Source organism: Mesoplodon mirus (assembly GCF_964341445.2).
Source record: "Mesoplodon mirus genome assembly, chromosome: 3".
Taxonomy (NCBI): domain Eukaryota; kingdom Metazoa; phylum Chordata; class Mammalia; order Artiodactyla; family Ziphiidae; genus Mesoplodon; species Mesoplodon mirus.
Window position 1 is genome coordinate 42920209 of NC_138978.1, and position 71832 is coordinate 42992040.

General features: G+C 47.0%; 1 long non-coding RNA gene across 1 annotated transcript; it reads right to left on the reverse strand.

The window, feature by feature from the left end:
* Positions 1 to 2318: 2318 nt before the first annotated feature.
* LOC309800653 lies at positions 2319 to 38619 on the reverse strand. The gene is made up of 3 exons (XR_014293491.1): positions 37917 to 38619; positions 14706 to 14783; positions 2319 to 3018 (listed from the first exon to the last, which is right to left on the reverse strand). It is a non-coding gene; the product is annotated as an uncharacterized lncRNA (long non-coding RNA).
* Positions 38620 to 71832: the final 33213 nt, after the last annotated feature.

Below are 71832 nucleotides of genomic sequence, written 5' to 3' on the forward strand. Positions count from 1 at the left end.
CCCAGTGAGGGCGCTTATCCTGCCTGGCCACGGAGGGGGTGAGCTGAACATTCCAATCAGCCAAGTGGCCTCAGGGGAGCATTAGAGAAAAGGACAGTGGGAAGCTGGTGTTGGAGATCTCTTAATCCTGGGGAATTTAGAGTCACCACAAAGTGGGCTCCTAAATGAGTAGGGATTTGCTTCTTCTTCCAGCCTCAACAGACTGCTTCTGCACAGGGAGAGGTTTTAAATAGCAAAGGTGACTCGGCTTGATTTGGCCAAACTCACAGTTGGACACATTCCTCCTTTGGTTCTCAGGGCTCAGAAATAGTCTGGTGGGGGCACGGAAGTGCCCTGGGAGAAAGGAGATGCGGTCTTCTCAGGTGTCCCTGAGAGAGGACATAGGCTGCGTCAAATAAATGTGGAGGGGGCGTCCTGAACTACCACGGGGCATTTTAGGCTTACTGGGCCGCGGAGTTGTCTTATGTGGTCCTGCTAGATGGAGACACTGAAAGAAAAAAGATCTGCTCAAGGTTCCCCTTGAGCAAAAGAGCGCATGACAGAGCCAAGGGTAAGACCTGGGTCTCCGGACCCTAAAGTTGGCTGACTCCTGCTCCTTAGATATACAGCTTCTGCACCAGCTACAACCAGCATAAATCAGTGCAATGTTTTGTTCAGTGCATGTTTACCAAGAGTTTGCCACATGCAGGTCCTGGGCAAGGCACAGGGATGGGTGGGGCTGGGGTGGGACAGAGATGAACCAGGTTCCACCCTTGTCCTCCAGCTGCTAAAGCAGGGACTTTAGCAGCCTGAGAATAGTTGCTTTAGGAGGGAGGAGCTGAGCAAGGGCAGCACATCTGGCTGGAAGGAGGAAGGAGCTGGGAGCTGGAAAGCTGCTCCTTTTCACTGGTCTTCTCTCCCCTGTTAGTCCGAGGGAGGGATGAAGGCTCCCTCATTAGCTAGGGCGTTCCCTCTGGTCAGTCCGCTAAGGCAGCCTCTCCTCTCCCAAAGCCCAGCATGACTCCCCTGGAGTCTCCCTTCCAGTGGCCCTCTGGTTTGTCCCAGCCTGGCTCTAACCTGGCTGAGGTGAATCTTCTCTCACCTGGCGTGTTCCTGGGCTCCTGGGCTCCAGCCCACAGTTGTCACATGCCTTCTGCTCTTTGCTGCTCCAGTGGCCTTCCTACAGCAAAACAATCTTTAGGAACAGAGCTTTGTGGGAACCTAATGCTGTCTCCAATTCTCTCCAGGGCTGTCCTGGGACAAGTGCAGCCAGACAGGTTCTGGCAGCCCCAGAGGTCAGAGTCAGGACCAGTGGGAGAAGCACAGGGGCAGGATTCAGCTCCGAGGGAGGCAGCACGGTCTGTTAGCCAGAGGCTCTGGTGTTCTAAGGGAGGGCTCTGGCGGCAGGGAGGGGAAGAGGCAAGAGAGGGAAATGGTTTCCGCCACCTTGGGAGATATATGAGCAAGGGCTTGAGACCTTGTCACTTGCTCCGATGTTGTAGAGCGTGTTTAAGCATCAGATCTAGGCACCACATTCCAGACCAGGACCTAGGATTGTAAGCAGTCTGGCGCACTGGAGTTCCATGTCTGCATCCCTTCTTGGGCAGGGCACAATTTGAGAGCATTTGTGGTTGCAGATAAGCATGAGGGTCAGATTCATCTCAGCCTCCTTAGCCTTCAGCATGGAGCCTGGCACTTGCTAGGATCAGACGTGCTTGCTGAGTGAACGAATGATTTGTGAGTGCTGAGATCCCAGAATTACACCCGGACTGGGCCCAGTCTCTCCAGCTGAGGGATGGTTGGGGACTTAGGTGTGGAGCAAAGGCTCCCCTCTGGCTGCCAGTGTCTGAGAGCTCCCCCACTTCAAAGGACTTGTAGATAAGGAGGGCTTTCTGGGCTAAGTGAGATCCGGCCCTCCCCTAGCCTCCCCTCCCCACTACCCCACACCAAATGTGCACATGAAAATCTAGCTTTCTTATCTGCCTAGGCTCAGATTTGGCACCCTGGGGCTTGAAAGGCTGACAGAGCAACTGATGGTACATCCAGATGTCCTTAAAGACCTCCAGCTGTGGACCATGGGACATTGTTCCTTCTGAGGTGCCAGCCCCAACTTCCACCTGCATGAAGGTGTGAGGACCTGCTTAGCTAGGAATGGTAGAGGCTACACTAGGAAGGCAGAGGATCCCAGTGAGAGTGACGGACCTGGCTGGAAGGATCCCAGGAGAGGAAAGAAGGCTAGAGGACAAAGAAATCGGAGGATGAAAGCCTCCAATTTGAAGGTAGAATTCCCTGCATTAGACAGAGTCCTTAACCTCACATTTGAAGAGTGGATGATTGGATGGCTGGAGGATGGCTGGCTGAAATGGATGGTGGTCCATTCAAAGGTTTATTGAATGCTTCCTTAGACTCCATGTGATGAATCAGACCCAGCCTCTGTCCCCAAGGAGCTCACAATACACAGACGACGACACCACAGTTGTAATTCAACTTGGAGACGGGCCTTGAAAAATGGAGGGGGTTGTGGTTACATGCTGAAGACAAGACTGAGCAGAATTCTCAATGAAGTTCAGGGGTCACTCCCCTCGGATCTGAGATGTCCTGAACCACTTTGAGATGAAATTCAAAATGAGCAAATATCTTGGTTGAAGTTTATGCCTTCTTAAAGTGGATTTCAGTGTGGTTAAGATATAGTGGCCATAAAAGTTCATGAAAAGCTTATGGAAAAAAATTAAAGATTGAGAAAGCTGTATCTCTTCATGCAGTTTGTGTGTGAATGGACAGCTTGATGGGAGGACCACTCTCTCTACAGTCTTGTATTTAATACAATCCAGAAGATGATTACACACACACTTTTCAGATAAGAACACTTGGGTTCAGGGAGGTGAAGTAACTCATTCAAGGCCTCACAACCAAAGTGGCAAAGCTGGGATGTGGTGCCATAGCTCTGACTTGAATGCAGGCTGATCTTTCGTCTGTCACTGGATCTTCAGCTTTCCCTCAGCAGAAGGACCCATGGTACAACTACTGCAAATCCAGAGCCTACAGAAACAAGATCGAAAGTCTTAGTTCTGCACAAAGTCCTGGAAGCAGGAGAACAGGGTCAGCTTGATGGAGAACTGGTTATTGTTCAGTGTGACTGGGGAGCCTTTGCTCAAGGCAGAAGAGGGAGGTGGGTGAGGGAGGGAGAGCAGGCCCCTTTCCAGGTGGCTTTGAACCCCAGACCTGGAGCTGCCCCTGTGTAGAGTTGATGCCCAGTAGCTGTTGGTTGGAGATTTTTACAAACCAACACAATGCAAAAGAAGCTTGGTGTGGTAGGGGGAAAAGAAGGTTTGAGTTACTTGAATTCAGTTTCTGCTGCTCCTCTGAACAGAATTTATGGCAAGGACTTCAGCTATTAGTAACATGTATTAGCTACTTACTTTGTGCCAGGAACAGTTCTAAGAAAATTACATGTATTAACTTCTGACTTTGTGCCAGGAACAGTTCTAAGAAAATTACATAAATTAACTCATTTATCCTCACAATGCTCCTGTGAGGTGGATACAGCTATGAACCCATTTTACATATGAGCAAGTAGAGGCAGTGGTTGTGCACCTTGAGCAAATGACCCATTCTCTAGGTCCCAGATTTTACACTTATAGCATAGAGAATTGAGCTAAATGAGATAACTCATGTGAACATGGCCCCCACACACAATTGGTATGCAAGAAACATTTGTGGAATTGTAGTCTGACGTTAGTAATGAAATGACAAGGCCAGTGTTTTCTGACTCCAAACTCTTTGGTTCCTTTGCCACTCCATCCTCCATCCCAAGGGTCCAGCACGTAGTAGGTGAGCATTCAATGTCTCAGAAGTGGTTGATGAAATTTTTGTGAATTCCAGGGCCTGTCTTGGACCAGCTGCTTCCTTGTACTCCACTCATAGAAGGGATGGAGTGTGTCTTCTTAAGGTGGGAAGTCCCACCCACAGACACTGTTTCCCTGACTCACGGGCCTGGTCTCAAAGGGGAGCATGTGTGGGCAGCCTCAGGGGAGAGGTGGCGGGGATCCCCTGGCGAGATTATGTTTCCCTTTCTGCTGTGTCAGCCCTTGGGCAGGGTGGATCCCCACTCTCTGGGTGGTATGTGCAAGACTGCATAGGCTTGTCTGAGAGCCAAGGGTGGATGGGGAGCACGTGTGCCTCCCACTGCTGGTGTATGTGTTTGTCTTAGTGTGAAACAATCCATCTTCGTGCCCGTTGCCTTCAAGAAGTGGATTATCTGGTCCTTCGGAAAAAAAATCACTCAATTAAGGAAATGAGAGCTCAGCAATGTCAGGCTGGAAGTTTTGACTATGGGTGTCAGACGGTGGGTGTCCTGCCTGTGCTCTTTGCAGGGAGACCTCACTGCCTGCCTAGGATTGCTGCGGAACTGGTGACAGGGCCCTGAGGACGACAGCATCTGCTCTTGCACGGGCCCTGGAGGGAGGAAAGTGGGAGATGAAGCTAAGGCGAAAGGTAAGACTGTAGGACAGAGAGAGGCTAGAGAGAAAGGTGCAGTGGGCCGGGGAGCAAGCCCCCAGGGTTCCCAGCTTCTGTCTGTCTCGTGGCTCCGGCGCAGTGGGAGGTGTGTGACCTCTGATGTCACGTACACCTGGAGCTTGTTGCAAGACCTGGGAATTTGCCCAGAGTCCAGTCTGTGCAGAGCTGACCAGGGAGGGTCCTCATTGCACTTGGAGCAGGGAGGTGGGTAGAGTTATTTTTTGAGTCTGCCTGCAGGCTGAGATCACAGGACCTGGAGTCAGCCCTCCCCCGAGCCTGCAGAAGGATGCATTCTAGGCCACCTTGGCTTTCTCAGGAAAGCCCAGCTCACAATGACCTGTCAGACCTGCCAGACCCTCTCCCCAGCCTTCCTTGGAACCTTCCAGCTGGAGCCTGTTTGCACAGCTGGGATGGGGTTAAACAGCTGCCCTCTGGGTCCTGAGGCCCTGGCCAAATATCCTCAGGCCACTGGGAAGTAGCCCAGAAGGATGAAAAGGGGCCTGCAGACCCGTGAATGGGACTCGGAGTCCTGGGCTGCTCAATTCCACCTGCGTGATCTCTGTCGGGTCCCGGGGCCTCTATGAGACTTCATTTCCTTATCTGTAAAACGGAGAGAATAAAACACACAGCAGTCTTTTGGGAGAACTAAGCCTGATCATACACATGAGTAACCAGCCTCATGTCTGACACATAGTGGGGGGCTAAAAATGTTAGTTCCCTTCCATTTCTTCTCTATCCCTTTTCTCCTGTTTTCTCCCTCTGCAGAGTCATTCATTATTATTCTGATATGCATTCACTGAATACCATTGGCAGCAGGCACTGTAGATGCCATGGTGAGGGAGGCAGGCCTTAGCTCTTGAACGACTTACAGCCTTGAGGCAGAGACAGACAAGGGCAATGCCACACCGCAAGTAGGAACAGACCGCCTTCTCAGAAGAGGTGCTGCTGGGCTGATCCTAAAGTCTCCTCAGACTTTGCTGCGTGGTCAGATGCCTTCCTGCGGCCCTTCATCCTTTAAGCACTGCCTCCTCCATGAAGCCATCCAGGCTTTCACCTGGCCTCCCACAAGGTGTTGTACTAAATACTTTACCATCCAATGCTTGGAACAATGCCGTGAAATGGGTAATATTATTGCCTCCGTTTACAGATAAATCGCTGGGACTTAGAGAAGTCAGGTACAATGGCAAGATGTCATCTGAATTCAGCCCTGAGTCCAGGGTCCAAGCTCTTTCCACAAAGCTAACTTGCCTCTTCCTCAGGCCTTCCTTCTACCCTGGGCTCCGTCAGGGCCTCTCAGAGGACTTATCACTCGCTTTTAATGATTTGTTGACTGAGCTGTTGTCCCCACAGTCTAGAAACCCTTCAGGAGCTGGACCATATCTGATCCCGTCTGTGACGAGGGGCCCAGCGTCCAGCTGGCACAGAGCAGGCATCAGTGCACATTGGTTGAGATGGAACCAGGTCAGAAGCACATCACGACCATCTCCCCACTTCCATCGGACAGAGTCCGTGATTGGAACAGTCACTCTCCTCTCTGGATTCCACCCTGGCAGCATGACGTCACACCGTTGGCCCGGGTCCATTTCCCCCTCCCTTCTTCCTGGTCCCAGGTTCTCTGGGGCTGGCAGGATGGAACAGGATAGGATATGTGGTGGCCATACATGTCCAGCCAAGCAGGCCGACCCAGGAGGCAAGGACAAGAGTTCCTGACTCACACTAAGTTGAGGGTGAAGGCCAGGGGTGGAGACATGCCTGATAAGAAGTCACACCTCATCAAGCCAGTAAACCTCATCAAGGCCTTGCTAAGGAGCTTAAGGAATTGAGGGTAGGACAAAGGGCTGCGAGAATCAGCCCCCAAAGCAGGAAGGAGATCTGGCCAACTCCTCAGACGTGGGTCCCTCTGTTGTTGGCGTCCGAGTGGCTGCTTCTCTTCCCCATCAGAGCCCAGCTATGCTCAGCCCATTTGCTTGGGTCCCAGCAGGCCCCGAGGCCACGGGAGCCTGGGAAGGAGCTCAGCCGGGGGAGTGACTGACAGGGTGTCAGGCGCCCCGACTTTTGGATGGGAACTCAGGCAGATCAGACAGCAGCTGAGATCCCAGGGGGAACCGGCCCTGGTGATGGATGCTCTGAGTCTCTCCCGTCTGCTTCTGCTCTGTCTCCCTTGCCCACCCCCCAACTCCCATCCCGCCTTCTTGTGCTCTCCTTGGTCACTGGCCAGTGGTGCTGGGGGTGGCAGAGCCAGCAGATCCATCAAGCAGGGGATGCAGGGAGGCTGGAGCCATCAGTTCATGAATCAGCTCAGCTCTGGTGCGCCTGTCAGTGGGAGACAAATCAGTGGCATCTGGAGTATGTGCCCCAGGGGCCCAGTATACGCAGGGGAGAAGGAGGCCTCTGGGACCAGACGGACCTGGCCTCAAACCCTGATGCCACCACTCACCAGCTCTGTGACCTCGGGAAGCCACTTGACTTCTCCAAGCCTCAGGGTCCTCCTCCGTAAAATAGGGATAGTAGAACCTGCCTTGCCTAACTCACAGGTTGTTGAGAGGATCAAATGAGAGAGAGGGTTTCCAAATTGCTACGGACATTCCCATTATTGCTAAGCACACTGTGGGCTAGTGGCCGAATCCAGCTCGCACCCACTTCTCCGCCTCCCTGACTTTTTTTCTTACTCTGTACTAGCATCGGTTTCAGCTTGGTTTGGAGGCAGAAGAATAGACTTGATGGCCTCGAGAGTTGAGCCCCTCTGGGTCTGCCTGATTCAGTTCCAGGGGTTGAGCGCACATGAGAATTGGGCCATTGTTGTGTTTGTTTAACTGATTAAATGACGGATCAGGGAACGTGGCTCATGAAATTGTACCTTCCAGTGAATTCCTAAGCTGATGGCTAGAGACTCGCGAAGGCTGTGTGATGGGGAGGAGGCCTGTAGGAGCTCCAGCCCCTGAGAGACTTGCAAACTCTTTGGGGAGGTGGGACACCCACGTAAGAGCTATTAGCTAAAAATACTGGGCAGAGCATCCAAGATACCACGTCTGGTCTGTTAATAGTAGCATCCCCAGTGCCTAACGTACATAATCAGCATTCAGTAAATCCCTGTCAAATGAAGGAATAAAGAAAGACCGGCACAATCTTTGTATGTTACCCAAAGCCACGTGGCACTTCCATGCTCCTGGGAGATCTGGTGAAAACTTGCTCTGAACCTCAGACTGCTCAGCTGTTCCACAGTTGTTTGTTGCGCTTTTCTGTCCCTGCTCATGAGAGGGCAACCTCTTCTGTGTCATGTCAAACCACTAGACTCACATGCTGTTTTGCACTTCCCCTTTTTCTACAAAAATGTAGTCGCCCTGGGAATTGTGCCATCACTTTACTGAAGATTTGAGGGTGTCACAGAGGAGGGACCACTGGTTTTGCCAACTTTTACAAGTTGCCCCATTGAACTCCCTGACCTTGGCCCCCTCCCCAGCCTTCAGAGAAATGTAGTTCAGGGGGTATCTCCATCCCCTTCCTCCCCCAACCCACAGCTTTTCCTGCAGGTAGGAGGGCTGCCAGTCTGCTTTCCCCAGTGCCAGAAATTCCAAAGAATACAATATTCTCTTTTTTTTCCCTTCCACATGAATCTCCCAGGCCCTGTGAGTCCCCAGAGGACCATGAGGCAGGTTTGGACTCAGGGCAGAGAAGCCCTTTCTAAAGCTGAGAGCTATCTAGACTGCCGAGCTCCCTGCCATGGGAGGTGAACCAGCACAGTGAAGCTGCAGAAGCTCCTCTGGGGTGCAGATGTAAATCCTCAGGTACTTATTCAACTTGGGGGTTGGATACTACAGCAGGACACTTGTTGATTCATCTAATCGGAGGGGCAACTCTAGCACTAAGAAGCATCAGCACTGCTCCAGCTTTTATTACATTCATCACATGTAAGGATATGAAGCTGGGAAGCAGGCGACCCAGGTTTATGGCCCCAGCTCTTTTTTTTTTTTTTTTTTTTTTTTTTTTTTTTTTTTTTGCGGTACGCGGGCCTCTCACTGTCGTGGCCTCTCCCGTTGCGGAGCACAGGCTCCAGACGTGCAGGCTCAGCGGCCATGGCTCACGGGCCCAGCTGCTCCGCGGCATGTGGGATCTTCCCGGACCGGGGCACGAACCTGTGTCCCCTGCGTCGGCAGGCGGACGCCCAGCCACTGCGCCACCAGGGAAGCCCCACTCCTAGCAGTTCTGTTTCTGGGACTGGACCGTGCTGTGACCAATGCCCTGCCTCTCCAGGATCATCCTGGGCAACGCCTCCTCATGCTCACTGCGGCCAGCCTGCCTGGCCTTCAGTTTGTTTTTTGTTTTCCTGAACATGTGATGCGCCTCCCACTTCTGAGCCTTTATGTGTGCTCTCTTCTCCCTTTGTGTGTATGGCTCTGCTTCACACTCTCTGCCTGGACAACTCCTGTGCTTCCTGCAGATCTCAGGCCTGTTATGTTTTCTCATGGCACTAAGTACTTCTTTGTTTAATAGCCCTTAATGGTTTGTGGGTTTTTTTGTGTGTGCATGTATACATGGTGTGACCATTTCTATTATGTCTGTCTCCCCAGCAGACCATGACCTTCATGTAGGCAGGGCCATATCTGATAGCTTCACCTCCTGTAGCCCGGCCTAGCCCTAGTGGAGTGGGCGCTCCATAGTAGTTCTTTCGTGATGATTTATCTAACAATTGGATGAAACAAAGAATGAGCAGACAAAGGGAAAAAAGAAAGAAAGGGAGAAGGAAAAAAAAGGATGAAAGAGAGAGAGAGGGAGGAAAGAAGGAAGGGAGAGAGAGAGAGAAAGAGGAAGGAAGGGAGGGAGGGAGGGAGGGAAAGAGAAGGGAATAAAAAGAGGTCTTATTTGTTGTGCAATTTTCAGCTAAGTTACCACTTCCCCAGGAGATTGGGTTAGAGGCCCCTCTGGGTTCCCTGCTATCACATCCCTTCCCACACTGGATCCTGAGTATCTCCTGCTTTCTCCTCTCCCCCACCAGACTGTAAGGTCTCTGAGGTGGGGGCTGGGTGGGAGGAGCACAGTGAACCTGTGACAAAGGTGTTGGATTCACGGGAAGCCCGAGGTTCTCAGCCTGGCGTTCTTTCCAGGTCTTTTACCATAAACTCCCTGCTCACCCCCAGGCTCAGCTTTTCCTCTCCCCAGAGTCTTCACTGTTACCTGAACAGTCATGCTCCCCTGGCCTCCAAGCCTTTGCATACGCAGTTCCTTGCTTGGGCTGGCCTCCCCTTCTCTATCCGACAACATCCAGATGCTCTTCCCGCCAGCCTTCCAGAGCAGGCTCCACCCGGCCAGCCAGAGGACAGGCTGCCAGGGGCAGTGAAGGCTCACGCAGGCTGCGGGGCTGACTGATTTTTTCCAAGGGTTTTCTTCCTCCCAGATGCTTCCCCAGTGATTGAAAATTTTGCTTAAATAACGAAGGTCACTGAACCAAAAAACCCACCAAAACTGAAGGGAGGGCTCAAGTCAATCCTGGATATTGTTTCCTGGGTTCTGGGGACCATAACTCCCTTCACTGCCAACAGTCTCAGCTCTGCCCTTGCTGGGGGGTCCTACAACACACCCTGCCCTCCACCTCCTCCCAACTCAGTGCCTTTCCCCCTGCACAGGCTCTGGAGTTAACTTGGGATCAGTAGTATGGCTGCCTGTGGTCCAGAGTTCCAGTCCTTATGCTTCATTCATTCATTCATTTATTCACTCACAAGTATTCCTTTTGGGCTGGGCACTAGGGGTACAAGGTTAAGAGTCTCTGACTAGGTGAGAGGCATGTAAACAGTCACAGCCTCGTATGACAGATGGGATCACAGGGGGCCAAAGAAGAGAGGACATGGGGGACGCGGGAGGCTTTTCCGAGGAAGTGACATCTAAGTGGATACCTGAAGGATTATAGGATTTGGCTAGGCAGAGGGGCAGGTGTTCCAGGCAGAGAGAACAGCAAGTCAGGCCCTCAAGCAGAAGTGAGGACTGAGAGGCTGACTGGGACCACATCACAGAGGGACTTAGAGGGTCACAGTGACAAACTTGAACTTTTCCCAGGGGGCAATGGAGAGCCACTTATAGGTCTTTGTCTATCCAACTGTGAAATGGAACTAACCACCTTGCATGTGATTCTGCTGAGGAGGGAGGCCTTCTAGTGCCTCCTCTGCTCTTATCTACCTCACTGTGGGGCCTGGGCCTGTCCTTCCCTCCCCGTACCCCAACCTGCTCCACGCCCAGGCCTCTTCAACTAGAAAATGAGGCACTGGGACTAAAAGCTCTGCCAGCTCTGAGATGCTCCTATTCTAGGATAATCTCTTTAATTAGTTAACTAATCAATTAAATAAGATTTTTCTGAGCACAAATTTGATGCAGGCATTTTAGAAGAAGATGGGGATCCCCAGCGCTCTCCTGCAGGAGCTCACGGTGTGCTGGGGAGGAAGATACCCGGAGCTGTACCCATAGCACGAAGCAGAATAAGTTCAGAGCTGTGGCAGCCAAGTGGAGTGAGCAATTCATTCTCCCTCGGGGATCTGGGGGCAGCTTCAGAGAGGAGGTGGCAGATGATCTGGGCCTTGAAGGCTGCACTGGGGTGTGAAGATAGGGCCTGCTTTGTTCTGGGAGAATGAGTCACCTGGGGGGCTGAAAGCAGGAAATGAGGCCTGCAGACAGGTAGCCACCAGGCCCTTGGAGGCCCTGAATGCTGGGCTCAGCGTGTGCTCCACCTTCTGCAGGGCGAGGGGAGCCCAGAGGAGCGGGGTGAGCTCATCCGCTCTGTCTAGAGCTGACTTTGCTTCAGTGACTGGAGTCAAGATCATGTTGTGCAAACGGGAAAGGAAGGGTCATTTTAGAGCCCCAGCTATTGGCCAGGCTGTGAGCCCGGTGCCCGAAATACGGGATCTTCCCTGCTTTAACCCTGATGAGAACTCTCTAAGACAGAAATGCTAATTTAGCTTTCACGGGAGGAAACTGAGGCTCAGAGCAGAAGCACTCTGTGTGAGGTCACACAGTGAGAAGGTGGGGGAGCCAATGTCCCTGAGCGCCTGACCCCAGAGCTCTGCCCTACCCCCCGCCAGCCACCCCTGACTGCTCGGTACCAGCCCTGGGATCCGACTGTGACTTCTACCAGTGCCAGTGCCTGTGTCCAAGGCTCTGTCCGAGATGTTTCCGGCTGACCTCTGGGGATGGTGGGGTGTGGAAGGGAGTGAGTGTTGGAGGGCATGGGGAGGAAGTGCCCCGCATCTGTCCTGTCACTGCACACCCTCCAAGAATGGGCACCAGGCTCCCCACTGCCCTGGGTGGGAATAAACTCTTGAACTCTCCACAGAGATAACAAGTGCTATCTCCTCCCGGGCCTGAGTGTCGGCAGATGGGGCCTCTCGGGCCAACCTCCGGCTGCTTCCACCCGCAGCTGTGAGGAAAAGCTGTCTGAAGATGGTGGGGGGCCCTTCAGGTTCTGCTCTCCCCTGGAGATGCTCCATTGCTTGCTTTCTTAGGGTCCATTCAGCACAGCCCCTGTCCCGGACAGCCTAGAGTGAGTGTGCAAGACTCAAGGGAGCTGTGGGGTCACATCCCAGCTCGGCCACTTCCCTGAAATGGGGTTGTGAGCAGACTGCTTCTTTGTGCCACAGCTTCTTCATCTGTAAAATGGGGATAACCCCTCCCAGGGGCCAAGTGAAACTGTTGCCTGAACACAGTGCGCTCTTTGCAAACAGAGGATCACTACAAAGCAGAGACAAAAAGTGAGCCGCACAGCTTGGGTCCAAATGCCCAGCTCCACCCTCTCCAGCTGTGTGAAATTTGGGAACTCTGGGAAAGTTTTCTTCAACTCAGTGCCTTGGTTTCCTCTTCCAGAAAATGAGGGTTGTGAGTATGACGCTGGTTAACGCAGACGAAGCACCCAGGACCATGCCTGGCACAGTGGCAGGTGATATGTAAGTATCATTTATTTTTGGCGTTTCTCTCTGCTTCACCCTCTGATCACTGGTCCTCCTGGGCCCTCCCTGCTCTGGAAAGCGCCAGTGTCTCTCACTCTCCTTTTCTCCCCCTGGGCAAACCTCTCTCACACCCACACTCTCTCTCCCATTTCAGGGGGAGGGAGGCTCGGCAATCCCTTTCCAGCACGTTGTGGAAGGACTGAGGCTGATGGGGACACAGGCTTTGTGGCCCAGCTTGGAGTGAGTAGCCTACATCACTCCGTCTCCTACAGTGCCTGCCTAGTGCTGGAGAGCAGACCATCCTTCTGATCCTACAGACAAAATGCCACTGTAGTGATTCATGGACTCAGGATCCCAGAAAGCCAGGACTGAAAGGGGCCCCAAGGGGTAGCCCACCTGTTCCACATCCCTGCCCCTTGCCCCCGATCTCCTAATAGAAGGCACCAGACCTCCAATATAATCTCAGGGTAGCAAGCCTGATCCAGTGTCCCCTGCTGCTGGGACTAATGCCCAAGGAACGCTAGGTCTGGGTCTCTCAGGCCTGGGGGTGAGCCTGTGTCCCTTCGCAGTCACAGCTGGGCAGACCGGCTCTGAGCCTTTGCTATTTGAGGGCTGTTTTGATAACCTCTTACCATTCCTCCCCTCTTGCAAAGCCCCACCTGATCACCCCACACCCTGGGCCTCCTCTTATCTCCTCACTCTAAGCTCCCCATCCATTACTGTGCACGAGTTTTATCTGAGTCTCCATGGAATGAGATTGATTTCTATGAATAATTGGAATAGCTGGCTGGTGACCCAGCGTTGCTGCCACCAGGGTGATTGGGGCTTCAAAGCTCACATCCAGCTCTTCCCCTCTCTCCATTCCCATGGCTGTTATCTGGTCCAGGCCACCCTGACCTTTGGCTTGGATCACAGTTACAGCTTTCTGACTACTCTCCCTGCCTGGTTTACTGCTCCTTCCCTCCCACCCCCTTCTTCCACTCCCACCCATCTCCTCTAGAGCAGCCAGATCCATCTGGTAAAGCTCAAACCCTTCCCTAGGCTTGCCAATTAGGGCCTTTCTGATCCAATCCCAATTTAACTTTTTGGCCTTATGGTAAAGATTCACCCTCGTGTTCCCTAGGCGTAATCAAAGAAGGTCTTCTCCCGAGTTGCTCCCTCTGGGGGTGTTCATTCATTCATTCATCAATCACTGTTGGACACCTACCTTATCCAGGACTTCATGGGCACTAAGAATGCAGATAGGAATAAGGCATAGACCTGTCCTTAGGGAGCATGTGGGCTAGTGGGAGAGGCAGATGTATAAACAGGCGATCTGTAATGGAGTGAAATAGGTGAGGTGTCTAGGGAAGCACAGGGTTGGAAGGGGTGGAGGAGTGGAACTGCGAGAACCTAGAGAGTCCTAACCCAGCCTGGAGTTAGTAGGGAAGGCTTCCTGGAGGAGGGGGCATCGACTGCGGTCTTGGAGGACGAGAAAACTGACCAGATGGACAAAGGACATTTTCTTGTTAAACAAAGCTTACTTCTTGATCCAGACCAATTCAAATACTGCACCCTCTAAGAATTCTTCTTTAATTGGCAACACCCACACTGCCCTCCACCCAGGGCTGGCCTCATGAGTGTGCAGCTCGTGGAGTCCCTTAGAAGAGCCCACACTTAGAAGAGCCGCATGCTTGGTTTAATCTTCTGCTGTTGCTGTCTGAAATTACTCAGAATGTCAACAATCCGCATTTTCACTAGGCCCCTCCGACTTAAAGAGCTGGTTCTGCCTCCCTCAGCTCTTGTCACTTTCAACCTTGTATTATACTTGTACCCTCCTCCCCAACGAGATGCCTTATCTTTTCCCTGAAGAGCATCTACAGTTCCGGGCGGGCCTGACTCATCCCTGTCCTCAGGGTCCAGCACAGAGGTGGGCACCAAAGAGCCTCTGTGAAGATTTTGGTGAATGCAATAAGACCCCACTGGAACCCAGCCATTTCATCAGAGCCAGGACAGCAACCCACGGGAGGGGTCAGGGTCCAGCTTGCACATGCTCCAGGAATTCAGAGACCGGAGAGATGGCTGTGGCTGGGACCCACCACTGCTCTCCTGTCAAATGTCCCTTCTCAGCTCTCCCCGAGGTCTAGTCTCAATTCTCACCGCACTGATCCCCTCCCCCTTCTGGGCCTCTCCCTGGGCCTCTGGGCAATAGCAGAGAGAAACTGGGAGGTAGGATGACAGCATCTTAATTTCCCTGCTAATTACAAGTGCTGGGAAGAGAGGTGCTAAATGCCACATAATTACCCAGGAGGAGACACGTGCCAGACTCCTGGCTGCTCTCAGCCCCAGGAACTTCACTTTAATGGTTTTCTTTTCTTCTTTCTTAAAAAAAAAAAAAAAGATTAAAAGAGTTAAGGCCTGGCTTTCTTTCTCCTTGGGCTTAGGAGTTAAAGAAAGCAGTCCCTTTCTTAAAGCCCTGTTTTTATCAGGGACCTAGATCCAGACCCTCCGCATTGGGTCTGGGGAGAAGGTCTGAGGATCCAACTATGTTTGTACTTGAGTTAGCCTGTGGGTGTGGGAGGTGGTGGGTGGAAGGAGGAGCCCCAGCCTCCTGGAGACACACACATACACACACACACACACACACACATACACACACACCGCCGCCATAGCCACCATGGCTCCACCTTTCATTCACTTAAATATTTATTTTTTTGTTTTACATCTTTATTGGAGTATAATTGCTTTACAGTGGTGTGTTAGTTTCTGCTTTATAACAAAGTGAATCAGTTATACATATACATATGTTCCCATATCTCTTCCCTCTTGCGTCTCCCTCCACCTTTGAGAACGGGAAACTCGAGATGCAGTCTTGTTCAGGGTTGCAGGCATGAGGAAACAGGGAGGGGTCCCCTGTGGGCCCCCCTGCATGGGCTCCGCCACTCATCCCGAGGGCAGGGGTGGGTGCAGTGTCACCCAGTTGCTTGGCCTCACTCCTGTGCCCTGATGCCTGCCAGCTTCAGGCATAGCTTGAAAGCCTCCCAACAGGAAGCTATTAAGTTGATGAGCATTCTTGTGGTCCTGGATTGATACAGCGACGCTCTGTTTCGTAAAGCTGTTGTAATTTCCATAATAACATTTTCCTCTTCTTAAGTAAACTTGGACCCCAGCCCGAAGAATGCGGCTGGCTTTGCCTGGGGAATTCAGGACCTGAGATCGTGGAGGGAGCACTCCCTGGAAAGGTGGGAAGGGGAAGGGAAAGCCACAGCTCCCTGAGCCCAAGGACTGGGACTCATAGGAGCCAGTGGAGTCTGGCTGAGCAGGAATCTCTGGAGGACTCATAACTCAGCCCTGGGCTGGGCCATGGCCCCTCCATCCTCCTGGGTGTATCCCTTTTATAACACAGGGAGGCAGCCTAGAGCAGTGGTCAGGAATATGGACTCTAGGTTTCGATTATAGAAACACTATATACTACTTGTGTGGTCCTGGGTAAGGCACTTAACCTCTCTGTACCTCAGTTTCCTCATCTGAAAAATAGGAATCATAAATGTACATAACTTAAAGGTACATTGTGAGGATTAAATAAGATAATATATGTAAAGTGCCCAAAAGAGTACCTAGTGCAAAGCATGTGCTCCACACATTTTTCAAAGAAGTCCACACAAATCACTGTGTCTCATAGGTAGTTTTATAATTCTAAGTTTCTCAGATTCTGGAGTTAGGGAATAATAAAATCTTGACATTTTTGAGCCAATGAGTTAAAAAACTCCTAAGATCATGTAGTAATGGAATCAAATAATAGTTAACAATGTGGAATCTTAGATTTAAAGAATCCTGGACTATGAAACAAAATGCTATTCACATCCTAAGGTCTTCAAGATAAGCCCGACACTTAACGATTCAGTGTCTGCTCCCACATCCCCATGACCATGAGTTTACTACCTTCAAAATTTGCCTCCCGGGAAGTTAGTACTGAATACAGATCTCTCTCCTTTGGCAGCCCCACTTGGTCCTAGTTCTCTCTGAGCCACCACAGTGCATCTGCTTCCTCCTCCCAGGAGAGCCCTGAGAGACTGGGAGAGATGGAGACATCAGGTTTACCCAATGCCTGCTCTTCTCCTAGCTGCCTTCTCTTAGAACAAGGCTCTCCATTGTGTCACTGATAGGCTGCCTTGGTCTGACCAAGCCCTGCCACCTAAGGTTCCACAGTGAATAATACCATGTGAACTTGACCATGGTAGGGCTCAGAGGGACATCTGTCACCCTCCATTATCTTTTTCTGTATATATTTTTTCTTCCAGTTTTATTGAGATATAATTTTTCCAGGTTTTAAATATTTAATATTATTTTCAGGTAATGTATTCATATATTTCCCCTGACATTAAGAAAAATTTCAAGCTTAAAAATCAAAAGAATTATACAGTGAACGCTCTTACATCACCGACTAGATGCACAAAAGTTAATATTTTGCTAGATTTGCTCTATCGGGCATCTGTCCATCCATCCCTCCCCCTCTATCCATCCATTAAGACAACTTATTATTGTGTGTGTGTCTAAAGTTTATTAATGGTACACATTCTTCCAAGCTATTTTAAAAATCTACTAACATCATTCTATTTTTTTATGTCCCTTTTAAGAAAATGGAAGTATAGTTGATTTACAACATCATATTAGTTTCAGGTGTACAACAGAGTGATTCAATATTTTTATAGATTGTACTCCATGAGGTATAATTGACATACGGCACTGTATAAGCTGCAGGTGTACAACATAATGATTTGACTTACATACATCATGAAATGATTATCACAGTACATTTACTGAACATCCATCATCTCGTATAGACACAACACTAAAGAAATAGATAAAAAACGTTTTTCCCTTGTGATGAGAACTCTTAGATTTACTCTCTTAACTTTCATGTATAACCTATAGCCATGTTCATTATCTTTATCATGTTGTACATCACATCCCTAGCACTTATTTATCTTATAACTGGAAGTTTGTACCTTTTGACTATCTTCAACTAATTCCCCCTCCCCCCAACCCCTATTTCTGGTAGCCACAAATCTGATCTCTTTTTCTATGAGTCTGTTTGTTTTCGAGGTATAATCCACCTACAACACTATGTTAGTTTCTGGTACAAAACATAGTGATTCGATATTTCTATACATTTTTTTTTTAATTTATTTTATTTTATTTTTTTGCTTTATAACAAATTTAATCAGTTATACATATACATATGTTTCCATATCCCCTCCCTTTTGCGTCTCCCTCCCACCCTCCCTATCCCACCCCTCCAGGCGGTCACAAAGTACCGAGCTGATCTCCCTGTGCTATGCGGCTGCTTCCCACTAGCTATCTACCTCACGTTTGGTAGTGTATATATGTCCATGCCGCTCTTTCACTTTGTCACAGCTTACCCTTCCCCCTCCCCATATCCTCAAGTCCATTCTCTAGTAGGTCTGTGTCTTTATTCCTGTCTTACCCCTATGTTCTTCATGACATTTTTTTTTCTTAAATTCCATATATATGTGTTAGCATACAGTATTTGTCTTTCTCTTTCTGACTTACTTCACTCTGTATGACAGACTCTAGGTCTATCCACCTCATTACAAATAGCTCAATTTCATTTCTTTTTATGGCTGAGTAATATTCCATTGTATATATGTGCCACATCTTCTTTATCCATTCATCCGATGATGGACACTTAGGTTGTTTCCATCTCCGGGCTATTGTAAATAGGGCTGCTATGAACATTTTGGTACATGTCTCTTTTTGAATTATGGTTTTCTCAGGGTATATGCCCAGTAGTGGGATTGCTGGGTCATATGGTAGTTCTATTTGTAGTTTTTTAAGGAACCTCCATACCGTTCTCCATAGCGGCTGTACCAATTCACATTCCCACCAGCAGTGCAAGAGTGTTCCCTTTTTTCCACACCCTCTCCAGCATTTATTGTTTCTAGAGTTTTTGATGATGGCCATTCTGACTGGTGTGAGATGATATCTCATTGTAGTTTTGATTTGCATTTCTCTAATGAGTAAAGATGTTGAGCATCCTTTCATGTGTTTGTTGGCAGTCTGTATATCTTCTGTGGAGAAATGTCTATTTAGGTCTTCTGCCCATTTTTGGATTGGGTTCTTTGTTTTTTTGTTATTGAGCTGCATGAGCTGCTTATAAATTTTGGAGATTAATCCTTTGTCAGTTGCTTCATTTGCAAATATTTTCTCCCATTCTGAGGGTTGTCTTTTGGTCTTGTTTATGGTTTCCTTCGCTGTGCAAAAGCTTTTAAGTTTCATTAGGTCCCATGTGTTTATTTTTGTCTTTATTTCCATTTCTCTAGGAGGTGGGTCCAAAAGGATCTTGCTGTGATTTATGTCATAGAGTGTTCTGCCTATGTGTTCCTCTAAGAGTTTGAGAGTGTCTGGCCTTACATTTAGGTCTTTAATCCATTTTGAGCTTATTTTTGTGTATGGTGTTAGGGAGTGATCTAATCTCATACTTTTACATGTCCCTATCCAGTTTTCCCAGCACCACTTATTGAAGAGACTGTCCTTTCTCCACTGTACATTCCTGCCTCCTTTATCAAAGATAAGGTGACCATATGTCCGTGGGTTTAACTCTGGGCTTTCTATCCTGTTCCATTGATCTATCTTTCTGTTTTTGTGCCAGTACCATACTGTCTTGATTACTGTAGCTTTGTAGTATAGTCTGAAGTCAGGGAGCCTGATTCCTCCAGCTCCATTTTTCGTTCTCAAGATTGCTTTGGCTATTCGGGGTCTTTTGTGTTTCCATACAAATTGTGAAATTTTTTGTTCTAGTTCTGTGAAAAATGCCAGTGGTAGTTTGATAGGGATTGCATTGAACCTGTAGATTGCTTTGGGTAGTAGAGTCATTTTCACAATGTTGATTCTTCCAATCCAAGAACATGGTACGTCTCTCCATCTATTTGTATCATCTTTAATTTCTTTCATCAGTGTCTTATAATTTTCTGCATACAGGTCTTTTGTCTCCTTAGGTAGGTTTATTCCTAGATATTTTATTCTTTTTGTTGCAATGGTAAATGGGAGTGTTTCCTTGATTTCACTTTCAGATTTTTCATCATCAGTATATAGGAATGCCAGAGATTTCTGTGCATTAATTTTGTATCCTGCAACTTTACCAAATTCATTGATTAACTCTAGTAGTTTTCTGGTAGCATCTTTAGGATTCTCTATGTATAGTATCATGTCATCTGCAAACAGTGACAGCTTTACTTCTTCTTTTCCAATTTGGATTCCTTTTATTTCCTTTTCTTCTCTGATTGCTGTGGCTAAAACTTCCAAAACTAGGTTGAATAAGAGTGGTGAAAGAGGGCAACCTTGTCTAGTTCCTGATCTTAGTGGAAATGGTTTCAGTTTTTCACCATTGAGGACGATGCTGGCTGTGGGTTTGTCATATATGGCCTTTATTATGTTGAGGAAAGTTCCCTCTATGCCTACTTTCTGCAGGGTTTTTATCATAAATGGGTGTTGAATTTTGTCGAAAGCTTTCTCTGCATCTATTGAGATGATCATATGGTTTTTCTCCTTCAATTTGTTAATATGGTGTATCACGTTGATTGATTTGCGTATATTGAAGAATCCTTGCATTCCTGGAATAAACCCCACTTGATCATGGTGTATGATCCTTTTAATGTGCTGTTGGATTCTGTTTGCTAGTATTTTGTTGAGGATTTTTGCATCTATGTTCATCAGTGATATTGGCCTGTAGTTTTCTTTCTTTGTGACATCCTTGCCTGGTTTTGGTATCAAGGTGATGGTGGCCTCGTAGAATGAGTTTGGGAGTGTTCCTCCCTCTGCTATATTTTGGAAGAGTTTCAGAAGGATAGGTGTTAGCTCTTCTCTAAATGCTTGATAGAATTCGCCTGTGAAGCCATCTGGTCCTGGGCTTTTGTTTGTTGGAAGACTTTTTATCACAGTTTCAATTTCAGTGCTTGTGATTGGTCTGTTCATATTTTCTATTTCTTCCTGATTCAGTCTTGGCAGGTTGTGCATTTCTAAGAATTTGTCCATTTCTTCCAGGTTGTCCATTTTATTGGCATAGAGTTGCTTATAGTAATCTCTCATGATCTTTTGTATTTCTGTAGTGTCAGTTGTTACTTCTCCTTTTTCATTTCTAATTCTATTGATTTGAGTCTTCTCCCTTTTTTTCTTGATGAGTCTGGCTAATGGTTTATCAATTTTGTTTATCTTCTCAAAGAACCAGCTTTTAGTTTTATTGATCTTTGCTATCGTTTCCTTCATTTCTTTTTCATTTATTTCTGATCTGATTTTTATGATTTCTTTCCTTCTGCTAACTTTGGGATGTTTTTGTTCTTCTTTCTCTAATTGCTTTAGGTGCAAGGTTAGGTTGTTTATTCGAGATGTTTCCTGTTTCTTAAGGTGGGATTGTATTGCTATAAACTTCCCTCTTAGAACTGCTTTTGCTGCATCCCATAGGTTTTGGGTCGTCGTGTCTCCATTGTCATTTGTTTCTAGGTATTTTTTAATTTCCTCTTTGATTTCTTCAGTGATCACTTTGTTATTAAGTAGTGTATTGTTTAGCCTCCATGTGTTTGTATTTTTTACAGCTCTTTTCCTGTAATTGATATCTAGTCTCATAGCATTGTGGTCGGAAAAGATACTTGATACAATTTCAATTTTCTTAAATTTACCAAGGCTTGATTTGTGACCCAAGATATGATCTATCCTGGAGAATGTTCCATGAGCACTTGAGAAAAATGTGTATTCTGTTGTTTTTGGATGGAATGTCCTATAAATATCAATTAAGTCCATCTTGTTTAATGTATCATTTAAAGCTTGTGTTTCCTTATTTATTTTCATTTTGGATGATCTGTCCATTGGTGAAAGTGGGGTGTTAAAGTCCCCTACTATGAGTGTGTTACTGTCGATTTCTCCTTTTATGGCTGTTAGTATTTGCCTTATGTATTGAGGTGCTCCTATGTTTGGTGCATAAATATTTACAATTGTTATATCTTCTTCTTGGATCGATCCCTTGATCATTATGTAGTGTCCTTCTTTGTCTCTTCTAGTAGTCCTTATTTTAAAGTCTATTTTGTCTGATATGAGAATTGCTACTCCAGCTTTCTTTTGGTTTCCATTTGCATGGAATATCTTTTTCCATCCCCTTACTTTCAGTCTGTATGTGTCTCTAGGTCTGAAGTGGGTCTCTTGTAGACAGCATATAGATGGGTCTTGTTTTTGTATCCATTCAGCCACTCTGTGTCTTTTGGTGGGAGCATTTAGTCCATTTACATTTAAGGTAATTATCGATATGTATGTTCCTATTCCCATTTTCTTAATTGTTTTGGGTTCATTATTGTAGGTCTTTTACTTCTGTTGTGTTTCTTGCCTAGAGAAGTTCCTTTAGCATTTGTTGTAAAGCTGGTTTGGTGGTGCTGAACTCTCTCAGCTTTTGCTTGTCTGTAAACGTTTTAATTTCTCCATCAAATCTGAATGAGATCCTTGCTGGGTAGAGTAATCTTGGTTGCAGGTTTTTCTCCTTCATCACTTTAAGTATGTCCTGCCACTCCCTTCTGGCTTGTAGAGTTTCTGCTGAGAGATCAGCTGTTATCCTGATGGGGATTCCCTTGTGTGTTATTTGTTGTTTTTGCCTTGCTGCTTTTAATATGATTTCTTTGTGTTTAATTTTTGACAGTTTGATTAATATGTGTCTTGGCGTATTTCTCCTTGGATTTATTCTGTATGGGACTCTCTGTGCCTCCTGGACTTGATTAACTATTTCCTTTCCCATATTAGGGAAGTTTTCAACTATAATCTCTTCAAATATTTTCTCAGTCCCTTTCTTTTTCTCTTCTTCTTCTGGAACCCCTATAATTCGAATGTTGGTGCGTTTAATGTTGTCCCAGAGGTCTCTGAGACTGTCCTCTGTTCTTTTCATTCTTTTTTCTTTATTTTGCTCTGCAGCAGTTATTTCCACTATTTTATCTTCCACCTCACTTATCCGTTCTTCTGCCTCAGTTATTCTGCTATTGATCCCATCTAGAGTATTTTTTATTTCATGTATTGTGTTTTTAATCGATGCTTGATTCATCTTTAGTTCTTCTAGGTCCTTGTTAACTGTTTCTTGCATTTTGTCTATTCTATTTCCAAGATTTTGGATCTGGGAAATAGAATCTTGGATCATCTTTACCATCATTATTCTGAATTCTTTTTCAGGTAGAGTGCCTATTACCTCTTCATTTGTTAGGTCTGGTGGGTTTTTATCTTGCTCCTTCTCCTGCTGTGTGTTTTTCTGTCTTCTCATTTTGCTTATGTTACTGTGTTTGGGGTCTCCTTTTTGCAGGCTGCAGGTTCGTAGTTCCTGTTGTTTTTGGTGTCTGTCCCCAGTGGCTAAGGTTGGTTTAGTGGGTTGTGTAGGCTTCCTGGTGGAGGGGACTAGTGCCTGTGTTCTGGTGGATGAGGCTGGATCTTGTCTTTCTGGTGGGCAGGTCCACGTCTGGTGGTGTGTTTTGGGGTGTCTGTGGACTTTTTATGATTTTAGGCCACCTCTCTGCTAATGGGTGGCGTTGTGTTCCTGTCTTGCTAGTTGTTTGGCTCAGGGTGTCCAGCACTGTAGCCTGCTGGTCGTTGAGTGAAGCTGGGTGCTGGTGTTGAGATGGAGATCTCTGGAAGATTTTCGCCGTTTGATATTATGTGGAGCTGGGAGGTCTCTTGTGGACCAGTGTCCTGAAGTTGGCTCTCCCACCTCAGAGGCACAGCACTGACTCCGGGCTCCTCAATTTGGGATGATGTGTTGTCTATTCATGTATTCCGCAGATGCAGGGTACATCAAGTTGATTGTGGAGCTTTAATCCGCTGCTTCTGAGGCTGCTGGGAGAGGTTTCCCTTTCTCTTCTTTGTTCTCACAGCTCCTGGGTCTCAGCTTTGGATTTGGCCCCGCCTCTGCGTGTAGGTCGCCGGAGGGCGTCTGTTCTTCGCTCAGATAGGACAGGGTTAAAGGAGCAGCCTCTTCGGGGACTCTGGCTCACTCAGGCCGGGAGGGAGGGAGGGGCGCGGAGTGCGGGGCAAGCCTGCAGCGGCAGAGGTCGGCGTGACGTTGCACCAGCCCGAGGCGCGCCGTGCGTTCTCCCAGGGAAGCCGCCCCTGGATCCCGGGACCCCGGCAGTGGCGGGCTGCACAGGCTCCCGGAAGGGCGGTGTGGGCAGTGACCTGCGCTCGCACACAGGCTTCTTGGCGGCGGCAGCAGCAGCCCCAGCGTCCCACGCCTGTCACTGGGCTCCGCGCTTTCAATCGCGACTCGCGCCCGTCTGTGGAGCCCCTTTAAGCAGCGCTCTTAATCCCCTCTCCTAGCGCACCAGGAAACCAAGAGGGAAGAAAAAGTCTCTTGCCTCTTCGGCAGCTCCAGAGTTTTCCCGGACTCCCTCCCGGCTAGCTGTGGCACATTAGCCCCCTTCAGGCTGAGTTCTCGCCGCCAGCCCCAGTCCTCTCCCTGCGCTCTGACCGAAGCCCGAGCCTCAGCTTCCAGCGCTGCGTGCCCCGGCGGGCGAGCAGACAAGCCTTTCGGGCTGGTGAGTGCCGCTCGGCACCGATCCTCTGTGTGCGGATCTCTCCGTTTTGCCCTACCCAGGTATGTGGGGAGTTTCTTGCCTTTTGGGAGGTCTGGGGTCTTCTGCCAGCGTTCAGTAGGTGTTCTGTAGGAGTTGTTCCACGTGTAGCTGTATTTCTGGTGTATCCGTGGGGAGTTTCTATACATTTTTAAATGACCCTCTATCATCTTTTGACTTGGTCCAGAATCATGTTCTTTCTGGCAAGTGAGCTTCTCTGGAGCTCAACTCTTAGGGCCCATTCCAGTGAACAATTTCAGGAGTGAGCATGTGTGTATGTGGGCATGTGCATGTGCGTGCCTTTGTGGGTGCAAATGTATAGAAGTTGGGCAGGGAGCCTTGTGGCTGGATCTCAAGACGCTGAGAACACAAAGACTAAAGAGGGAAAAGAAAGCAAGTGAGATGATTGAAAGTCCTTCCTTGGGGACACTGGCCCAACCCTCACCAGGAGCAACACCCACTCAAGTTGTGGCACGTGCTGCAGGATGGACAAGCCCCTGTCTTACACATCTTCCAACTGCTGTGCAGAATATGCACAATTCCCATGATTATTTCATAACTTCTCCATACCCATTTCCTTTTAGAAGAAGCAGTCTGCCAGTGGAAGGCCTATTAGCCCCTGATGTTAGTGTGACCTCGAGTTGAGGGTATTTCCCCAAATATAACTGGCAGGGTATCTTGATAGGGGTTGGGAATGATACATATGACTGTCTGGTGTGTCCTGCACCAAGACGTCTGAACAAGGGGCAGTTGGGGCCTAGATCCAGTCTGCTCACAAGATACACACCTTGGCAAGGGGCTGCATCCAACCGGAGGAAGGGGCATCTTTTTCTAACACACACACAGGTGTCCTAAGGTCTAGCAGCAAGCAAAAGGGCGGTGGAGAGGGTGATGAAATAATGAAAAATATAGGCCCAGGGATAAAGGAACTGTGAAAGGTAACAAATTTGTTTTGCCGTGAGAGGCACAGGGCTGATTCAAACTCAACTCCTTTCCTTGTTGAGCTTCAGTCTAATCAGGAAACACCAAAACAGACCATGATGAGAGGCCATGAGAGTCTGGAGGAGGGTGGGGATGAGTCTGGAGGAGGACCCTGCTCTGAGTCCTGGAGGTTAAACAGGGGTACACAGGTAGGAGAGGCTGGGAGGGGAAGCCTAGGCAGCATGGAGATGTTGGAGAATGGGGAACATGATATTGTGATTTATAAGAAATAGATATTTGGTCATTCAGATGACCAAAGCATATTTCTTGTATAATTTTGGTCGTCATCCACTGTTGTGTTGTTTTGTTTTTTTTTTTCTTTTTTGCCGTACGTGGGCCTCTCACTGTTGTGGCCTCTCCCGTTGCGGAGCACAGGCTCCGGACGTGCAGGCTCAGCGGCCATGGCTCACGGGCCCAGCCGCTCCGTGGCACGTGGGATCCTCCTGGACCGGGGCACGAACCTGTGTCCCCTGCATCGGCAGGCAGACTCTCAACCACTGCGCCACCAGGGAAGCCCCATCCACTGTTCTTGGCTCATAGCTCCGAAAGCCCTTGGGATTTCCTGGAGGATAAGAGCCACGGGAATATCTTTTGTCATAATATGTGGTTTCTTGTCCTCAGTTCCAAATGTTTCAGAGCCATCGAGGCGAAATGGGTGTCTTGTTATTCAAGATGCCTTGTTTCACGATAACTGGGTTTATGTTAAAAGGTGGCTGTTGGAAAGCACCTCAGGGTGGGGGCTGATTGCCAAGGGAACCAACTGTGTGATTACAGGGTTGGAACTTTCAGTCCCACCCCGATTCCTGGGGAGGGAAGGGGGCTGGAGTTTGAATCTATCTCCAGTGGCCAATGATTTAATCAATCCTGCCTAATGAAGCTTCCACAAATGCCCAAAAAGACTGGGTTCTTAGAGCTCCCATGCTGGTGAACCGGAGCACTTCCCTGTGTCACTGTGTCTGGTGTCAAACTCCACGGAGGCAGAGAAGCTCCTTTGTTCCAGACCTTGCCTTACATATCTCTTCATCTGGCTGTTGATTCATATCCTTTAATATCCTTCGTCATAAACTGGTAATCTAGTGAGTAAACAGGTTTCCTGAGTTCTGTGAGCTGTTCTAGTAAATTAATTGAACTTGAGGAAGGAAGTGTGGGAGCCTCTGGTTTATAGCCGGGTGGTTGGAAGCGCAGGTGACAACCTGGGCTTGCGATTAGCCTCTGAAGTGGAGGGCAGTCTTGTGGGACTGAGCCCTTACCCTATGGAATCTGCCACTACCTCCAGGCAGGTATTGGCAGAGCTGAGTTTGATTGTAGAGCAGCCAGCTGGTGTTGGAGAATTGCTTGGTGCTCTGGGAAGCCCCCTGCCACCCCCCACCATGTTGGAAATGGGTGTTAGAATCATTTTAGGAGTGACTCTTAGCACCCAGCGTAGGGCTTAGCATGAAGAAGTCCTTCAGTACATATTGGATGAATGAATAAGTGATTAAATGAAGGTGTATGGGTGACAGTGGGGAGACTGGATAAAGCTGGGGAGACGGGCAGAGCCTGAATCTGGAGGGCCCCCTCAGCTATGTGTGAAGATGCTCCAATGTTTCTCTTGTCAATGATGGGGAGCGATTGGGTGATTCGATTTGTTAGAACGATCCTTCTGGCAAAGGTGTGGAGGTGGCCCAGAGGGGTGAGATTGGAGCAGGGTCACCGTCAGCCACGTGTTGTCACCGCTCTGTCTTTGAGCTGGAAGCCGGGTGAGTGGGGCTGGGCAGACCTGGCGCAGGCGCTTACTTCTGAGGGTTAAGGAAGGTAGAGCTAGGCGCACGGCTGAGCTGCCTATGCAGCTGGAGGCGGGGCAGCAGGCGGAGGCACTTCTGGGCGCTCCTCAAGACTGGCCCTCGTGGGGGTGGGGCTCATTCTTCACCTGCAGGAGCATTGCCTGCCCAACCTGAGCCTGCAGGTCAGAAGCAGCATCTGGGGTCTCTCCCAGGATAGACATGAGACAACCTCCCTCCCAGTTCCAGAGCTTGGAATCCAGTGACTGCCTAAGTTGACAAGCCAACATCTCTGGACCCTCAGGAACTTCCTCTGGGAAAGCAGTGTCCTGGTACTGGGTTCCGTGGACAAGGAGCTGGAGATGATGGGAGCACCTAGAACGGGCTCAGAAGCCTGACAGTGCTGGCAAGCAGGGATGGGCAACTGGGGTCTGAGAAACAAGCAAAGCCCGAGAGAAGAGGATGCCGTTTGAGCCCCAGCTGTGCGAAGTGACCTTAGCCAGGACACCACCCCTCCCCGCCCAAATCTGGAGAACTCATATAGCATGGGTCTCAGGTAGGGGCCGGGAGCCCTGCAGCCTTTCACTCCTCTGATGGGGACTTGAGGCCCAGGGCTTTCTAGCTGTGTTTGGAAAAGGAGAGAAGCTGAAGCTCGCTGAGGGCTGTGGGGTGCCTGTGTCCCAAGAATGAGGAGCAGGCACTGAGCATGTGAAGGAGGCAGGGCGGAGGCTACCCAGCTGCTCTTTCTTCCTTATTTCCTGCAGCCCCGCGTTGCAGAACTCCTTGATCAGCCCTCACTCGTGTGTGTGGCCACATCTCTAACTCACACTCCAGCTCCCTGCCCTTCTCACCTCCCTCCTTCCCTGCCTGCGCCTGGTTGCTCGCCCCTGTTCCCTCCTGAGCAACTTTCCCGTCTGCCTTCGGAATGCCCACTGGCCCTCAGCTCGAGTGCTTCCCCTGCCCAGCAGCCCTTTCCCTTTGCTGCCCTCCCTTCCTGCTTCACCTTCAAGCCCAGAGCCATGTCTCTCCCTTCTTCTCTCAGGAAACATTCTGTTTTACCTTGAATCTTTTTTGTGCCCGGGAGATTGGAGCCAGAGGGCCCGGTTTGAACCCCTGCTCTGAAGAGGGATGTGAATGTGGGCATAGGCCTTATCCTCCCAATGCCTCCATTTCCTAGTTTCTAAAATAAGGGTATATTGGGAGTTCCCTGGTGGCCTAGTGGTTAGGATTCCGGGCTTTCAGTACCGTGGCCTGGGTTAAGTCCCTGCTTGGGAAACTGAGATCCCGCAAGCTGTGCGGCACGGCCAAAATAAATTAAAAAAAAAAAAAAAAGGATCTATGCCTTTAAGACAGGGCATCCATCTGTCCTGACATGCTTGGGATGGCCCCGGTTTATGCCTGTTGTCCTGTGTAATTATTAATAGAGCCCCCTCACTCCCAGAAGTGTCTCTTTGTATGATAAATTATACGTTCGTCCTACTCCTGAAGCTCTTATGAAGATCAAATTAGATAATCCCCTGAGATAATCTATGTACAGTTTCTGAGCAGAGTGCCTGGCATAGAGTAAGTACTCATTAAATTCACTTTTCTTATTTTGTTCCCCACAGACTGAGCTCTTTGAGGGAGAGACTCTGTCTGATTCAGTTACAATTACCAAATGAGAATGGCCAATTATCTGAGAATTTAGAGCATAGTCAAGTCCAATAAACGCCAAACTGACGCTGAGGGTGACCTTGTCTCTCTCTCACAACTCAAAAGCCCGTCAGCAACGTTATCACAAGCTCCTTTGGGCACCATGCTGTGGCCTGAGAGCAGGGGAGAGCCACACTTCCTGTGCACCTACCCTGCGTGCTCTTTCTTTGGGGTGTCGACGCATCCTCACGTTCATTGGAAAGGTGCGTCTGATGCTCCAGGACTGTGGCCATAAGAGTATTTCTGTTTTAGGATGATAAGAAACAGGGCCGGGAGTGGGGAGAGCTGAAACCGAGGAGTTAGCAGAGAAGAGAGGGCTCAGGGTTTATGAGCCCCAGCGAAGGAGTCTGTGTGGTGTTAATCTGGCTAGAGACGTGGGCACAGTCAAACCGGTATTTTGGCAAGATCACTGGCCCTTTTGTGGGGGATGAACTGGAGGGGTGCGAGACCACATGGGAGATGATGAGGGCAGGGCCAGCGAACTGGAGAAATGTCTAAGGATGTCTAGGGTAGTGTTCAACACGATGCCTGACACACACTTGTTGGTACTATTGATTAGTAATAGTACCATTCATTATCACCATAATCATAGGAAGAATAATAATAACACCTATTTATTGAACATTATGATGCATGATGTAAAGGGATTTACCCACATCGTTTCCTTTAATCCTCATGGCTATCCCATCAGGTCGGTGCTATGACTAACCCCATTTTACAAATGAGGAAATTGAGGCCCAGAGAATTTTGATATCTGGCCCAAGGTCACACACAACTGAAAAGAAACAAATTCAGGATTTCAAGGCACAACTGTTCAACTCCAGAGCTTATGCTTCCTTCAGCCTCCACACCAACTGCCTTGGAGGAATTTCTCAATTGTCCTGAGCACCGAGGAGAGAGACCCAGCAGAAGCCCGTGTCAGCTGGCCCTGGAGGAGAGAGGGAGGGTGGTTTATCGTGTAACAGGGTCGCTGAGTGAGACGAGCTCTGAGGGAAGTATCCTGGCAGCCTCTGTCCCCGAAGTCACCTTCCACCGATACAAGCCAAGGCTGACCCAGAAAGGCAGGGAGATGAAGGGATCCCCCTGCCCCAGGCTTTGGTTCCTTGAATGCCTCCAGGATTACCTGTCTTCCAGTCCCAGCTACAAGTGATGGAGCCATCCAGCTTCCTCCAGAGACCACCATCTCTCTTCTAATTGGTGGAAAATTGGTTGCTGTCAGGAAATCACCGATTTTCCACCCATTACTGGGGGACCAGGGCTGTGTAGCTGTGGGGGACTCTGGGTGGGGAGCAGATGCTGATTAGGCCCTGCAGTTAACAATTAGGTTCGTGGACCTCCTCAGGCAGTCCTCCCAGACTGCTTATTAACTCCCTGCGAAGACCCATTGGGTAGGAGATATTGGTTAAATGGAACGCAGGGCCACAAAAGAGTTACTATTCATTAGGCCTTGGTTGTGGGAAGGGAGGAGAAAGGGAAAAAACTGTGGCCTCAGTCCAGGAATGTTAAACAGCCCCATAAGTTGGCAGAGAACTTTATAATTGCTGCTATTAAAATATATGTATTTATATAGGTGATTTGTTGGAGGAAAGAATCTCGGCATTCAGAGGAGATCCCTGCTAAGATGTCACCCAGAATTAAGTTGTTAGCGACTAGGTATTAATTAAGGCTGAGGGCTCCGATCCCTTCCTCATCAGCTCACAGAATATAATTTGCCTACAAATGCTACCGTTACAATCAACTTGAATTTGTCTGGAGCTTTCCTCCAGCTGGATTGGGTGAGTTCTACCCCATCGTTTGAGCAGAGGGCAGTGGAGGAGCAGGAGGTCTGGCTTCCACTCCCACCCCTGTCCCTGACTTGTGAGGAAGGGGCTTCTTGCTCCAGTTTCCTCACCTGCAATAAAGGGGTAGAAAGGGAAAGGGGTAGCTCAGGGATACGTCTGAGAAGCTCTTCTCACCAGAGATGTTCTGAGACCCACAGTGTCGGTAAAGAGGCAATACTGGCCTGAGGTTGAGAGTACATTGATGCCAAGCTTCTGCAGTCTCCACCACCCAAGAAATACAAAGGCCTTGCCTAAGGGAAGTCAGGGAGTACTCTTATGGGGCCAGAACTTCAACTGCCGATAGGGCTCTGTTCTGAAGGTTGGGAGAGGAGGGCACTTGTCAGTCTCGGTGACAGGCAGCACTGTACAGCCAGCCCTCTCACCCAGGTGGGCCTCTCTGTCCTCTGACTGTCCATCTCTGTTCCTTGAACACTGTGTTCATGCTTTCCCTGCTCCAGACATTCTTCCCTTCTGCTCACCACCTTCTCTACCTGGCAAACACCCGTTCATTCTTTAGCACCAAATTCGTGTCGCTTTTTAGTAAACCTTTCCTGATTGTCCCAGGCAGACCTAGGTAGGCCCTCCCCTAAACTGCTTTTCTTGAATCCTCTAGTCAAATCTTCAGTTAACCTTGCCTTGCAAGAGGTCATTGTCTGCACCTTGGTCTCACCTATCAGGCTGTGAACTTCTTGAGGCTAAGCCACACCATGTCTGATTTGCTTGAAATCTGTGTAACTCATCCCAGAGTAGGTATCAAAGTTGGCTGAGCTTGATTCATGTTTCTGGCTTCTGCAGTGTCTTTGAGAAAGGCTTCCCAATACTTTGCCTCTGGTTTCGAAGAGGAAAATGGGCTTTGAGATCGGGTGGGGCCCTGGTCCTTGGATGGTCTCTGGGGCTGTGGGGTCTGGACTTTGTTCTCAGCTCAAATACAGGCACTTGAGAGGGGGTCCCATGTTCCTACCCTACCGGGGACTTCTGGACATACAGGGTATGATTTGAGGAGGCAGGGCTATATCTTCGTCTCTTTCTTCCTGAGATCCCTGACACAGATCTGGGCGTACTAACGGGATCTGGGGGGAGGAAGTGAGGCTCTATTGCACTGAATTCAGTTGGTGATGATGGAACTCACCAAAGAGACTTCAAACCCCGGCCCCTATGCAGAGGACTTTGTCTGTGGCTCCCTCGGTTGGGGGCTGAAGATCAAAAGCAACAGAGGTGCTGCTGACTAGAAATATAAACAGGTTCAAGAAGGGCTTAAAGAAATTCCTGGATGACAGATCCCTAGCAGGTAACAGGTCATTAATAACCGAGAAAGATGATGATAGTAATAATAATAATTAATAATAATACCTCCAGGAGAGCTTTTATACTTTTAAAAGCTTTTTTTCTTGCCACTATCTCATTAGATACTCACCACCTGCTTGGGGGAGGTTGTGGATGCTCAGAAAGGTGAAGGGACCTGCCTGAGGCCACACAGATCATTCGGGGCAGAGCTGGCACTGGATCTGAGGGGCATTCCTACCTGCCACCCCAGGACGTTCTTAGCGGAGGGGACACTCTTCAGAGGAGGTGTGGGATGTGTCCTGAGCCCAGAGCCCCATTTCTGTCCTTCTCCCCCGATTTCAATGGCTCTGGTCCTGTATCGTCATGCTGCTTTGGTAAGTTCTTCACTCCAGGCTGTACACAGGGTCCTGTCCAGCTCCATCGGTGACCTACCACATGACATTGAACAGGAGTCTTCCACTCACTAGGTTTCCCCATTGGTGCAAGTGATGGTTAACCTCTTGGATCCACTGTTTCCTCTTTGTAAAGTGGGTGGCAGGAGTGCCCGTCGTGAGGGGGAGATGGCTCAGTACATATAACATGCCCAGCAACCTGCCAGGCACATAGAGGGCACTCAGCAAATGGGAGTTTGGGGCAATGCCTGAGGAAAGCGGCCCCTGGGGTAGGACACTCCAGGCTGACTCAGAACAGACTGAGGGGCAATTTGCCGTCTGTCCGCCGTTCTCCCGCTCAAAGGTGTTCCACCTGGGTTCTGTGGATCTGGATGCACTTCTGGGGAATTCCCTTGAGTTTCATGGACCCTTTGCAGTGGTTCTTTAGAAAGTTATTGGTGACCTGTGGTATCTTGCTAGAATCCTGAAGGGGCTATTTTATAAGTGGAGTGTGGCTTTGGGAGTTTTGTGACTCTGCCAGATGTGCTCACATCTAAACGGGTGAGGATATTTGTTCTGAAGCTAGTTCCTCTTATTTTATGCTTGCTCTACCCTGTTCTTTGGAGCACTTGTTCTCAAGTGAAAATCCTGGTCCCCCTTGGGGAGTGAAGGGGACCCGTGCTGCCATCTACAGACAGAAAAGTGACTAGATGCACTTCATGAAGAGCCTGGTTAAGAGCAACAGAAAAAGAGGAAAGAATCAGTCACCAATCGCAACTGCCTCTCTCATTTTACTACCTTAATGTTTTAAAATCTGTCATTGTTCACCACTATTGTCTTCAGCTGTCTCACCTTAATGGAAATTTCTGGTTGCAAACCAAGATACATATGGTGCCACTTCCATTTGGGACCACCACTGGAGCCCTGGCACCATCACAGTGCCTTGTATAGCGTACAAAGAGTTTAGGTATCTGATCATCGATTGGTCATTATATTCTGTGTCACTGCTTTGGTATTGGATCAAAATTTGTGAAGATCCCGTGCAAAGCTTTGGTTTAGCAGATCCCATTGGGATGGGATGATCCAAAAAGAAGCACCAGGAATTGGCCAGATGGGAAATTTTTGTTCTTGTGGGATCAGCGGGGCCAGAAGAACTCCCTCCAGATACAACTTGGGCCAGTGCCTGGAGAGCAAAGAGAGCATGTTCTGGGGTCAGAGATCCATCTGGCTGACGTGGGGAGCAAGGAGGAGATATGTGAGTCCCTGCACCCCAGGTCTCATGGTGGAGTTGTGATCTACTGCCAACTTTCCACGGCCACAGAGATAGTGAACAGTAAGTGAACTTGCACTGGGCACCCTGGGGGTACAGAGCTATTCTACAGAGAAGAGCAAACACGTATAGACTAATCTTAGAGCAACAGATGCTAACATGTCACAAGGAACCCAGTGGAATTTTCTCCATGTGTCAGAGGAGGACTTGGGAGCTCAGAATGGAGAAGTGTCCTGCCCAAGGTCCCCCAGCAGGTGGAGAGCAGAGCCAGGGCTCGAACCCAGGCTCCCTGCTGCTCACCACAGGCTCTCCAGGAAGACTTTCACAGGAGACCTCCGGAAACAGGACCTTGCTCTCCACCCAGAGCTCCCTTTCCCTGAGGGCTACGGAGAAGAAGCTTAATCTTTAATGAACTGGCTTTCAGTTTAACTTCCCCCTTGGCAATGATTAATACCCAGTGACCTAGTCTGGCATCTGGTGATCCTGACCAAGACTGACCCAAGAGAGTGTTGGTGGTCTGCAGGCCCACGTGTGGGCTTGCGTGCAGCTGGGCAAGGTTGAGGGGTGCTGCACTGGCCTCTCACCTAAAAGAATCTCTTCTGTCCTGTGCCAGGACTTCTATCATTAGATGTCACTGCTCGGAAGGAGGACATCACAAATGTCCCTGGTCAGGGGAGCTGGGAATAGAAGTTGTGTTTAAAGTCCTCATTGGACTGTTGATTTGACCTTTCTGATGTCCAGCAGCTTAGAGGAATTACAGGATTCACGCTTTTTAGTCAAAGGTTAACAAGCTAGTGTGACATCACCGGACCCACAGCACAAGCAGACTGGAAGCTTTTCATGGGCAAGGGCAGGGTCTGGAGAGCCGAGTTGTGTGGGGAGAGAACTCCAAGATTCGGAGCTGCAAAGACCTCTGTGCTGAGTCTAGCGCTGATCTTCATTCACTGTGAGAAGGGGGTAAGCCTCTCTCAGCCTCAGTTTCATGGTCTACCAAGTGGAGAAAAAATACTTCTATCTAGACTCTTTTCAGGATGAAAGAGAAAGTCTGTGTAAAGTATCTTATCTAGAGGAAGCACAGACTACACGGTGTTTCTTCTCCCGTTTTCTCCCTTCTCTGGTTCACCTTGGCTGATCCTCTGCAGTGGGAGAAGAAACCAGATTTATCCAGGGAGGAGGGTTTTCCTCATGTGCTCTGGGATGCTTACAAGGACTGATTCTCTCCCTGTGAGACCAGACAGTCGGCTTGACATCAAGACTCCATCCTTTCCTGCCTCTGTAGGTACCGGAGCCAGTGAGCAGAGCTGGGCCCACTTCCCTCAGTTTCCGCCTGCCTCTTCTGATGGTTGTAAGTGTGGCGAGCTGAGAAAGTGCCTCGGTCTGAGTCCATCACCGCTTCTTGCCTCGGTTTTGTTTCTTAGCACCAGCTGGCACCAGCTTTGAGTTCGGCAGCAGCTCCCTCCCACTGCTACCTAATGGGTGCACTTGCACGCCAGCATCAGGCATCCCTGGCTTGGTTCAGACATTTGGTATTTCAGTCCCCTGCCCAGGCTGCGGTACGCTTGTCCCCCGAGTCATCGTGAGAAGCGTGACCTGACAACACCACTAATTTCAGCAGTGTTACCCTTCCCTCTGTGCTCCAGCCCCCGCAGGACCGCCCTCGGCTGCCTAAAGATGACTTCCTCCTCGTGTCTCCGTGTCTTCCTCTTTGCTCCTCCTTGGAACGCCTTTCCCAGAAGCTCTGTCTGCAGACCTGCTTGTCATTCAGCTGGAGTGTTGCTTCTCTGATCCCTGGACTCTGGGCCCCCCAGTCCTTGGCTTCCTCGGTCCAGCTCTCACCACTCTGCATGGCATCAATGTGTCTGCCTGTCTCTCCTACAGACTGGAGCCTCCTTGAGTAGTTTCCGAGTCCTGGCCTGGGGCTCAGTGCCCAGTGCCGTTTTCTTGAGATCACGGAGGTGAAGTCCTGTGTGAAGGCAAGCAGGAAAGTGGCTCCTGCCACCTCCCAAGGGAGGATGGATTGGGAGGCCTGGGTTGGGGGTCAGGCAGGCCGAAGCAGGGAACCATGAAGCCCCCAGCGGAAGCCATGACTCCTTCTCTGTTTTGGTTTTGCTTTCGTGGGCTTTTCATTTCAGAAGTTAATCTAGTTAATGCCAACAATGTCATTTCAGCAAAGCCAGCAAGTTCCTTTTTCCCTTTATTTAATGAGCCCCCGCCCCCACCTCAATCGCTATAATAAAAGGCATGCAGGTGGGTAATTACAGAGGTGTGAAATAAGGGTGCTGGACGAGGGCCAGCTAAGCATTCTGGAGCATCCATTGGGAGGCTTCTGGGGAAATACCCAGCCCCGCTATTCAGTTTCGGGTAGAAAAATTGAAGCTTAGAGAGAGTGAGGAAACTTATATAAAGCTACATAGCAGGTAGAAGGCAGGGCCAGAACAGGAATTCAGGTCCTTAAACTCCAGCTGGGTTCCTTTCCACTACTCAATGCCAATCCTATCCCCTTATGTGTATCCTGTGGAGCATGCCATAGGAGTTCCCACCTGCCATCCATCCATCCATCCATCCAACCATCCATCCACCATGTACTCTATAGATACTCATTGAGTAACTACTACGGGCAGGCACTGTGAACATGGTGGAGATGAAGGCTGTCACAGCCCTGTCCTTGTAGAGGTTGTCATCTCAGACAACAGTTAGCCTGTTGGAGACACACTATGTGAACAGATGGTTTCAATATAGGGTGGTAAATCTATGTTTATTGTAAGAACTGGGTGCCTCATTCTGCCCTTGGGGCCGTAGAGAACTTCTCAGAGGAGGGAATAAAGCATTGCAGTGAGTCCCGAGGACAGGAAAGAGTTTGCAAAAGGTGGTATGCTAGGGCATAAAAGTTTTTAAAAGAATCTGGAAGGATATTTACCCAAATGTTAACAGTGTTTATCTCTGGAGAATGGAATTTGGAGGGTAGTGGATAGGAGATGTTAGAGAACAAAATTTTACTGTCTACATTCCACCGTTGGTATTATTCGAATTAGAGTGTATATGTATTAGCATTTTAATAAAAAAAGATATTTCTATTTGGAAAAAATACTAGAAGGTATTTAAGGAACATCAAGTGGCTCAATGTGACAAGTGCAGAGCACTGGAGGGAGAGAGGGAGAGCATGAGGCCAAGGAGGTGGGCTGGGGTCAGTCTAAAAAGGTCCTGAAATGCTGGGCTAAGGAGTTTGGATTTTAACCATAGGGGCCCACGGAGGGGAGAGCAGAGGCCACATCCACAGAGCCTAGCAGTGCCTGGCACATTGTAGATGCTCAGTTAATCCATACCTGATGTGGAATGAATGGGGACGAGCAGATAATGTGGAGTCATCTAGGGTTTGAAGCGGGGTGTTGTGGTGTGGTGCTTTGCTGCCATGTGTTGGTGGCAGTGATGGGCAGTGGGGAGCCCCCTGTGGGAAAATGTGTACTTGCAGAAGTGGGGAAATGGTACAGGGAGTCCTATAGGAAGAGAGAAAAGGATGCTGTGGTTTCTTCTCAGACCAGAGGAGCATGGAATGGGGCCAGATCCATGGGCTTTGGCATAAGTCGACAAGCATGGGGAGCACTTTTTTAGGTAAGAAAATTCTCAGGACAGAGGCTTTTCCAGACCAGACAAGGGTTTTTGGTGTCCTTTGTGGCCACGAACCATCACTTTCGCCTTCCAGATGTGTCTACTTCAATCTCTCGACCCTTCCGTACATCTTCAACACTACAGCAGGAGTGATCCTCCTAAAATGCATTTCTGACCACATTGCCCCCTTGCTTGAATCCTTCAGGATAAAGTTCAGTCCCCTCACTTTGGCTTGGGAAGGCTTTCTGACCTGACCCTTGCTTATTTGTTCAACTTCATCTCCCAGCATCTTACTCAGACCCTACTCTTCAACCAACTCCATTGCTCTCAGTGAGCTGAGCAGCTTCCTGCCTCTCTCATGGCCTGGATCAACTCGTCCCTCCTCCCTACTTGTACCCCCTCCCTCTACCTCCCATTTGCCTGATGAACACCTAGCCCTTCTTTAAGGTTCCATTTTTGGGTTATCTTCCCATTTTGGGTTATCTTCTTCGTGGTCAGAAAGAAGCCTTTTCTGATCCCATCCCCCATTACTACCAGCGTTCACTCCTCTGGGTGGACTTATTATGCCCTCCCTGTGACCTTAGGCCCCAAATGCTCTGTAATATTAACTAGATTTACTAGTAAAGCACCATGGCACCTCATGAACTTAGTATTTGCATATCTACCTCTCCCCTGCCACACACCCCACTTCCCCCTTTTCTCCAGCTATAAGCTCCTCAGTGGCAAGGGCTATTTTCCACTATCCTTAGCACCTGGCACAGAGGTTGGAACATACTAGGTATTCAGTAGGTATTTGCTGAACCAACGCATGAATGAGTAACATGACACCTCTGTAATGATTTCTCTTGTAAAATAGAAAATCAAAGCACACTCCTATCTTCCCTTACCTTGAGGTGCCAGGAGGGTCCAAACATCCCTGCAGCAGAGAGCTTCCTGCATTGGAAGGCTGCCAGGCAAGGAAGCAGGAGACCCGAGCTCTCATCCTGGTCCCTCTGCCCTTGGGCCATTCCTTGCCCTTCTCTGGCCTTTAGTTTCCCCACGTGGAGAGTGAGGATAATAATCCTAGTGTTACTTCCCCATAAAAATGTTTTGAATCTCAAAGATGAGACCAAAACCACTTACTGTGCAAGTGCAGGCGGGACTGAGGTGTCAGCTGGGAAGACGTGGTCGTCTGCCAAGCAGCCATGGCCAGGATTTCTTGGGTGGTGGTGGGGTCCTCTCCCACCGCTGATGGGGGCTGCTAAAAGACTCTCTCCTCCTCCAGCTCACTCATGTTGTGCGGCTCAGAGAATGTTACTTATTAGGCCCCGGCCCGCCCGGAGAGCCTCAGATGAAAGCAAGCTCAGAGTGTGAAGTCTAATCGATGCCCTGCGCCGGACGTCAGGGCCTCTGCTCGCTCTGCCTGTAGATGGATCATTAATCCAGGCACTCCGGCCTGGAACACGGGGCCCAGGAAGTCCTGAAACATTCCTGACCACCCATGGCTCAGACCAGCAGCCCCACGAGGCAGCCAGCCTGCCACTGTGTCTCAGAATTTTACAGCCGCAAAGTTAGATGTGATGCAGAGAACAGCTAGTCCACGGGCAGAAATCCGGGCTCAGTCTGTACATTCGCCTGGACTCTGCAGAGAGGAGCTCCTTGATGAACAGTCTGGACTGAGGGGACGGATCTGCGTGACTTTGGGCCTTGTTTCCCCTTCTGTAAATATGGGAGAAGGATACCTACCTCACAGGACCAATGTTAGGAATAAATGAGTTTGTGTGAAAGTTTTATTTTGAGATTTATGAGTGATACTCACCTTTGAGCTGTCATGATCACTGTTAACATTATGAGCCCCTGTGTCTGGGATGTGTTCATTCTTTATCCCTAGAGTCTTCTTCAACTCACAAGGGGTTGCTTCTCTGTTTGAAAACGTTTATATCCCCGGCGCCTTGAATATAAAATCAGGACCCTCTTGCCTTGTGTCCAAGGCCCTTCAGCCTGTAGCCACGAGCTTGCTTCTCAGCTGCATCTCCTACTTCTCCCCACCCATCAACTGCCACCCAAACTCAGAAAACGAACCTTTGATACCCACTTAGCTTGGCACGTCCGAGCTCCTCACCCCTTTTCTCTTGGTGAATTTCCACCCATCTTTCAAGGCCCTGCTTAGCCATCCCCTTTCCTGAGAAGCCTTCTTGATTCCCTATTACAAACCTCTGGTGAACTTAGTTTTTGCTTCCCCTGGATCTCTGTAGCATGTTGTAGCTCTCACTGCCATGATACTATAGTATTATAATTGCTTGGGTTTTAGCTGTTTTTCTTCTTGAATGGATAAGGCATATTAAAATACATCTTCCCTGGGAGGACCAGCTCTCTTATTATGGCTAGTTATAGCAGCAACAGCCTGGTCATTGGTTCCTCAGCATGATTTTTTTTAACAGCTGTGTACCTGGGTTCTAGACAAAATGGCTCTAGAATCAAACAGACCTGGGTATGAATCTATACTCAGCCACTTCAAATATGTAAACTTGCCTGGGTCCCAGCCCTGCCTCTCTCTGCCTCTCTGTTTCCTCATCTGTAATATAAGGTGATTCTACTATCAGAGTTTTTTTAGACTTGGTCGTATGGCTGCACCATACAGGGCATGGCCTTCCAGGTGGAGGCCATTCTTTTTTTATTGATTGATTGATTGATTTTTGGCTGCGTTGGGTCTTCTTTGCTGCGCATGGGCTTTCTCTAGCTGCGGCGAGCAGGAGCTACTCTTCGTTGTGGTGCGCGGGCTCCTCATTGCGGTGGCTTCTCTTGTTGTGGAGCATGAGCTCTAGGTGCACAGGCTTTAGTAGTTGTGGCACACGGGCTTAGTTCCTCCATGGCATGTGGGATCTTCCCGGACCAGGGCTTGAACCCTTGTCCTCTGCATTGGCAGGCGGATTGTTAACCACTGCGTGGAGGCCATTCTTTATCTGCATCCTTTATCCGTATCTTTATCCACACAGCTCCATTCTTACTCATTTCATAGATTGTCTAAGGTTTCTTAGATTGGTCTCAAAGGGCCCTTCTTGCTCTGACCTCCTATGATGCCGTGATTCCAGGAGTGAGGCAGGTGAAGGGGGAGGAGTTGTGATGAGGGCATGAGGCGGTAGAGGCTGAGAGGCTGGTCCAGTCATGTTCTAGGGTCCCTGGCATCTGGGGCAGGTGAAGGAAGCAGGGCTGTGTCTGCCTGTGCACCTCCCCTCACTCACGCCTTGCACAGTGTCCAGCACAGAATAGGTATTAAATGAATCTGTTGAATGGAGAAAAGGAGGGTCCAGAAGGAGTGCTTCTTCAGACCAGGTAAACGGAAGTGATGCCAGCCCGACCACTGCTGCCTGCCCTGAGTACTCTTGCAGGGAAATAGCCACTAAACACACTCATGCAGCCTGGAAGGCTCCCACATTCCAATTTCTCTGTGGCCAGCACAGCCACCAGATCGTACCTTCAGACTGGCACATGGAAACTTCCTAGAGAAGAGTGGGTCTGAGCAGAGAGAAAGGCTGAAGGAGCTCCCCACTCAGGGAAACTGGGGTCCTGAGATGGCGTGGAGCATCTCAGGGAAGATGTCAGGAGCCCCTGAGTAGAGACAATGAAGGAACTCTGGGGGTTCCTAAATGTTTGTCCCGTGTCTGTATCTGTGACTTTGTTACTTTGAGTGAGTCTTCAGAGGGAGCAGCTATAAACTATGAAATGGGGAAGGACCTGTGGGGTAGATCGTCCACAGGGGACAGGAGCTGAAGAGGCTGGAGCTCCTCACAGCACGGAGCCCAAGATGATCTTGGGCAAGGACAGGACTGCAGAGCCGAGGAGGGCAGCGGGTGGATGTCCTGGGTTTATGGCAAGAAAGAAACACGAGGGTCAGTTTGGGAATAAGATGAGCCTTGTGGGCCCGCTCCACACTGCTCTGTTGTGAGCTCTTGGAGGAAAGAACTGGAGCGCAGTGTGGCTTAAAGGACAGGAGGCCTTTTGCTGGGGAGGCTTTGCTGTCCCAGTGGGCTCAGCATTGAGCCTGACCCACATGGGTGCATGACAAACGCTGCTTGAACTCAATTTCCCCTCTTCCACTTCACTCTCTTATTTTAGGCTCAGATCTTCCTCCTCCAGATGGAGTTCTCCCATCTGGTTACAGAAACTGGATCAGTGGAAAGAGAAATTCTAGGATGTTGGAATTTCAGGAACGTTTCCAGGATGCCAAGAAAAATAGTTCCGTTATGAGCCGATGGCATCATAATGGTAGATCTGGAAATGAGATCAGATTCTGTCTGAGTCACAGTCTCATAGGATCAGAGACATGGGGGTCATCCTGTGTACTCCATGATGTTACAGATGGAAGAGCTATGGCCCTGGGAAGAGTAGAGCTAGTTGGTGGCAGAGACAGGACTGGAACAGAGGGTTGCAGCCATTAACCTCATTCTGATCAGATGCCAGGTCCCTGCTGCCGGGTCCTTCTAAGAGCTGTCTGACATGTGTAGCTTTGCCTTATCAGCAGGAAGAAAAGCTGACAGCAGGCAGTCTTTCCTCGCCAAGCATCCATCAGGACCCACATAAATATTTTCCTAGCGTCTGCATGACCAGTATCTAGCTGGCTATGTTCCAGGGGACAGTAAATAATTCAGAGAACTGGTGGCTTCCTGACAATTTTCGTGGGTGTGTATTCTGACAGCTATGGTTTTGGGAGCGGATGTTGAGGAGACCTTGCTGAGGGCAGAGAGCCAAGCACTTACTGGACTCTCTGATGGCATTTCTGGTCAGGAAGGAAGTACCCATGGTGTCTTGATGACAACACACTTGGGGCAGAAGATAACTTTCACTCAGTCTGAAAGGCTTTCAAGTGGGGCCAGGAATTGGTTTCAGGGATTAGGGTGGAATGAGGTTAGAGCCTCTGGGGCCAAAAAGTCAGAAGAAATCAGCTCAAGTGTGGTACATTGGGTAAGCTTGACCAAAGGCATGTTGAGGTCTTGGCAGATAAGGCAAGGGAAATGTTGGAGCTGGCATAGTCTCAGGTCATCAGAGTGACCAGTCTTGGAGTTCAAAGTTCAGGAGGGCGGGGGTGTCCAGACCCCATCCGTACTGATGCCTCCTCTAGGGCCTCTGACTAGGGCCAGCAGTGGGAATCTCCAGGAAGTATTTGGTTGTCCTGAAAGTCAGATCCTGGGTGTTCTGCCGTGGTTATAGTAGGAATTCAGTCAGCAATTTGAGGAAATGAGAATGGAGGCGAGGGCAGGAAAGAGAGTCTCGGGGCGGCTAAACCTGAAAGCAGGTTTAGGAAAACAAGACAAATTCTAGATGTCAGCCTCTGGTGGGAGGGGTCACTATCCTCTCTGCACTGGACAGGATGGGCTTAGTGACGGGGCAGGTCTGAGTGTGCAGTGTGGAGGCTCTCGGTGCCTGCACTAGTTCAGGGCAAGGGAAGTCAGACAGGCACTGACGCAAAGGCCCAGCGTCTCTGTCACCGAAGGAAAAGCATGCTGCATCTCTGATGGGTGTGAAGGTGTAGAATCCCCAATGGCTGGAAGGACCCGTACAGACAAGGTCTCACCTGAGCTTCACAATGAGCTTACTGGGGCCACGTGTCCCCTGTGCGCTGATTGCCAGCCCCGGCCCCACGTGGTCGTCCTTGGGAACTCAATGGAGATCGCAGTTGCTCTGCCTCCAGAGGAGGAAGGGAGCGGGGCTCTGGAGGCCCCATCTGGCTTCCTTCATGTGGCTCCTGATGATTAGGAGTGGGGCCCTTTCATCCCCAGTACGAGCCTGTCACCCAGGCATCTGACAAAACTCTTTTGAACAAGCCTGTATTCTAAGCTTGTACACTCTCTAGGGATGAGAGTTCTTAAATTCACTTCATCCTAAGCTGTGTTGCAAACACATTTGTCCTGATTTTCAAAGGAAATGTGGGATTGTTGAAAGACTATGGGCACTGGAATCAGACAGCTTGTGTTCAGGTGCAGGTCGAAGAAGCTGTGTACTCTGGCCATTTACCTACCACCTCCAAACCTAATTTTCCTCATCTGAAAGATGGAGAAATGGTCCCTGGAGGGCTGGAAGGAAGTAACGTGCATAAGGTGCCAACCCCAGTTCCTGGCACAAAGGAGGTGCCTGATGAGTGGTCTTGGCGCAGCCAAATTAGTCTGGGTGTCTTTGGGTGGTTACCTCTGCACTTGGAGCCACAGTAGTCTCATCAGTAACATGGAGAAGGAATGCCCACCTCACAGGGCTGTCGCGGTTGTTGTTGTTTTTGTTTGTTTGTTTTGCTGCACCGCACGGCTTGTGGGATCTTAGTTCCCTGATCAGGGATTGGACCCGGGCCCTCGGCAGTGACAGCGTGGAGTCCTAACCGCTGGACCACCAGGGGATTCCCTGTCCTGTGATTTTAATGAGATGCGTGTGTAAACTCCCAGGCTCCTTCTAGTTCCCAGGTTTGGGGGAAACCGCCTCATCATGTAAACAATTAGAAAAACGGGAGCTCACCCTCCACATTCTAATGGATGCAAAGGCCTCTGATTCTAGGTTAGAAGCCTTCTTCAGTCCTTCCCTTCTCAACCCTCCCTGTTTCAGGGCGCAGCCCCGCTCACCTGGACGTTACACCTGCCTCATTCCGGGTCTCCGCCCCACCGTGCCTCTGGCTCCCATTGGTTTTCTGCACTCTACTCTCCTGCCCAAATCCTCCTGTGGCCCCTCAGACTGAGTCTCACCTCCTTGTCATGGAATTCAAGACCTTGCACACTGGGGCCTGGCCTACCCTTTCATTCTGTCCCGAGAGGCTTCCCTACAGCCCCACAATTAATTTGCATTTTCACACATCTTCAGTAAGAAAAGCCCCTTGGGCTCAGAATCAGCAGGTGTAAATTCTGGACCTTCCGTTTTGCTGCCGGCTGACCTTCTACATACAGGTTCCTTTCTCTGGGCCTCTGTCTCTATCTTGGACATCAGGACTGGGCAAGATGACATCTCAGGGCTTTTCAAACCTCAAGGCATTATAACAGAATTTGTAGCCCTCTAGGGTGGCCAGGAATTCTTTCTCTCTTTTTCTCTCTTTTGCATAAACACACAAACGCACAGATTCCCAAAGACTCACATGCCAACTCACAAAAGCACATACTCCTTCATGTACACAGATGTGTGTTTCCACACACACATCCTCACATACACACGAAAATCCTTCCTTATAAGCTCACCTTTGCACACTCACACACACGCGGGACTAGTCTGTCTTGTTCATCACTGAACCCCCAGCACTTAGTGCAGAGTATGCAGTAAATCCTCAGAACCTGCTTGTGGAGTGAATGAGATCATGAATCTACCCCCCAACCCCCATATTGATGCAGGGATTCACACATACCACACCCACATGTACAAGCAATCACATGTACACACTCAGGGGCCTGAGTGTGTGCTGACCTGCATTAGACACACCCAGCACACTCATTCCCACCCATGTTCCCACACTGTAGATCCCCTGTAGGGTCCCTTTCAGGAGCTCATCTAAGAGACATCCTTTTCTCACATGTCACCCTGAAGGCTCCCTTGCTGGCATTGGGTTTGGCTCCGGTGACACCCAAGGACTTTGGTCCAGGTGTCAGGGATATTCCATAGCTTTCTATGTGGACAGTGCTTTGTAAAAGTTCAATCACTTTATCAGATAATATCCCACTCCATCCTCTCAGCAGACCTGAGGTGGAGCCTCAGAGCAGGGATTATCCCCCTATGTCACAGACGGGCAGACAGAGACCTGGAGAGGGTGGCCTTCTGCCAAAGGTCAGAAGGCCACCAAGTAAGTGAACCCAACCAGAATTCACGCCACACCCCATCCAGGACTCTCTCCATTGCCTCTCCCAGTGACTGTTTTAAGAGGATTATTTATCCTTCAGTTGTTTCCCACTCTAATTTATTTCTTTCCTTATCTTTTTTTTTATCCCCTGTTTCCGCTTACAAAGAGTTGGGTTTCAGGAGGGAGTGGTGGAGGCCAAGTTCACCGTCCGAAGTAAAATCTCAAAGTAACTTTCCTTGTATACCCCAGCCAAGATTCCTGCCAAATGTAATGAGAACTTTCCACACTCCCATACACCCAACCTTCACAAAGAGCCAATTTAATCTGCAAAAGGAAAAAAAACGTTAATAAAGTTCATATCTACTTCGGAGAACAGAGTAAGGCCCCCGGCCATATAATTTGCCAACTAATTAAAACATTATTCACACCGTTTTATGATTTTAAAAAAAATTTGCACCACTTTTTGTTCCTTGGAAGGAACTGGGAAAGTGCAAATCTCCTCTAGCTGTCTTGGCTTTGGGACAGCTGGACTGGTTCTTACAAAGATGGCACTGCAGGACAGTTTGGGGCTCCATCTGGGGCTCTGAGGACCCAGACCTGACAGTAACCCTGCTGTAACCTCTTTCCTGACTCCAGCGGCCCTTGGAAGAGGTGGTAAAGTTGGGTTACAAGACATCTAGCTTTGGAGTCAAACTGACCTGTTTGAACCCCAGCTCTACCTCTAAATGGCCATATGACTCTGAACAAGTCACTTAACCATACGGGTCTCAGTTTTCTCATCTGTGCAAATGCTACTGATATTTCTACCTTGGCAAGTTATTGTGAGAAGCAGGACTAGCATACATAAGGAACCTGACACATAGAAGGAGCTCAATAAATGATAGATACCATCAGAATAGCCAACTGAGCACTTGATTCCACTCTGTCTTAGATTGCTAAGAGGAGGGTGTATGAAGTCATGGGACAGGTGTGGAAGAGGGGCAGAAAAGGGCCAGGTTCCATATCTGGCTCTACAATGGATTTGGGAAGCTCTTGCTCCTCTCTGGGTCTTTGTCACCCCATCTGGACATCCCTAAGGACTTCTCAGTCCTGTGAACTGTGTCTCCACCAAGAGTTAAGACTGGATCTTCTCCTTCTATCTCTACCCCTGGATGGCGTATAGGTCAGATACACAGTAGCTGCTCAAAGTTACCTCAGGTGATTGATCTTGCCCATTGCTGGTCAACCAGGCCCAGAGAAATGGTGGAAGCAAACTCAGACATACTCAAGTCCAGTTATATGCAAGGGATGACATGTGTCACGTCATGTAACTGTCACATTGAACAAGTGAGACTCATGGAAGTATAATCAAGAAACAACTTTTATCAATCATTTTGCAGGGCTGAATCTTTTCCACCACATTGGATGAAAACTTGAACTTGTTCCATGACTCCTTTTTACATTAATTTTTAAAATTAATTAATTAATTAATTAATTTTTGTCTGTGTTGGGTCTTCGTTGCTGTGCGCGGGCTTTCTCTAGTTGCGAGTGGGGGCTACTCTTCGTTGCGGTGCATGGGTTTCTCATTGTGGTGGCTTCTCTTGTTGTGGAGCATGGGCTCTAGGCGTGTGGGCTCAGTAGTTGTGGCTCGTGGGCTCTGGAGCGCAGGATCAGTAGTTGTGGAGCATGAGCTTAGTTGTTCTGCGGCATGTGGGATCTTCTTGGACCAGGGCTCGAACCCGTGTCCCCTGCATTGACAGACGGATTCTTAAACACTGCACCACCAGGGAAGCGCTTAATTAATTTTTATTGGAGTATAGTTGCTTTACAATGTTTTGTTTCTTTTTTTTCTCTCTTTGATAATACAAAGTTCCCCATTTATTTAAATTCACAAAACACATTTCTGGTCCATAATTAATATCTTGTCCAATGTAGTACTATTACTACTATTTAGCAATAATAGTATTGATAGTTAATAAACTTCAAACTTCATTTAAAGGTAACGCTTCTCCACTTGGACCTGTAACTGCAGCTGGCCAGTCTCCTGCAGTGAGAACAAGGCTCAGTTTCTTCTATTTTTTTTTCTACCTAGAGCATCACTTCTCCTTCTTCATCTTGCAAACCATTGTGGATTTTTGATCTCTCCATTGTCAGGGATAGAGGGAGACAGAGAAAGAAAGGGGGATAGCAAAGTTCTTACCTGACTAGTATGGACTTGAAGATCCAAGGTCAATGCTCTCTGGGTTTGGCAGGCATTTAACCTTGCTTGTTCTCTCATGGGGCGTTTATGTGGGTTCTTTGGAGAAAATCCATCCCCCTCCCCATACAGGTTACACCCTGATGTGGGTAAATGCATTTCTATTCCAGCTGGCTGCTTCTGACTCATTCCCAGCCCCTAGGCATCTGCCAGCACCACCAACCTCTTTCTGATGAGGTCTTTCCTCTCTCTACAGAGTCCTCTGACAGGGTCCAGCTGACCTAGACCATCTCCCTCTCATTTGGTCCAGATCTGGCTCAGAGAAAACACTTCGGTATCCTCTGCTTGGTAAGCTCTGAGAATGCAGATTGCCCACTGTGCAGACACCTCCCTTTACTCTGCTGTTAGAAGAGCTGGTCAGCCAGCCTCTGCCCTTTAGATGTAGCAGTGGGAGTCAGATTCCAGTCCACTATGTCCCCCAAATAATGGAAACCTCAAGCTCTCCAACTATCCCATTAAAATCACTTTTGTCAGGCTTGAGTTAAGGGAGGGAGTACACGAAGATGCACAATGTACTTACAGCTTGTTCCAGAAATCCCCTATCTAATGCCTGCTCTATTCTTGGCCCCTCCCACCTCTTTTATGTGCCAGAGCTGGGTAGTCAGCAAAGAACCACAAAGACAGTTTTCAACAGCACCTTTCGCAGCCCTTGCTTGGTGGTCTTGCACTTCGCTTAGGGGTGGGTTATCCATTATCTTAGGGCCTCCCATGAAGTCTGAACTAATGTAGTTAAATTTGAAGATTCTCTTTCCATTTTTTTTTAAGGCAAAACTTTGAGATAGTATTGCTATCTCCGTTTAATGGATGATAAAACAGGTTCAGAGAAGCCAAGAAACTCTCAAGCATATAACTGGTTGGGATTGAAAACTGGGATTCTAGAACCTGAGTTCTTTCCTTGGGAGTCCCCTGGTGGTCCAGTGGTTAGGATTCTGGGCTTTCACTGTGGTGCCCCAGGTTCAATCCCTGGTTGGGGAACTAAGATCCCACAAGCTGAGCAGTGAGGCCAAAAAACCAAACAAACAGAAAATAAAACCTGAGTTCTTTCCACTCTACTATGAAGACTGAGGCTTAACCTCTGCGGCAGTTGGGGGACAGCATAATTTTTGACAGCCCGTCCTACAGACAGAGCAAACGGGAGCCCTGCACCACCATCAAAATCCATGGTGACTGTCAGCTAATTATTAATCTTAAAACATGTTCCAATCCGTAAACTCATTTGAAGGGAAGTCATCCAGGATAAAATCCTTCCTGATGTCCAGGGAACTGCTTTGGAAGGCTCTCCTGTGCTTGACCTCAAGATTGATTCCCTCTTCCCAGCTCCTCTAAAAATTTTTTTTCCTGCTTTTTCAGTTCTTCTATTACACTGGAAAGAGACCCTCCATTAACATCATCACCAACACCACATATTTAAAAAGTGTTCATCTGTTGTTAGCATCTGCTTTAATCTTATTCACCTCTGTGTTTGCAACAGTTCTTAGTAAATACTGTTACTCAGTAGAGGTTAGCTGAATCAATTCATTGGCTGAAGACAGTTCATTGGCGAATGGGTGAGGAATTGAGGAAGGAGAATGAGAAGGAAAGGAAATGTGTACCTAATGGGGCTGTCACATCAACCAACAATGGCTCGGATCAGAGTCCTAACTCCCTGGGAGATCCTGGATGAACTGTCCTCTGCCAGCTTCAATTTTCTCATCTGACCAGTGAGGGTGAGGGTCCCCATCCTGCCAGCCTCACTGGGAGTGTAAGATGATTCTCAGACGAGATCAGAGATGTGAAAAAGATTGAAAAAATATCAGACATGTGGGTTTGGCCTGGAAAAACAAAACTTCTGACTCAGCCTGACTCTCCTCACAGGGGGCTGGGGGGACCCAGAGAACTACCCTGGCCTGTGTAAGTTGAAAACAGAGGCCTCTACTTTCTGGGATAAATTATCCACCAGGCAGAGGCGTCAGGGCTGTCTGCTCCCTGTCTGGCCTCCTTGACCATCTCACTTTATGAGACGTAAATCCCTGAGACTCACTAGTCATTTTTAATCTTCATCAGTGTTATTTTTTAGTCTTTCCCCCCCTTTTTTTTTGTATCTTAGAGGCTGCTTGCTATTTTATAGGGTTATGGTCCAGGAGGGCAGAATGTGGCTACAAATCTCACAGCTCTCCCTGATGAGAGGGTGGGACGGAGGGAGTGAGCTACAGCCGTCGGCAGCATAGAGGCCCCAGGAAACCTTAGCCAGGCGGGAGGGATTGCCTTGGGCACCTCCCTAGGAAGCAGGACCTGGAGTTCTCTCTCCCAGTGGGTGTGCTCTGGCCTCAGAGTTCAGAGCCAGTCAGACAGAGGAGCCTGCTTCTGTGGAGAGGACACCCGGTGTGTACTGGACTTATCTCCACTGCATCTTGGCTGGGTGACATTGACCAAGCAACTGAATGGCTCTTAGCCTCGTGTCCCTCTCCTTTGAAATGGGAATGACAATAACTACTTCATAAAGTGATTGAGAGGACCAACCAAAATGACCTGGGCTGAGGTGTCTAGCCCACGGCCTGGCCCACAGGAGGCATCAGGACACATCAGTTTTGTCCTCTCTTAAGGGATCCATGATTGCGAAGTAACAAGTTTATCATCTGGTCTTCCTCTAGACCCTCTCAAATGTGAGCTCCTTGGGAGCAGGGACTTTGTCTGGCATGGTCACCCCATGATCCCCAGTACCTGATATAATGCCCGACCTATTATCTGTGCTCAATGAATATTGGCTGAATGATGAATAAAACCAAGTTCTCTGCATGATTCCTGTGGGTGCAGAGGAATTTCCATACAGAGAGCATTGCTGCTGAGACGCACAGATGTTCAGAATGAAAGGACTTTAGCGTAACATGCAGCTCAATGTTTTCACTGTTGAGAAAAAGCCCTTAGGTTCAGGGAGGAGAAGGGACTTGCCCAGGATCCACCAGAGATTACAGGCAAAGCTGAGGCTGGAACCCAGGCCTTCTGATTCCCCAGTATCTTTGCAGTTCACTCTGTTTTTAGTCATCTTTTTCAGGTAGAAGAGAGAGGTAGAAAGCCAAGTGAAAGACAAATGTAAGGAAAAGGAGAGCTAATGGAAAGAAAGCGTTTCTTCTTAAATCGAGAGAGAGAGAGAGAGAGAGAGAGAGAGAGAGAGAGAGAGAGAGAGTGAGAGAAGAGTGAGAGAGAGGCTCAGGACTGAGGCTGACAAGGCAATAATGTCCCAAACAGACCATGTCATGTGACAGCCTGAGTGCTTGTCAACACACTGCGAGCTCTACCCTCACTCTGTGGCTCAGGGGTGCACTCGACCTTTGTCCATGCAGGTCACATTGCTGGGGGTGGGGAAGCTCCAGCTTCCACTAGAAGCCAACCCTATTTCACCCTGGCCAGTAAGACCTTCTGTTTGCCTCATACCCTAGACGAGGACACTACAGCTCCCACCACTGCTCTTTCTCAAGCTACTATTACTACTAACAAAGTTAATCTTTTCTGAACCCTTATGATGTGCCAGGCACTGTGCTAAGTAGTTTACATGTATTAGCTCAGTTAATCCTCACAACCACCCCATTTTACAGAGGAGACAATGAGGTTACTAATGTCATCTGTTTATGGTCATCCCATTAGTAAAGGGTGGAACCAGGGGTAAAAGCCTGGGCATCTCACTGGGATTGAAAGCCCGGCACCATCTGTCCTCATGTCTCACTCTCGCCTCACTCCTGCTGTCCGGTTAGATGTCACTCTGCTTTCACTGAATCTGCAGATTCTTCCACTTTCTTCAGACATGCTTTGACCACACTTCCCACTCCTCCGTGACTGCAAATATCCTAAATAAAATATTGTTCTAGGCCCTGTGCTAGGGATTGGGGATACAGATATGAGAAAAGCTGGGGAGATTGACATTTAAGTGAAACATGATGGAACTCAAAGAAGTGCATCCCAAGCCTGTGGGGCATTACAGCAGGATTCTTAGGGGAGGAGGAGACACTTGAGCTAGTCCTGAGGTCGAGGGGGTGAGCATCAGAAGGGGGTGAGGACATTCTGGCTGGGCAAACAGGGACTGCAGACAAGTGTGCTGGTGCAGTGTGGGATATGGGGGGATCAATGGGGTTCACAATGGAGAGGACCAGATGTGAGACTGGAAGGGGACTTGGGGTTAGGCCATAAAAGACTTGAAGACCAGACTATGGTCTGGGGCTTTGTCTTGAGGCACTAGCCTATGTCAGGTCTTCAAGAATGAGAGATCTTCCTGTCCTTTATGGTGACTGGCACGTAGTAGGTGCTTATTAAAACCAGCCAATTGGTTGATAAAGGCATTTGTCAAAACTTCTCCAGAGCACCAGACAATATATTGGGGTTATTTCTGCTGCAGGCCCAGCCCTGCTGAGCAGAGAAGATTCTCTTTCTGCCCTCAATTTCCTCCAAGCTGGAACTTCACTGCTTCTGGCTGCAGGGGGTGCTCCTGGCTTCAGGATGTGTTGGGCCAAGAACTTCTGCCAGCCCCCTGGGCTTCCTGTCAAACCTGAGATTCAGGTCACGCCTCAGTTTCCTGACCCAGGGCTAAACCACTTCTGCTCTGAAGCCTACCCTGCCTTCCCTCCCCGCTCCACAGCTAGAGGGGTGGGTAGCCAAGTTGGGAAGGATCAAACCTCCAAAACTCCAAGCGCTGGGAGATGTGGGGCTAGGACCAGGCCTGCAAGGGGCCAGGGGTCCACCTTCATCCATGGGGGTAGAACCTCCCCACTGTACAGCAATAAGTACCTTTAAAAACTCTGGGCCCTGCTCACGGATACAAATTCTCGGTTTTATTTTGATATTTATAGTTACTTGTAAAATAAATAACATCCTTGATTGGAAGCTGTTAAATTGGTTCTCACTGCCTGCCAGGGCTCTGGGAAGCCTCCTAGGGTGTAACCACTCTGGACACTTGATTGCTGTTCCTTCTGTGTAGGGTCTACATCACTCCTTCCAGACGAGTGTATTCACACCTGAGGCCTGTTAATGCCTCCTACAACTTTGCTCTGAACTGGCTCAGGCCTCCTTGCCTCCTTCATCCCAGAGCCTCCCAGAGCAGGTGCCAGACACTCTACCATCTGCCACTCTCCTAGAATCATAGTATTTCAGAATCTAAAAAAATCTTTTCAGGGCTTCCCTGGTGGTGCAGTGGTTGAGAGTCCGCCTGCTGATGCAGGGGACACGGGTTCGTGCCCCGGTCTGGGAGGATCCCACATGCCGTGGAGCGGCTGGGCCTGTGAGCCATGGCCACTGAGCCTGCACGTCCGGAGCCTGTGCTCCGCAACGGGAGAGGCCACAACAGTGAGAGGCCCGCCTACCGCAAAAAACAAAACAAAAAAAAAATTTTTTTTTCAGCCTAGACTATTAATATCCAAGAATATTCAGGGTGTAACCTGAGAAACTTGGAGTTCTGAAACTTGGAAATATGGAGGACGACAACATTGAATGATAAGTATATCGCGTCTAGGCCTCTATCTACCACGGTGGTTTAGACAAGGCTGAATATATATCACTAATTGGTGTGTGTAAACTTGGCAGGAGGGCAGGGAAGGGCAATCCATTTCCTTTCTTCATTGTCCTTCATGTTTCCATTTACTAATGGCCCAGGGCGAGGCAGAGAAGGTGCTGCCTTCTAGCTGACCAAATGTGTCATGAGGAGGATGTGTGAGATACTGATGGGGAATATGGGGCATATGGTGGCAGAAGCCAGTAAAAATATTAGTTATTACTATTATGTAGCCTCACTTATTTCCTGGATAAATTCAAGTTATACTTAGAATTTTAGGCTGTTAATGCTTTAGAGTTTGACTCTTAGGCTTCTAGAATTTTAGACTCCCAGATATTTAGACAAGGATCTGGAATATTAAAGATATAAACTGCTAGAATCGTAGGATCCTAGAATTCTAGGATAGCATAGCTCGAAGAGACCTAAGAATGTACCTAATTTAGTTTCGCTCATAGTGGAATAGATTGGGATTTGGGGAGGGTCTGGGCTAATGAAGAACTGTTAGAGGCTATTGCAACTTTTGTTGAGTACGACAGCGTCCAAGGCTTGAGCTGGGCATGCGGGAGATGGGGGAGGAAAAGACACATAGTTACCCTTAATAACAGGTGTATAAACAGGGTCTTGATTTAGTGCTTCTCAGAGCAGTTAACAGTAAAATGATGAGATCCCCAATCCAGTGTTCTCATGTTATGCTGAGGAAACAGAGGTCTTGAGAAGGAAAGTGATTTGTCCAGTTTGGAACAATCAGTTGGTGACAGATCAGATCTGGACAGAAATCTGTGTTTTTTGACTTCCAGCCAGTTATTTCCCTTCCACTGATATGCCTCTCCTGGACTGAGGTCACTCACCACATTCCTTTGACAGGTTTATGGGAAGCAGGTAGTATATCACTGGGATATTTAGTAAATAGAAATATAAAGGACAAGAAAGAAAGGAAATGGATTGTGTGATAGGAGCTCTAGACAAAATTCACCAGTTAATTCAGGGCAAGACTGTGGGTTTTACTCTTCTGTGGCCCATTCTGTCTTTCTATCTCAGACCAAGTCCTGAGCTTGCTGGGCTGAACCTGGACCTTGGTCACAAAGTGAGGCCTCAGTCTGGTCACAGACCAACGCTTGACCTTGGCCAAAGCCTGAGCCTTGACTTCAATAACAAAATAAGATAAAGCATTTAGTGAGAAAATTAGAACACAGGCCATATTTTGTATTGAGCAGGCCATCTTTTGTACTGAACAGATCTTCTAGGGTTAGAACAAGACAGTGGGCTCTGGAGTTCCCCAGAGCAGAGCCTCTTGGTTTCATGAGCAGGGGCTTTTCGAGAAGAAAGCTTTTCTTCCAAGCACATTTCAGATTTTTCTGTCCTTGTGGATGTGAAGTGACTTATCTGGTTGATGAATTTGGTCAGAAGTTCTAGGCATGTAGAGCTCAGCTCTGCCATTTTCTTTATCTTGGGAGCTGTCTACTCACAGGAAGTGACTGCTGCGGTTCCTCTGGGACCTGGGCCATGTAGGCTGGGGTGGTCCCTGGTCTGAGTACTCTGCCTTGTTGAGTAAGTCTGTCTATTTACGGGGATTATTTAGCAGTACTATATTAGTCAGGGGAAGCTACTTTTGAACCAACAGCTCCTAAGTTGCAGTGGGTTTATGCGGTAAAAGTTTCTTGCTCATGTTGCTGACAAATGTGGGATGGGTTCTCTGCTCCATCCAGTCCTTCCACTGTGTGACTTCGGCGTCTTATAGAGCACTGGTTCTCAACCAGGGATGATATGGCCCTTCAGAGGACCTTTGGAAGTGGCTGGAGATATTTGGGTTGTCACATTGGCAAGTGAGGGTGCTATTGGCATCTCATGCATAGACACCGGAGACACTTCTGAATATCCTACAATGCACAGGAAGGCCCCACAACAAAGAATTATCTGGCTACAAATGCCAATAGTGCTGAGGTTAAAAAATCTTGTTGGGACATTCTACCAGCAGATGAAGAAAGGGGGGTGGGATGGAGAATTACCTGTGGGAGTTTATGAGTCTTGCCTGGCAGTGGTATACTTTGCTTTGGTTTTGCCCAAAGTCCACTGGCTAGAACTAAGTCACATGACAACACCCAACAGTGAATGAGGCTGGGAAGTGCAGAAGGTTGATGGCCAGGAAGAAGGGGAGCAGGCTTGCTGAGCATCTGTCCAGGTTCTGACATGAGACACATCTGTCTCCAACTGTGGCCAATAAAAGTACTGTTTCATTCTCTATCTATATGCTCTTTTACTTCTTAAATCATTCAGGTTGATCAACCATGAATTCAATACTGACTTAGGCAAACTGCTTTAACTCTTTGGTCCTCTGCTAATGTACAACACGGAGGTAACAGAATTCACCTCCCAGGGGTTGCTGTGAGGGTTTCTCCTTCTCTGTCTTTTTTTTTTTTAACATCTTTATTGGAGTATAATTGCTTTACAATGGTGTGTTAGTTTCTGCTGTATAACAAAGTGAATCAGCTATACATATACATATATCCCCACCATATCTCCTCCCTCTTGCGTCTCCTTCCCATCTTCCCTATCCCACCCCTCTAGGTGGTCACAAAGCACTGAGCTGATCTCCCTGTGAAATGCAGCTGCTTCCCTCTCCTGCTCTATCTTTACCGACATTCTGAGAAGTGATCCCTCCTTTGTCCACTCAGAAGAAAATTCTGAGGTACCCCATTCCAGAAAATGAAACTTCATCCTCATCACAAAACTCAGCTCTCTGACAGGAGAAGGAAGAAGTTTTCAAGAAGAAATTTCAATATCCAGGGTTACTAAAAAGCAGGATTCTGAGAAGTCTCTGTTACTCAGAAATTTGCTTTGAAAATGAAAATGACTGCAAAAAATGGCCCTTGACTGAGCTGGGGGACATTCGACCCTAGTTTCAGGCCTGCCTCTCTATCTGTGCAGCCTTGGGCACTCCCGGGATGGGCCTTAGGGTCCTTGCTGTGCGTTGGCAAGGTGACTTTCCTAATAGTTCTAAGGTTCAATGTAAGCTTGTCTCCCCTTGTATATCCCTCTCTTGGCCCCTCTCCCCACTTTCTCGGCAATGGTCTCCACTTGAAGAATGGGATCTTGTTTATAAAGGAAGGGCACAGCAGAGGTGGGAGTTTAATGACCATCTCCCCTCCTGGAGAACCCAGTTGGCAGAGGAAAGTCCTCAGGAGGTTGTCATAGCTAACCAGGCCGTTATCCTCTCTTCCTCAGAAGGAAGTCTCAGTAGTGACTGATGTGGCCCATGTGGGCAAAGTTGGGAGCCCAGAGAAATGCTTCCTGGCAGATCTGCATGTAAAGTTCCACATTAACCACAGTCTGCCTGGCAGCCAGGGTCTCAGGCATCCTTGCAAGGCCTGCTCAAGAGCCTCAAAGAAAGAGGCAGAGAATTTCAGGTCAGGTGAGAAGCGAGAGGTCAGTCTGTGGGCATGGAGAGTGGATAGACTCTAGACTCTAGCTCAGAGAGAAAACTGTCTAGAGTTCTCTATGGAATCCCTGCAACAATTTTTCTCCTCATTCTTCTCTCTCATCCAGAACAGACCTCAGCATACAGCAGGCATCATTAAAACCTACCTGGATTGACATGACATGTGCAGGAATACCTTGTACTATTGCACTTTGCTTTATTGAGCTTCGCAGATATTGCTTTTTTGACAATTTGAAGGTTTGTGGCAACCCTGTGTCGAGCAAGTCTATCAGTATCATTTTTCCAATCACATTTGCTCTCTTCATTCTTTGCATCACATTTTGATAATTTTTGCAATATTTCAAGCTTTTTCATTATTGTTATATTTGTTACAGTGATCTGTGATCAGTGATCTCTGATGTTACTACTATGACCCGCTGAAGGCTAGATGGTGGTTAGCATTTTTAAATAATAAAGTTTTTAAAATTAAAATACGTACTTTTGTTTTTTAGACATAATGCCATTGCAGACTTAATGGACCACAGTATAATGTAAATATAACTTTTATACGCACTGGGAAACCAAAATATTTGTGTGACTCGCTTTATTGCTGTGGTCTGGAACCAAACCCTCAATATCCCAGAGGTATACCTGTCCATGATTTGATACTTTAATTGTCTTAAGTCAAGGCTAAAAAACTGTGTGCCAAAAAGAACACATAGTGGAAAAACATTAGACATAAAAGAGTTGTCTCTTCTCTCTACTCAGCAATGCCAAGAGCTGAAAGGAGGAAAGACAGAGGGAGGAAGAATGTGGGGGAAGACATGAAACTGCTGGCTTCAAGATCTGGCTGACCCAAGTCTTAATCCCCCCAAGAGAGCCGTCATTAAAGACTTGTTGACTTAGTTCAATATGCAGCCTGAAGCTTTCTGGGGCCACAGCTGCCCCTACCCTCTCCTCATTTAGAAGCCCCCTCCTTCCCCAACGGCCTGGGACAAACAGTAAGGCTCCCTCCATCCAGCTTCTCCTCTGGACTTCTTTTTTTTTAATCTGAGCAAGAGATTGCCCTGCAGCTGCTAACAACTGCGATCAGATACATCCTTCCCAGGTAAATAAACATCCCAGCCAAACCCAATCTTCCCTGCGGCTTTGCAGCACTCCACCCTGCAAGCCTGCACAAGAAGATAGGTCAGGAAAGGAAGGGAAATTTGTCATAACCGTCATGGGAAGTGCAGTGTTCATGGAAGGGCTACTCCCTCCCCTCCGCTCTCCCCTAACTTAATCTCAGTGACGGAGGAGGTTCCAAGAGAGAGACCCCTAGAGATTGGGAGTGTGTACAGGAAGAGAGGACTGGGAGTTAACTCCCTGGTTGGATGTTTGCTAAAGTGCTGAATTTGCAGCTACTTCCAGTTCTTGCTATGAGAGCACAGCAGAACATGAGAGAAGGTTCTATGAAGATCTTGACCTCTGCCTGCTGGAATTTGAGGGTATGCATAAACCAGAGATTGATACTTCTTTATAAAAATAAATAATTAATTAATTAGGGTTTTTTTTTTACTTGCTTCTTTTTATTTTATTTTTTAAAAATTTATTTATTTTTTTGGCTGCGTTGGGTCTTCGTTGCTGCGCACAGGCTTTCTCTAGTTGGAGTGAGCGGGGGCTACTCTTCGTTGTGGTGCACGGGCTTCTTATTGCGGTGGCTTCTCTTGTTGCAGAGTGAGGGCTCTAGGCGCATGGGCTTCGGTAGTTGTGGCACATGGGCTCAGTAGTTGTGGCACGTGGGCTCAGTAGTTGTGGTGCACAGGCTTAGTTGCTCCGAGGCATGTGGGATCTTTCAGGACCAGGGCTTGAACCTGTGTCCCCTGCATTGGCAAGTGGATTCTTAACCACTGCACCACCAGGGGAGTCCTGCTTGCTTCTTTTTAAAAAGAGTTTTATTGAGGTGTAATTGACCTATGCACATATTTAAACTGTACAATTTCATAAGTGTTGACGTATGTATACACTCATGAAACCACCACTATAAAGAAAGTAGTGAGTAGAGCCATCATCCCCAGTTTTCCTTTGTAAAAGTTTTCTGCTTTGTAAATTACTCCCCTCATCCCATTCCACACCAAGTCTCCATCAAACAACCATCAAACAGCTTTCTGTTACTACAGAACTCATTTGCAATGGCTAGAGTTTTACATAAGTGGAATCATACAGTACGTACTCTTTTCGTCTGGCTTCTTTCACTCAGCATAAATATCCTGAGATTCACCCACGTTGTTGTGTGTATCACTAGCTCATTCTTTTTTGTTGCTGAGCAGCATTCCATTGTATGTATATACAACAATTTACTTATCCATTCCCCAGTCTATGGAACTTTGGGTTCTTTCCAGTTTGGGGCTGTTACAAATAAAGCTGCTATGTCCATTCATGTGAGAGTCTTGTATATGCATGCTTTCATACATCTTCAGTGGAATGGTTAGATCGTATGGTAGCTGTACCTTTTAAGAAACCACCAAATTGTTTCCCGAAGCGGTCATACCATTTTCCATTCCCACCAGCACTGTATGAGAGTTCCAGTTCCTCTGCCTCCTTTCCAGCACTCAGCAAGATCAGTCTTTAAATTATAGTCATTTTCATACCTGTGTAGTTGTATCATATTGTGGTTTTAAAGTTACTAATGATGATGATCACCTTTTCATGTTTTTTGGTTTTTTTTTTTTTTTGCCAGCGATATATCTTATTTGGTGAAATGTCTTTTCAAATATTTTGTCCACTTTTTTATTGTGTTGCTTATTTTCTTTTTGCTGAGTTGGGAGAATTCTTTATAGATTTTGGATACAAGTCCTTTATCAAAGCACACTCTACATATATTTTCACTTAGTCTGTAGCTGGTCTTTTCATTCCCTTAAGAGTGTCTTTTAAAGTGCAGAAGTTTTTTTTTTTTTTTTTTTCCTGTGAGTTCGACTTTTTATTTAGATTCCTCATGTAAGTGATTCCATACAGTATTTGTCTTTTCTGCCTGGCTTATTTTACTTAGCATAATGCCTTCAGGGTCCATGCATGTTGTCCCAGGTGGCAGGGTTTCCTTCTTTCTCGTGGCTGAATAATATTCCGTGTGTGTGTGTGTGTGTGTGTGTGTGTGTGATTGTTTTTATCTCTTCATCCATTGATGGACACTTGTTTCCATATTAAGAATATGCTGCAATAAATATGGGAGAGCAGATCTCTCTTCCATATCCTGTTTTCATTTCCTTTGGATATATACCAAGAAGTGGGATTGCTGGATCATATGGTAGTTCAGTTTTAGTTTCTTGAGGAACCTCCATGCTGTTTTCCATAGTGGCTGCACCAATTTACATCCCCACTAACAGTGCACTGGGGTTCCCTTTTCACCACATTCTCCCCAATATTTATTTCTTGTCTTTTGATGACAGCCATCAAATCGAATAGATGTGAGGTGCTATCATTCTGGTTTTGATTTGCATTTCCCTGATGATGAGTGATGTTGAGCATCTTTGTATGTACTTGTTGGCAATTTGGATGTCTTCTTTGGGAAAATGTTTATTCAGTTCCTCTGCCCATTTTTTAATCCAGTTGTTTGTTTTTTTGGTTATTTAGTTGTGTGAGCATATATATATATATATATATATATAGGGGTTTTTTTGGATATTAACCCCTTATTAGACATATGATTTGGAAATGTTTTCTCCAATTTGATAGGTTGCCTTTTCATTTTGTTGATAGTTTCTTTCACTGTGCAGAAGCTTTTTAGTTTGATGTTGGTCATTTTTGCTTTTATTGTCTTTGTTTTTTGGTGTCAAATCCAAAAAATCATTGCAAATACTGATGTCACAGAGCTTATTCCCTATGTTTTCTTTTAGGAGTTTTACAGTTTCAGGTATTAAATGTAAGTCTTTAATCCATTTTGAGTTGGTTTTTGTATATGGTGTAAGGTAGAGGTCCAGTTCATTCTTTTGCCTGTGGCTGTCCAGTTTTCCTAACATCATTTATTGAAGAGACTGTCTTCTCCATTGTATATGCTTGGCTCTTTGTTATAAATTAATTGACCATATTTGCTTGGGTTTATTTCTAGGTTCGACATTCTGTTCCTTGACCTATATGTCTGTTTTTATGTTAGTACCATGCTGTTTCTTTTTTTAATTGAAATATGGTTGATTTTCAATTACCATACTGTTTTGATTACTATAGTTTTGTAATGTAGTTTGAAATCATGAGGTGTGATGCCTCCAGTTTTGTTCTTTTTTTTTTTCCCAGATCACTTTGGCTAATCTGGAAAGACATTTTGGCTAATCTGGTTCCAAAGACATTTTAAGATTGTTTGTTCTATTTCTGTAAAAAATGCTATTGGAAGTTTGAAAGGGATTACATTGAATCTGTAGATCACTTTGGGTAGTATGGACATTTTTACAATATTAATTTTTCTAATCAGTGAGTATGGAATATTTTTCCATTTATTTGTGTCTTCTTCAATTTCTTTCATCACCGTCTTATAGTTTTCACTGTACAGATCTTTCACTTCCTTGGTTAAATTTATTTCTATGTATTTTATCCTTTTCTATGTAATTGTATATCTAGCATAATAGTAATCACCTTTAAGTGTGCCAAAAGTATAATTAACCAAGCTTTTGTTATCAGTCATTGAGGTTGTTTCTAAAATTTCATCTGGGAAACAACACTGAGTATCTTTGAATATAAATCTTTGTGCACGTATCTGATTACACATAAGATAATTTCTTTTAACTGGACTTAGTGTAAGCATTTTAAACATTTTAAGAACTTTCACAGGAATAAAGACACAGATCTACTAGAGAATAGACTTGAGGATACAGGGAGGGGGAAGGGTAAGCTGGGACAAAGTGAGAGAGTGGCATGGACATATATACACTACCAAATGTAAAATAGATAGTTAGTGGGAAGGAGCCTCATAGCACAGGGAGATCAGCTGGGTGCTTTGTGACCACCTAGAGGGGTAGGATAGGGAGGGTGAGAGGGAGGGAGTAGCAAGAGGGAAGAGATATGGGGACATATGTATATGTATAACTGATTCACTTTGTTATAAAGCAGAAACTAACACACCATTGTAAAGCAATTATACTCCAATAAAGATGTTTTAAAAAAAAGAACTTTCAAAAGCTATTGCCTATTTTTAAAAAAATGTATCCTCACTGACACGCAATATTATTTTAAAATATCATTGCCTATTTAATAGCTGAAAATGATAATTTTTTGTTTTTATTTCTTTGATTCCTTAATGTAGTAGAACATTTTGTGTATATTTATTAGTCCCTATTGTTTTTCTCATGTTAATTGCTAATACCTGACTAGGAAGCTTTTTGACAGGAAAAAGGACTTTCTTTCTCCCCCTGTAAGCAGATGCCTCAGGCTGTATAGCAGAAGTTTTAAATTTTGAAAAGGTCTAACTTATTAAAATTTTCTTTTATAGGTTGTACTTTGATTTTGAATCTAGAAAACTTTGCTTATCCTAAAGTCACAAAGACTTTCTCCTCAAAATATTATAGCTTTATGATTTACATTTAAGTCTGTGATGCATTTTGAGTTAAATTTTTGTATGTGGTGTGAGTTATGGACTGAATCCCCCCCCTTTTCTTGTTTTTTGCTTATGCACATCCAATTGTTCCAACATTTATGAAAAGACTCTTCTTTCTCCACTGAATTGCCTTTATATCTTTGTCAAAACATCAGTTGTCAATATATGTTTGGATCTATTTCTGGACTCCTTACTCTGTTCCATTGACCTGAATGCCTATTTGGATTCCAATGCCATGCTTTTGATTACTGTAACTTTATAGTAAATCTTGAAATCAGGTAAAGTTATCTCACCAACATTGTTCTTTTTCAAAGTTGTTTTGGTTATTCTATGTCCTTTGCATTTCCACATGAATTTTAGAATCAACTTGTCAGTTTATGCAAAAAGTTTCAGGATTTTGATTGGGATTTCATGAATCTATAGATCAATTTGGAAATAACTGACATTTTAACTATGGTGAGTCTTCTAACCCACCAACAGTGTATATCTTCATTTATTTAGGTCATCTTTACTTTCTCTCAGTGATGTTTGGGAGTTTTAAGTGTACAGTTCTTTCATATCTTTTGTCAGATTTACCTTGAATTATGTAGTATTTTTGATACTTTTGTAAATGTTTTAAAATTTTTATCTCTGATAGTTTGTTGGTAGCACATTGAAACACAAGTGATTTCTTTATATTGATCTTATATCCTGCAATCTTGCTAAACATACTTATTAGTTATAGTTGATTTTCTGCACATGCCTTTAGATTTTCTATATAGACACTCATTTTGCCTGGGAATAAGAGCAATTTTATTTTTTCCTTTTTGATTTGAATTCCTTTTATTCTTTTTATTTAAATATTGTATTGTACAATGTTGAAAAAAAGTGGTGATAATAGAAATCCTTTTCTTGTTTCTGATATTAGAGGGGAAATTTTAAAAATTTTACCACTAAGTAGACTGTTATGTGTAGTTTTTTTGTAGATACTTTTTTTCAGATTGAGGAAGTTCCCTTCTATACCTAGTTTGTTGAGGATCTTTATCCAGATTGATTGGATTTTATAAGGATGTTGGATTTTGTTAAATGCTTTTCCAGCATCTATTAAGATGATCATGTGGTTTTCTTCTTTGGTTTGTTAATATGATGAATTGCATTGATTTAAAAAAATGTTTAATTGTGATAAAAAAAACACATGACTTCAAATTTACCATATTAACCATATAAAAGTGTTAATTATATTCACATTGCTGTGCAACAGACCTTCAGAATGTGCAGTGATTTCTGAATGTTTAACATTCAGAAATCACCCTGCATTCCTCGGAAAAATTCAACTTGACCATGATCGTCTTTTTTTATATGTTTATACCTTTTTTATATGTTGTTGGATTTGATTTGCTAAAATTTTGTTTAGGCTTTTTCAGTTGTGTTTTTGAAAGATATTGGTTTGCAGTTTTCTTTTCTGTTAATGTCATTATCTGGTTTCAGCATGACAGTAATGCTGGCATCAGATAATGAGTTGGGAGGCACGCCCTCCTCTTCAATTTTCTGGAAGAGTTTGTGTAGAATTGGTATTGTTTCTTCTCTTAATGTTTGGTAGAATTGACCGTGAAGCCATCTGGCCTAGAGTTTTCCTTAAGGGAGAGTTTTTAAACTACAATTTCTTTAATAGATACAGAGTTATTAACGTTATCTATTTTTTCTTGACTAAGTTTTGGTAATTTATATCTTTTAGGAATTGGTCCATTTCAGCTGAATTGTCAAATTTATAGCTATAAACTTATTCATAATATTCTCTTATTTAAAATAATATCTGTGGAATCTGTGGTGATGTTACCTCTTGCATTCCTGATTTTATAATTTTTGTCTTTCTTTTTTCCTGTTCAAGCTGGGTAAGAGATTAACCAATCTTATTGATCTTCTCAAAGAGCCAGCTTTTGGTTTCAATGATTTTTAAAATTGTTTTAGTGTTTTCTATTTTACTGATTTCCACATTGAACTTTATTATTTTATTTCTTCTTACTTTATGTTTAGCTTGCTCTCTCTTGTCTTTTAACTGCTATGTCTTCAAGTTAACTACTCTTTTCTTCTGCCGTATTAAATATACCCTAAATTCCATCCAGAGTATTTTTCATCAAAGACGTATTTTTCATATCTAGAATTTCTATTTGAGTCTTTTTGATATCTTTCATGTCTCAACTTTTCAATACATAGAATACAGTTATAACAACTATTTTGAAATCTTAGTCTGCTGGTTTTAAAATCTGTCTCAGTCCTTAGACTATTTTGTTAGATTGATTATTCTCCTTATTAGGGACTGTGTTTTCCTGCTTTGTTGCATGCCTGGTAATCTTTGCTTAGATGCCGGAAACAGTGATTTTTACCTTGTTGGGAGGTGGATTTTTTTGTTCCTATAAATCTTCTTGAGTTTGTTCTGGGATGTTACTTGGAAACAATTTGCTCTTCTTGGGTCTTGCTTTTATGATTTGTTTGGTATACCTGCAGCAGTCTAGGGTGAATTATTCCCCACTACTGAGCAAAACCTTCTTGAGTACTCAAACCCAGTACTCAGGAATTATGATTCATTTCAGTCTGGCTGGGGGAATATGCAATATTTCCAGCCCTGAGTGAGTGTTGGACATTGTTTTCTAATCTTTTCAGATTATTTTTTCCCTGGCCTCTATGTTTCTTTACATGAATTCATTGATCAGTACCCTCCTGAATATCAGAGGGGGATCCTCTGCAGATCTTTGGGGTTCTCCCTCTGTACGGCTCTTCCTCTTTGTTACTCAGTCCTTTGGACTCCAGCCCAGTTGGTTCTCCCAACTCTCAGCTTCATCTCTTTCACTCAGATTTTTGTTCCCTGCACCACAGCCTGGAAACTCTCTCAAGGCATCAAGCTGGGATGATCATAGGCTTACCTCATTTGTTTCTTGTCTCTCAAGTATCACTGTCCTTTGTTGTCAAGTGTCTTGAAAACTGTTGTTTTTTTAAAAGATATTTTGTCTGTTTCTTTTTGTTTGTTTAAGGCAGGAAGGTAAATCCAATCCAATAACTATCTTGGGCAAAGGTGGAAATCTCCTGGCATCTGCTTCTTACCATAGATTTCTGATATCAGCAAGCTTGTTAGAGTGACCCACTTCTGAAGGAAGAGTATGTACTCTTGTTAAGTTTTTCTGGGAAGAAGAGAATTCTCTGCTCTGTATCCACCTCACCAACTTCCCTTCAGCCCTTGGAGAGTGCAGAAAAAACCTCCACGTCTCTCAGGGCTCCATTACAATGAGAGTACAGAGGAGAAGGTGGCAGCTCTGGTGGCCATGGACCAAGTAAGATGGCATCCAGATGGAGAGGAATTGAGGGGCAAGGTTGTTTCTAGGACAAAGGGAGACATGGCTACCCGCCTCTTGGGGTTCTCAGTGATGGAAAGTGATGGTATAGAGATGAACCTCCTCCTCCAAAAACACCCCACTTTATCTAATAGGAGACCAACACATTGCCAGAAACCATCAACAACAGAGAGAAACAGATCAAGCCAATGTGAGAGCAGGGACTTCTTTCCATCAGTGACAAGAAGCCACTTATTTAAGGTGACTTCCTCTAACCCTTTTATTCTCCCTTCTTCCCTCCATGTGAGAGGCATGAGACTGAGAAAAGAAAAGAGGAGGAGTAAAAGACAAGATCAGGTTCCCTTCCAACTCTTGGAACTTGAATTACAAGTCTGGCAACCTTTGAATGGGGGAGAAGACTTGGATATGATATTGAAATTGTGAACTGGACTGGACTTTGAGTAACTGACATTGATAGGAAAGCTATGGGATCTGCCTGGAGGAATCCTTAGGAGGTGAGACTGAGAGACTGGACAGAGCTAGCTACCTGCAGTGAATGGAGAAAATAAATTGATCTTTATTTATACCCCTATGAATCAAGTCTTCTCAGTAAACTGGCTGATCGGCTAAATGATAGCTCCCAAATATTGAGACAGACACCATGCTGAGTGTTGTGCTTACCATATTTGTTCTTCACAACCTACAAGATAGTTACCATTTTATTTCCTCTATTTTGCAGATGAGGTAAACTGAGACACAGCTGACTTGCTTACATATAGAGTGTAGAAATTTCAGATCTGAGAAACTGAGGGGAGTAATTTCATGTGTATCACTCCAGTCTAGGGAAAACCCATTCTACTCAGCTTCTTTGCTCTTACTCATGATACTTTCCTAAACATTTTGCCTGTGTTCAGAGTTTTTTACATTTCCCCAGGCTATATTCTGTCAATCCATCTCCTATGGAGACCAGGTCAGCTCAGATGCTGGGATGGAGGTGGCTGAGGAAAGGGGACATTATGGGAAAACTTTCATTTTAAGAAGATGAAATGTTGGATCAGGGCTCATGTCTGAGTGAGAGGCATCAAATAGGTGGGTGGTCTTGGATAAGTCACTTAACCTCTTTGTGCTTTAGTTTCTTGATATGTCAAATGAGGATAGTAATTGTCTTAGTCCATTCAGGCTGCTTTAACAAAATACCACACCCCAGAAGCTTATAGACAACAGAAATTTATTTCTCACAGTTTTGGAGGCTGGACGTCTGAGGTTAGGGTGTCAGCATAGTGGGGTGAGAGCCCTCTTCCAGGTCCAGACTCCTTTTTGTATCTTCATAGGGCAGGAGGCACTGGGGACCTCTCTAGCCTATTTTATAAGGGCACTAATCCCATTTATGAGGGCTCCGCCCTCAAGACCAAATCACTTCCCAAGGGCCCCACCTACTAACACCATCACCTTTGGGGGTTAGGGTTTCAACATATGAATTTTGGGGGGCACGAACATTCAGACCATAGCAGGAATAGTACCTAGTCCATAGGGCTGTTGTGAAGAACAAAGTGTCAGTATAGGCCAAGCCCTGTATCAGTATCTGGCCTCCTCTATCCAATGATTAGCCATTATTGTTATCTGCCCTCTATTACTGGGTAAGTTCCCTTCCGCTGCTGAAAGAAAATGTCTGAATGAACCTAAACATATGCATTTCCTTTTTCTCCACATCTTCACTGTCTCCTCCCTCATGACCCCATCTCCATCATCACCCCAAGAAACATACCTTTACTTAGCAAAACCACTCTCCCCACTCATAAGAGAAAGAAGGGGAACGTTTTTGCCTATTTCTGGAAAGAACCCACATTTGACACGATTTCTGCCCAGGTTTCCTGAGTACACCTCCGGTTACATTGCTGGAGGATGTCAGAGTCAGTAGTTAAGCCCATCTCTGTCTGGTTACCCAGATGAGAAATTCTGGAGTCCTGCCTTCTCTGCAATGGGCTGTGTGGCCACGTGGGTCCCTGCAGTACCTTCCGAGTGTGCCAGGCGGCAGGTGTGCATCCGAAATGCAGGTGAGTCTGCTGCACAACCAGTTCTGCTGGTGGCACCGGAATCACCTGGGAGATTTCTAACCACATGGGTGCCTAGGCCCTGGCCCTGGGATCCTGTTACTGTGGGTTTGGTGTGGGACCCAAGCACATGCATTTTTAAAAAGCTCCACAGGGAATTATGATTCAGCTTGCTGCAGAGACCTGCATTTGGAGGTTAGAAGCCACTGCTTTAGAGTATTCCAGAGGACGGCAGCTACACACAAGCACGAAGTGCAGCACAGATCACCACCCTGGGCTCTTGGACCTCAGAGGGTGAGAGGTTTTACAGCATGTCAGAATTGACAGGGACCTGACGGCTCACTGATATAGCACTAAGCATAGGAGACTGAGGCTGGGAGGACTTGCCCACTGTCAGAGCCCTGCTCTGTGGTTACAGTGCTCTCACTTCCCCACTAGCCCAGGGATCTGAGAATACTTTGGGGAAGCTACAGGAAGGACCCTCCTGCCCGAATCAGTGCCTTTAGTTGCTATTGGAACAACTCTAAGCCCACATAATTCAAAACTGTCTGAACATGTTTTTGCCTGAATCAGGATTCACCCCCTGGTGGCCTGGTCCCAGAGACCATGTTCTTAATTGCCCTGCATCACTGCCCCTCTGCCACTGCCTGAGCACTCTCCCTGCCCCCCCTCTGTGCCCCCCTCTGCTCCTGCCCCGTCTTCTCAGAGACCTTGGGCAAGTCAAGACTTTTCCCTGCCTCGGTTTCCTCCTCTATGAGACAAGGATAATGATTATGTGAGAAAACATAGTCACTGCTGTGTGTAATTGTAGAAAAGAATTAGATCTTATCTTGCCTCTAAATGCTCTCTGACTTTCAATACTTTGAAGATGGACTCTGGCTTCCCAGATGCCGAGGACCTTGGAAAATCTATAGCCTAAACCCTTAAGTTTATAGAAACTGGGCCCAGAAAGCTGAGTTACTATGACAGGGGAATTAGGATCTAGGTGACCTCACTCCCAGACCCCTGTCCTTTCCTCCATATCACAGGCACATGGCCCTGCAGCCATTCCACGGAGCCTCTGACGATGATCATTTTAAATATTCCTGACTGCTAGCTGGTCATCTCCCCTTACCCCTTTTCCTGCTTTCCTTCCATCAGCATTTAGTGAGCACCTGTGTTAGGTTGCTGTTAGAGAACCTCATTCATAATAGGTACTAAGTTAGCGTTTGGTGGTGGTTTATTTATTTCATTGAATCACGTATTTAGCAAAAAGCACTTGCTTTGTGTGAAATTCTTTTCAGGGAAGCTGTGAGGGTTCCAAGAGAAGCAAAGAAGGACACGATCCATGTCCTCTGCCCTCAGGGAGTTGGCAGAGTCTGAGAAAGTTCACACACACACACACACACACACACACACACACACCCCCATACCCCCTCACACACCCACACACACACAATCCACTACCCACACCACACACACACGGACACACACCCGCACACACAGACACACACACATGCACACATGGACACACACACACACACACACACACGATGAGGAAACTAAGCATCCAGCAGAAGGTGTAGGGGCTACATCAGCACAGCTGTGTGCACGGTGGCAGGAAGGCAGTCTGGCTTGGGGTTGGGAGGCTACTGTGCTATGCTCCCCCCACCTCTGCAATGGTGCTCCCTCAGCCTAATCTCTGACTCCCTTTCTCTTTAACCCCCAATATGCCGGGTTCCTCAGGCTTCTGTCTTGGACCGTCTTCTCACTCTATGTTGTTTTATGCATTTTCATCTGTTTCCCTGAGGTCATCCACGATCATCCACTTCTTCATGCTTCTCAATCTGTATCTGCAGGGGGAAGAGCCTCTGTGAACTTTGGACCCTCACATGCACCTGCCTCCGGAACATCTGTGACCAGATAGCTCAACTGCCCTTGTCCAAAACACCTCATTTCCCTCCCAACCAGCTTTTGCTCCTTGAGCTCCGGGCTGTCAGAAACCTGGAAGTCATTCCTGACACCCCCCTCTCCTGTTCTCCTCCAGCATCCCAGTAATCATGACGTTCTCCGAATCATAGAATCTTGGAGCTCTAACTCTCCTTCTCACAGATTCTTTTCTCTCCAACCCATCTTTTCTCACCTGGCTTACTCTGAGAAACTTTACCTAACTGGTCTTCCAATCTTTGGTCAAACTCACCCACCAGTCCTCCACACTGGATCCAGAGAACTCTTCTCAAAACCAAACAAGCAAACAAAACCAGTCCATCACTTACAGCCCTTCAGTGTCTCCCCTTTGCCTGCAGAGTGAGCTTCCTGCTTCTAAAGGTGGCGTCTGTAACCTACATTATGAGTTGAGTTGTGTCCCCTGCAAAAGCTGTGGAGATCCTAACCCCTGGTACCGCAGGATGCAACCTTTGGGAATGGGTTAGTTAAAATGCAATTAAGTCAAATGTGTTAAGATGAAGTCATATTGGAGGAGGATGAGCCCTTAATCCAATATGACTGGGGTCCTTATAAAAGGGGAATTTGGACACAGACACAGACACAGACACAGAGGGAGGAAGGCCATGTGAAAACGGAAGCAGTGATTGGCATTATGAGGACCTGGGGCTGCTACCGGAAGCTGGGAAGATCAAGGAAAGATCATCCTCTAGGTAATATGGAGGGAGCATGGCCCTGCCAACACCTTGACTTTGGACTTCCAGCCTCCAGGATTGTGAGACAACACATTTCTGTTGTCTTACCCACCCAGTTTGTAGTACTTTGTTACTGTAGCCCTAGCAAGGTAATACTACCTGTCATGATCCAAATATCAACTACCAACCTCTGTATATCTTCAGCCTCATCTGCAGTCATGTACCCACTACTCCAGCCACACTGGGTCGCTTACAGCTCTCTAAACACACCAGATACATGCACACCCTCACTTGTGCTGTTCCTTCCGCATGAAGGCTCTTCCCCTCCCCCACCCCCACCTCTTCTCCAGGCCTCACCCCTCTGCTCCTGCAGGGCCTTATGCCTATTCCTGGGCCCCTCGTTTGGTCATTGCTGCCTTGAGAGCAGGGAGTCTGCTTTTCTCTCTCTCTCTCTCTCTCTCTTTTTTTTTTTTTTTTTTTTTGCGGTACGCGGGCCTCTCGCTGTTGTGGCCTCTCCCGTTGTGGAGCACAGGCTCCGGACGCGCAGGCTCAGCGGCCATGGCTCACGGGCCCAGCTGCTCCGCGGCATGTGGGATCTTCCCAGACCGGGGCACGAACCCGTGTCCCCTGCATCGGCAGGCGGACTCCCAACCACTGCGCCACCAGGGAAGCCCTCTCTTTTCTTTCTCTGTGGTGTCTTAGCCCTGAATCTGACCAGCTTGACGCTACAAGAATTTATTTGAGTTGGGTCACACATTCTCCCACAGTTTTTGTGATGTTGGTGGGGTGTGGGATTCAAAACACTCCTTCCTCACCTGGGCTGCCAAAGAGGATGCTACCCTGGTTTCATCCAACATTCGCTAAGAGTGAATCAACCACAGGCCATGACATCCAGGAAACCTCCTCCAAACTGCCAAATACTTCTCCCCGGCTGTTGCCTGGCTCTCAAAAAGGCCTGAGGGAGGGGGACCCAGAGAAAGAGATTTTGCTAGTTCCTTTGAGGTCAACACCTGATCACTGTCCGTCTTCAAATGAAAAATGGGGAAAACGCTAGCTAACTATTGTTTAGTGACCCCAACCCTTACCCCTTTAAAGTAAACACTCTTTTCAGTTAGGAAGATTTGTCACCGGGGACAGTAATTCCATGTCCTACCAAAACAAACACAGTTGTAATTAGTTTTATCCAGGAAGAAAATTAACTCTGTTTATCTTAGCATAATTAATCACTGACCCTTTCTGTCCGGGCAGCTTGGGGGAGGGTGCGGGAGTGGGGGGTTATGATCTATAGCAATGGGGCATTCAGGGACCCATCTATCTCTCCTCTTGGTTACTCAGCTGTCCACATGAGTTATTTGAAATAATATTCCTGGCCAAGAGTTATGGAGCTGCCTCAGAGCTAGATTTGAAGAAACACTAAATAAGGCTACGGTTTTTATGGTCTCAGCCTGCGGAGAATTTTAGATGAGTATGCATCAGATGGGCATTCAGGCCTGCTGTAGGCCCCAGGATTTGCCTTTCACAGTGACCTTCACGAGTCCTGGGGGTGGAAGAGGAGCTGCGGGCAGAGGGGTTGGCTCCTGATGATGGGGGTGAGGCTCTTGCTGTAGTGAGAAAGGCATAGACGGATGTGGTTCTGGTCCTAACTCTGACATCCTCTAGCTGTGTGACCCTGGGCAAGATACGTTATCTTTTTGAACCACAGTCACCTCCGAAGTTAAAAAAGAAAAAAAGAGGGTGGGGAGATCAGGGTTAGTAATTGGTACCCTTGGGGATTTTGTAAGATTAGAAGCGAGGTGTACCAAGCCCTCAGCCCAGTGCCTGGTAGGTTTTATTATTCTTGCGTGAACTGACTGAAGGTTCAGGGGTGGAAGAACATATGGAAGATCTTCTCTATTTTAATAGTTCCTGCAACTCACAGAGACCCTACTGTGTGCTGGGCTTTGCCTTAGGCCCTGGAAATAGAAAGAGGGCTTTATGACAACCCACGTCCTCACGGAGTTCGCAGCCCCGTGGGGAGAGAGACAGACACTCCCAGACATTCTCAATCTGTTATCGCAAATGCTAAGCCAGAGACATGGAGTGAGATCCCTGTGGTGGAGGTGCAAGCAGAGACTGAGGGAATTTGATTTCACAAGCTCTGGAACATTCAGTTAACATGTAATACCTCACTTAATCCTCATGATAACTCTAAAAATAGGCACGAGGGAGGGAGACCCAGGGACAGCGTAATTGAGGCTCACAGATGTTAAGTCATTGGACCCAAACTTCATAGCTGGAAAGTGGTGGAGCTGGGATGTGAACTGAGCTTCTATGATGCAGAAGCCTGGGCTTTGTCAGTTTCACCTTGGTCAGAGATCCTGACTGAGTTTTAATGGCTGGTGTCCTGCCCCAAGGCCCCGAGTCGGGGCATTAAAGCATCGTGTTCCCTAGGGCTGGTGTCAGGAGTCCCCGCGATTAAAATTGCAGCTTCTTTGGCTTCGGGCTCTTCCAAATAAAAATCTCTTGTAGGGGGATCATTTTAAACAACTATCTATGGTGATTCTCAAGCTCTCACCATC